This window comes from Pristis pectinata, chromosome 3 (assembly GCF_009764475.1).
Source record: "Pristis pectinata isolate sPriPec2 chromosome 3, sPriPec2.1.pri, whole genome shotgun sequence".
Lineage (NCBI taxonomy): Eukaryota > Metazoa > Chordata > Chondrichthyes > Rhinopristiformes > Pristidae > Pristis > Pristis pectinata.
Window position 1 is genome coordinate 124192042 of NC_067407.1, and position 72089 is coordinate 124264130.

The window sequence follows — 72089 nt, forward strand, 5'->3', positions numbered from 1 at the left end:
CGGTAAAAGTTGGTGAGAGTCAAAGGGGACAAACCAAATTTCTTTAGCCTCCTGAGGAAGTAGAGGTGCTGGTGAGCTTTCTTGGCTGTGGCATCTACGTGATTTGACCAGGACAGGCTGTTGGTGATGTTCACTCCCAGGAACTTGAAGCTCTCAACCCTCTTGACCCCAGCACCATTGATGTAGACAGGTGCATGTACACTGCCCCCTTTCTTGAAGTCAATGACCAGCTCTTTAGTTTTATTGACATTGAGGGAAAGGTTGTTGTCATGACACCACGCCACTAAACTCTCTATCTCCTTCCTGTAATCTGACTCATCGCTGTTTAAGATATAGCCTACAATGGTGGTATCATCTGAAAACTTGTAGATGGAGTTAGAGCAGAATCTGGCCACACAGTTATGAGTGTATAGGGAGCAGAGTAGAGGGCTGAGGACGCAGCCTTGTGGGGCACCAGTGTTAAGAATAATCATGCCGGAGGGATTGCTGCCTATCCTCACTGATTGCGTTCTGTTTGTTAGAAAGTCAAGTATCCAGTTACAGAGGGAAATGTTGAGTCCTAGGTCTCAGAGTCTGGTGACAAGCTTGCTTGGAATTATTGTATTGAAGGCAGAGCTGTAGTCAATAAACAATAGTCTAAAGTATGTGTCTTTACTGTCACAGTGAAAAGCAATGAAGAACTTCTGCAAAATGTTGAAAAAAATGTTCTGACTGTAACCTATAATTTGTAGTTTTGGTGAATTCAGTCTCCAACATTCAAAAACTGAGACAAATGACTTAATAAGCAGATTATCTGTAAACTTTGACACAACTTACAACATGTAGCCAAATTTTCCATGTGTTTTTATTCTTACGAAACAGAAGGCAACTAACTAAGTGTGGAGTATAGATGCCCGAAAGCTATTATTGTAAGCATATGAAACAAGCTTGACTTCTTAAAGGAAATATCATTTTGTTGTTTTGCTGAGAGTATTTTGTACTTTCTAGACTGGTATTGTTTAACAGGTGAAGAATGATATGTGCAGAATTATAACTATCACAGGAATTTTTTAAATGGAATGATATAATTTGCTCTCAAGATGTGAGGCAAATGTCTTTACCCTGAGAGCTGTAAGTTGAATAGGCCCAATGAACTGATCTACACACAGAATAGGCCCAGTGAACTGATCAACACACAGAATAGGCCCAGTGAACTGATCAACACACAGAATAGGCCCAGTGAACTGATCAACACACAGAATAGGCGCAGTGAACTGATCTACACGCAGAATAGGCCCAGTGAACTGACCTACACACAGAATAGGCACAGTGAACTGATCTACACACAGCCCCAACACACACCTCTAGGTAAAAATTTAGTAAATCACCAGTGAAGACCGTTCTGTTACAGCATCTCATTTTCCGTCTTGGAACCTTGCAGCCTGACAGCATGAACATTGAATTCTCCCACTTTAAGTAATCCCCACACCCCACCCCCCCAACCATGCCTCTATCTCCCTTTCTTTCTCCTTACCCTTGACCCATCCCCCAGTGGATCTGCTCTCCCCTCCTCTCTTGCACTTGCCTATCACTATCTCTTACCTGCATCTACCTATCACCATCCTGTACCCACCCCACCCCCCCACCCCCACCTTTTGTCCACCTATCACTACTCTGCTTTTCCCTCCTTCATATTGGGCTTGCCCTTTTCCTATCTTTAGTCCTGAAGGAGGGTCCTGACCCGAAACATTGACCACCTGCTTTCACTCATCAAGTTGTTTAAGTGACCCAGGGGGAAAAAAAACTAAATCCAGTTGATTCATTAAGCCACAATATACGAGTGCAGCTGCCAATCTGCAATCATTATTAAAGCTTGGACTCAGTGCTTTTTACCATGTTAATTATTGCAGTGAAATAGAGTATATGATCTTGGTGGGATCCTTGACCAAACTGCCCATTACATGGGGTGGTAGCATCCACGTGTATGTGAGTTTGTGTGGTCTAACGTTTTTGAAGGAATAAAGTCAAAAGGAAGTACAATGGTATGGGTAGCCAGTAGTCAGAGAGTATGGGAAGACGATTAATTGCATGCAGGGATTTTATCACAAAACACTGGAGGAACTCAGCAGGTCAGGCAACATCTATGGAGAGAAATAAATAGTCGATGTTTCAGGTCGAGACCCTTCATCAGGACTGGAAAGGAAGAGAGCAGGAGCCGGAATAAGAAGGTATATACATGTACCTGCATGTACTCCTCCCCCTCCCCAACCTTCTAATTCCAGCTTCTGCCCCCTTCCTTTCCAGTCCTGATGAAGGGTCGTGACCCGAAATGTCAACTGTTTCCCTCCATAGATGCTGCCTGACCTGCTGAGTTCCTCCAGCATTTTGTGTGTGTTGCTCCAGGTTCCAGCATCTGCAGAACCTCTTGTCTCTCTGTGCAGGGATTTTATAATAGCTTTGAATTTCTTTGATCTGATATTTGAAGGAATACTATGAGCAGCTGAGGAAATCAGTAAAATTTGGAATTATTTCAGAAAATTTAGATGTAATATGAGGTACACCTTCTTCGCTTATGCAGCAAACATTACATTGCTTGAGCATTTGCACAGCAATACATGATTTCATCCCACTGAGATCTACTTTTGCTCCATCATTATAATTTCATAACAAAAAATGGTTTGTGAACCACTGAATCTCTATTTTACATTTCAAATCTTTGTTTACAGTTCCTCTCATGGTCTCACCCTTCTCTAAGTCTGTAATCTCCTGCAGATGTATAACCCTCTGAGATATCTCTACTTGACCAACTCTGCTTCCCAAATTTTAATTATTTCACCTGCAGCAATGCCTTCAGCTGATAAACTCTGAAATTCCCCACCTAAATCTCTCCACCTGTCTCTTCTCCTTTAAGACGCCCCTAATATCTGAACCTTTTGGTACCTTATTATATCTATATGTGGTTTGGCCACACATTTTGTTTGGTTTCATTCTTGAGAAGCACCTTGAGATGTTTGTAGACTGTACAAAAGTGTTATTACATCCTCAGGATCTGGATATCTCTGACCTAGTCACTGCACGGGGAGAAGTGATGGCATGAAACAAATGATTTGAAATTGTATCCAATTGCATATAATTATTATGCACAATTTGCACACATAAGCCACTTCACATACATTAGATTGTGCTCATGATTCATATCCAATCCATTCAGTGATGTCGGAAAATTGGCTGCATATTTCCAGACAAGAATCACCTGAGCGTGTTGAGTCTCAAATACACTTCTAATAACATCATCTAGAGTTTAGCAACAAAAATTGGCCTACAGCCTGGATTTACAATTTACAGGAAGGACCAACCCTGCAAAAGATCAGCAAGGACACGGTTCCATTGATGTATTGTTCTATGCAGCTGTCAGGCTCAATTTGTATTCATCTTTATTTATGCGATTTCCTATAACTTATAGCAGCCCTTCCACATAATTCACTGTACAGATCCCTGCCAGCTGATGAGTCCATGCCTCGCTGTAGTGGGGGGGTGGGGGGTGGGGGTCTCTCACTGAATGATACTGAATCAGTATAGACTGTGGTGAGGCAGTGGGGTAAGTAGACCCACTGAAGATGTGTGGCACCTCTCCCTTGAATATCCCTCACCTCCATGTAAGTCTTTTGTGCAGCTGCTCCATGCATGCCATGAAGGTAGTTATTCCAAGGTTTCGCCAGCCTTCCCATGGATCACAGAGGCAATGACATGGCATCCGCATCCTCTTAGGTAGCTGTTGTTGGGAATTGCATGGATGACGTTTTCACACAGAAGTCAGGGAGAGAACCACCAAACGGTTTTTTAAACTGGGCTTTTTGCCAATTTCCCCACATCTTTGCAGGCTGCTAGACTGGATGCCAATGCTGCATGCAGTGGGCCAAGAAAGGGACGCATCATACTGGGTGTGGCTGCTAATGGAAGAAATCAGAAGCTGTGAGCTTTGTCTAGACATAAAGTTGATTAGCTGCGTTCAAATGGAGCTGCAAAGAAACCATCAACTGGGGAATGTTGGGAGGGACAGAATTTCAATAGGTTGATCCAATGGGCACAGGGTTTCAGGGAATGTGAGAGGTTTCCAACCACCATTCAGGCTGTAGTTCCAGTTATAATATGTGGGATTTTCAAAGAGGGTGGTGTTCCTATGCAGTTGCTGCCCTAGTTCTTCTTAGTGGTAGAGATTGCAGGAGGTGACATCAAAGTAATGTGGTCAGTGCCTGTGGTGGAGAGAGTGAACACTTAGAGGACCGCAGTGAGCTTAGTCTCTGTGATAATATAAAATGAATGGTCGTAAATCTTGTTCAAAATTTCTCCTAGTTTTTATTTCTGTAAACAAAAGTGGGGGTGAGGGGCTGAAAGGGGATGGGGGGGGTTGAGGGATATGCAAAAGAGACTCTTTCCTTCCTTGCTGCACTACAGCTTTGATGTACTTTGCATGGAACATCAATTGTGGTCCTTAGCTGGTGGAAAAGTAAATGTTTAATGAGTACTGACTCTGGAAAAAAATAAGTTGCTGGCAGAGAAGTAGAAAGCAAAAATGCTTTGAAAGGAATGCTTGAACACGATGTAAACCTGCTTTCATTGTTTATGCAATTAATTCACATTAAAACATTTGTATATTAATATAGCATTTTGTAACTTCCCTTTATTTGGAATGGGAATTTCTTCTGTCACACATCCAGATCATTCCAGTTTGAACATGCTGAAAGTCTTACATAGGAATATAGAAAAGAAGTGCAGGAGAGGGATGATTGACACCCCCATCCTGCTCTGTCATTCAATATGATCATGGCTGATCCTCTGTCTCAATACCACGTTCCTACTCTTCCCAAACCCCTCAATGTTTTTTTTAAACTCTCTAGATTTATCTGAATATATTCAGGAATTTGACCTCATTAACTGTCTGTGGCAGCGAGTTCCATAGGTTCACCACCCTCCTGAGGGAAAAATCTCCTAAATCTGTTGACCTACAATCTGAGACCGTAACACTTCGTTCTAAACGCCCCAGTCAGATAAGACATCCAATCTGACCGATCAGGTCAGAATTTTGTTAGTTTCAATTAGATCCCCTCTCGTTCTTCTCAACTCTGGTGATTACGAATCAAGTTGACTTGATCTCTCCTCATGCACCAGTCCCACCATCCCAGGAATCAGTGTGGTGTTTTCTCCCTCTAAGGTAAGGACAAAGTAGACCATATTGTAGCAGGTTGAAAGGATGCTGTTCCAGGAGACCAATATTACCAAATTGCTGCACTCCCTCTAAGGTTAGGATGAAGGACACCAAAACCACACATACAGTATTACTCCAGGAGCTGTCTCATCAAGGCCCTTATAATTGTAGTGAGACAGCATACCATTTGCCTTCTTAACTGCATCTTGTATCTGCATGTTAGCTTTCAGTGAGTGGTGATATAATTGATATGATTACCAGAACTTTAATAGTAAACTATTACTAATGCACTTAAAACATTCTGGGCCTTTAAGCTTACTTGCAGGAAAGTGCCTACAGATAAAAGTAAATGCTTGTAGATTTCATTTGTATTCAGAAGTCTGAGAAACTGCCCACCCATTCTCGAAACAATAGTAAGTTATTTCACAGGAATGATGGAAGGTGTCCTCAGGGCCAGCATTCTGTGTGGGTGGGTAGTGTTTTCACATGCCTAAGAATAGATAACTTGCTTGTTCCTTTGCCCAGGGAATACTGCTTGGTTGCATCAGACAAGGAAAGGAAAGGGAAAAAGGAACAAAAAGCAAGTATCTTTGTGAAAATAAATCTTAAAATAATAACAAACATTGTTAGTCAAATAAACAGCACATTTCCAATGAGAGTGTAATAAATATTCCGCGTTTGAAGAGCTCAGAGATGAGCTAATAAATCTGTACTTAGACTCCACTTACAGGGGAACTCATGGATCCACTTAGTGTTTTCTTCTGCTTTTGAAATGGAAGAATTTGTTTAAAATTAAAAAAAAACATTTCTACTGCATTAATGGCACAATGTAATTGCGGTTATTGCTATCGTTGCTCTTCATTGGATGGCGTTAAATCTTCTACTCTTTTCCATAAACACGGGTGAATGTATGCCACTGACAGTAACATAATCCCTTTCCTGCTGGTAAATGTCGACGGTTCCAAATCCCAAATCTTTCAGTTTGTTCTGCTGCTGGACTCCACAAGGAGCTAGACTCGATACATAATCCATAACTTCACTGCTTTTAATGTGGAATATGGAGCAGTGGTTAGGAAAAAGGGAACGATATTTTTAATGTTTTTGAATATTTCTGGCTATTTTATTTTCATTAGTTTTTTAAAACAATGCTATTAACTTAAATTTATTTTTAATTCTTAACTTTATTTTCAGATGTCCCTGATATCAGAGAGATTTGCAACTACTCACAGATCCTGCCCGACCAACCTATTGGAGTTTTTTTGAGGAAAGCTCAAGTAGGATGGATAAGGGAGAGGCTGGGGATGTCGTGCATTTGGATTTTCAAAAGGCCTTTGACAAGGTGCCGCACAAGAGGCTGCTAAATAAGATGAGAGCCCATGGAACTACAGGAAGGATATTAGAATGGGTGGAGCATTGGCTGACAGGCAGAAGGCAAAGGGTGGGAATAAAGGGATCCTGTTCTGGTTGGCTGCCAGTTACCAGTGGTGTTCCGCAAGGGTCGGTGTTGGGGCAGCTTCTTTTTACACTGTATATCGATGATTTAGATTATAGAGTAAATGGTTTTGTGGCTAAATTTGCAGATGACACCAAGACAGGTGGAGGAGTAGGAAGTATTGAAGAAACAGGAAGGTTGCAGAGAGACTTAGACAGTTTAGGAGCACAGGCAAAGAAATGGCAGATGAGATTCAATGTTGAGAAATGTGCAGTTGTACACTTTGGGAGAAGAAATAAATGGGCAGATTATTATCTAGATAGGGAGAAAATTCAAAATACAGAAGTGCAAAGGGACTTGGGGATCCTCGAGCAGGATACCCTAAAGGTTAACCACCAGGATGGATCGGTGGTAAGAAAAGCAAATGCTATGTTAGCATTCATCTCGAGAGGTACAAAGTATAAAAGTAAGGATGTGTTGATGAGGCTCTATGGGGCACTGGTGAGACCTCATTTGGAATACTGTGCACAGTTTTGGGCCCCTTATCTTAGGAAGGATGTACTGATGTTGGAGAGGGTTCAGAGAAGATTTACGAGGATGATTCCCGGAATGAAAGGGCTTACCTACGAGGAGCAATTGTCAGCTCTTGGACTGTATTCATTGGAGTACAGAAGAACGAGAGGAGACCTCATAGAAACATTTCGAATGTTGAAAGGACTGGACAGAGTAGATGTGGCTGAGTCCAGGACAAGAGGGCACAGTCTTAGAATTAGAGGGTACCCATTTAGAACAGAAATGAGGAGAAATTTCTTTAGCCAGAGGGTTGTGGATTTATGGAATTCGTTGCCACATACAGCTGTGGAGGCCCGATCACTGGGGGTGTTTAAGGAGGAGATTGATAGGTATCTGATTAGTCAAGGTATGAAGGGATATGGGGATAAGGCCGGGAATTGGGGCTAGATGGGAGAATAGTTTAGCTCATGGTGAGGTAGCAGAGCAGACTTGATGGGCCGAATGGCCTACTTCTGCTCCTTTGTCTTGTGATCTTATAGACAGTCGGCAAAACTGGGGTCACGCTTTGCCAACTACAAAAGATTTCAGGGAGGTTTCAGGGTGGGTGGGTGGTGGGCTGCTTCCTGCAAGAGCTGTGAACTACTGGAGACTGTGCCACTGCTTGAACCATGCTGCTGGTGACCAGGGCAATAAGGTGACTTTCCACAATGGTGTGGCTTGACTGCAGATAGTTTCTGTGGCCCCTGCCCAAATATTCTTTAGAAAGAAACTACAGAAAAGGTATCATTGCATTCCTTGCAAGGACAGTAATGGTGTACAATTCTTCAGGGATTTCTCCCTGACCTCTACATACAAAAGGAAAGACGACATTGATGACTATGCTCTTCTATTAATTAGAAGCAACACAGGCTAGACTAGGGCTGGCACAAATATTGCAAGCCAGGTGTGTCAACAAAATATCCAGCACAGGGGTAAACTGTGCACAATGTGACTCTTAGAGCCCATGGTTGCTCTATACTGAACAATTTGCTTTGAAGTTCTGCTGGAGCTACCCAGCTCCACTGTGATCAGCTGCTAACATATCTGGAGAAAGGAACACTGACAAGAGAGGGTCAAAGTGATTGTGCTGCCTCAGTTAAATTGTTGCTGCAGTGCAGAATACTAGTGCTCCCACAAGCTGGTGTGATTACGGCTGACTGTCAATGATGAGATAAGCAGTATGATATAATGCTAACGTTGAACCGGGGAAGGATTCTTTAAAGCTTCAGAAACATTGCTTCAGCTTTCTATATCATCGGAGGGTGTTCTCCGTTATAAAAATCTCCGTTAAAGGCCAGCACCAAAAGTTCCTTTCAGTCACTGTTTAAAATCACTATGCCACATGGCTAATGTACATTGGCGACATACAAATAATTCAAAAGGCCCATTCATTTTAGGAACATGAATTGTATGATACAAGACTGAGCACTTTGGCTTTGCTATGTACATAAAAGGATGGCTGTACTATGTAATTGAGCAGCTTCTGTGGCAGCTTTATTGTAAACACTTTGCAGTTCATGCCCTTCTTAGCTGCAGGGATGCCCGCGAGCTCCTCTGTTGGGGGGAACTGTCTCTGGTATGCTGCCTGCACTTGTCAGTTCTCCTTTCAGGAAGCATGCCATCCCTTGAAAAGCACCTCATCCTCCTGAGGACTGAATGCTAACTAGGGGGAGAAAAAGAGTGAATGCTGGAAGCCCTCAGCAGGTCAGGAAACAGCAGTGTGGAGAGAAACAGGGGCAACATTTCTGGTCAGGGGCATCAGAACCGGAAACGTGAGATGACAAAGCAGGTTTTAAACTGCAGAGAAGTGGGGGTTTAGACAACAGACAGAATGTGAGATGGGTATAGATGGAGAGATGGATATGTGACTTGGTAGCATCAGAGAGGAGTTGAACATTTTTCACCAAAGAGTAGTAGGGGTGTAGACAAGGGAGGTGGAAGTAAACACAATTTAAATAGCTCTTGTACAAATGTTTGAAGAGCTGTAACACAGAAGGCTATGAACTGAGTGTGGGATAGTGGGAGTAATCTAAATAGCTCTGTTTTTGACCAGCATGGACATGTTAGTTCAAATGGTCACCTGCCGTGCCATAAGACTATACAAAATGAGGGAAGGAAGACAGAAAATATCGAACTATAGTCAACAGGTTGTTGGGTTCAGTGAACTGGGAACTCCCTAAAGGTGAGACAGAAAATACTAGAGAAGATGAAAAGCATTAAGTGATCAAAAGAGATTCAAATTGCTAAAGGAGGAAAAAAGTAATTGAAGAAGAAAATAGGATGTGGTATTTTTGTGGTTAGGTTACCAGACTGGTAGACGGAGTTCTGGAGCATTGATCCAGAGAAAGGCTATTTGAATCCCACCATGGTAGCCAGGAATTTATAAATTAAATTCAACATTGAGTATAAAAAAAAGTTAGTCTCAGTAATGGTAACAATGATTGTTGTGAAATTTTCCCTATTACATTACTGTCCTGCAGAGAAAGGGAATTTGTCATATTTATTTATTCTGGTTGCTATGTAACTCCAGATTTCTAAATGTGATTGACTCTTTACTACCTCCTTAGTTCAGGGGCAATTAAGGATGGGCAATAAATGCTGCCATCCACATCTGTGTACAAATAAATACCATGGAAAAATTCTCATGCATACAGGGGTCCTAAGAATTGACAAAATTTAAAATTAGGCTAAAAACAATGGGATCAAACTCAAATGGGTCTCCCATTCTCAACAATGAAAAACAAACCAACCCAAGAGCAGGAGCACAGATTTTGTGGCTGCAGATTGGACCACAATCCAGATGTTAGCCCATCATTTAGCAACAATTATATGGAGTTATGTAGGTAGAATTCCATTTCATCTTCTATTTAGGCTTCCTCATACTGTGTCTGATTGTGTCCAAACACTCAGATTTCTTTTTTCTGCATCTGACTTTCTCTGAAATGTTGGTTACCTGGAAGTATTCTCTGTAATCATGAGTTTCACAGTCTCACTGTTCTCTGGGGAAAGAAGATTCTTCTGGATTCCTGAGCTGATCTGATATCTTGGTGAGCATCTTACGTTGATAAATAGATGGTTTCTGGTTGTGGTTCAGTCAATAAATGGAAACTCTCTCTCTCTCTCTCTCGCTGTCATTTCCAGCAAATTCATGCATATTGTTGAAGAACTCAATGAAGTCACAACTCAGCCTTTTCTTTTCAATAGAAAAGAGATTCAGCTGGTAATAGGAAATACTAGAAAAAAACTGGGCAAGTCTGGCAGCATCTGTGGAAAGAGAAACAGTCAACGTTTGGGGTCTGTGACCCTTTGCCAGAACAGGGGCAGAAACATTGACTGTTTCTCTTTCCACACATGCTGCCTGACTTGTTGAGTTTTTTTTCAGTCTTTGAACTGTGTGGAGGATGGTGACAGGATTCAGGTTTAGATTCAGATTAGTTTATTGTCATATACACCAGGGTGCTATGAAATTCTTTGCCCACATGAAATTCACATGGTAATAATAAATACAATAAATATAGCAACGAGCACAAAATAACAGAATTGTGGAAATTAGGACAGAATGGTGCAAAGATAGTAGTGCAATCTGAAGTAGTGCAAAAAGAAATGCTAAAGCTTCAATAACGCATTTACCGAGAGAGGTAAAATTAAGAGACCGAGAACATGGCAGCATTACTAAGAAGGGGATGTGAAAGAGGTGAATGGTTGAGAAGTCTGATAGCAGTGGGGAAGAAGTCTGGTCCTCCAGGTCTTCAAGCTGCTGTATCTTCTCCCAGAGGAAAGGATTATAGGCGGGCTGGTGGACTGGGCAGATGAAATGTAATACTGAGAAATATGAATAATAAGGTGAATGAAAAGAGGCAAAATAAACTGGGAGACACGACTCCAAATGGGAAATTTGAGGGTATATGTACATCATTCTTTGAATGTGGCTGGGAAGGTGGTGAAAGTGGTTAAAAAAAAACATATGGGATTCTGTGTTTTATAAATTGATGCAATGAAGTCATGATGAACTTTCATAAAACAGTGGCATGGTCACAACTGGAGAATGACTTCCAGCTTTGGATACCACACCTTGGGAAAAGTGTGAAGCCTTTGGAGAGGGTGCAGAAGAGACATACCAAAATTATTCCATAGATAAGTTACATAGATAGACTGGACAAGCTGGTGCATCTTATCTTACCTTACCTTATCTCATCTTATCTGTTTTTATTTAGGCAGTGAGTAGTTAAGGTCTGGAATGCACTATCAGAGGGTGTAGTCATAGAGAAAGAGACAGTCCCAATCTAGCATTAAAGAGGGAGCTGAATAAGCAGGGATGCTGGCAATCCATGGGCAGGCATGGTAGTGTAGCGGTAAACATAACACTATTACAGCGCCAACAACCCAGGTTCAATTCCAGCCACTGTCTGTAAGAAGCATGTATGTTCTCCCCGTGTCTGTGTGGGTTTCCTCTGGGCGCTCCGGTTTTCTCCCACATTCCAAAGACATACGGGTTAGGAGTTGTGGGCATGCTATGTTGGTGCTGGAAGCGTGGCGACACTTGTGGGCTGCCCCCAGAACACTCTACGCAAAAAGATACATTTCACTGTGTGTTTTGATGTACATGTGACTAATAAAGATATCTTATCTAAAAAGAGAAAAAATATTGTTGGGCTATGGGGTTCAGAGGGAATATGAGGGGGATCTTCTTCATGCAGAGAGTGGTAAATACCTAGAATGCACTGCTGGAGACAGTGATTGAAACTAGGTCACTGACAGCATTTAAGTAGTATCTAGATGAGCACTTGAATAACAATTCCAAATTCTTCAGTCACATTGGTGTAAAAAATAGTTGCTATGTATTAATGAGACTAAGAATGACCAACAAATGCTAGGTTAGTCAATTAAAGCCAGATCCTGGGAGGGAGTTCCTTAATAACGAAACAAGAAATCTCTCAGCGCTCCCCTTAGTCAGCTCAGCTGAACTGTAAATGCAATCACAAGATCACACAAGACAAGGGAGCAGAAGTAGGCCATTTGGCCCATCGAGTCTGCTCCAAAGAAAAGGGAAAAAAAAAGAATGAGAAATGGGGGGGGGGGGGGGGGGGGGGGGCAATGAAAAAAAAACTATTCTAACCCCAATTTCCGGCCTTATCCCCATATCCCTTGACACCTTGACTAATTAGATATCTATCTATCTCCTCCTTAAACGCCTCCAGTGATCTAGCCTCTACTGCTGTACGTGGCAAGGAATTCCATAAATTCACTACCCTCTGGCTAAAGAAATTTCTCCTCATCTCTGTTTTAAACCGGTACCCTCTAATTCTAAGATTGTGCCCTCTGGTCTTGGACTCACCCACCAAGTGAAACAACTTGGCCACATCTACTCTGTCCAGTCCTTTCAGCATTTTAAATGTTTCTATGAGGTCTCCTCTCATTCTTCTGTACTCCAATGAATACAGTCCAAGAGCTGACAATTGCTCCTTGTAGGTAAGCCCTTTCATTCCGGGAATCATCCTCGTAAATCTCCTCCGAACCCTCTCCAACATCAGCACATCCTTCCTAAGATAATATGGGGCCCAAAACTGTACACAGTATTCCAAATGAGGCCTCACTAGTGCCCCGTAGAGCCTCATCAACACTTCCTTACTTTTATACATTATACCTCTTGAAATGAATGCCAACGTAGCATTCGCTTTCTTTACCACCGACCCGACCTGGTGGTTAACCTTTAGGGTATCCTGCACGAGTACACCCAAGTCCCTTTGTACTTCTGTACTTTGAATTTTCTCCCCTTCTAGATAATAATCTGCCCATTTATTTCTGTTTCCAAAGTGTACAACTGCACATTTCTCAACATTGAATCTCATCTGCCACTTCCTTGCCCATTCTCCTAAACTATCTAGGTCTCTCTGCAACCTACCTGGCTCCTCAATACTTCCTACTCCTCTACCTATCTTGGTGTCATCTGCAAACTTAGCCACAAAACCATTTACTCCATCATCCAAATCGTTAATGTACAGGGTAAAAAGAAGCGGCCCCAACACCGACCCCTGCGGAACACCACGAGTAACCGGTAGCCAACCACAACAGGATCCTTTTATTCCTTTCATTTACATTTCCTTTTCACCTTGAAATCTATTAATTCCATAAGCGATAGGTCTAAATGTTGCTGATATATAGCTATTGGATGTTACCAGAAATGCTGCAATCCAGATATTCTAATTAAAGGAACACAAGGGTGGAATTGAAGCAGGTGAGAATAGGACTAAAACTGAGAGAAAATCAGGTCGGAACAATAAACCTTGAGCTATGGTAATTATGGTCAAAGGAATGCTCTGGGACCATGGGCAGGAATGCATTGCCATTTAATCAGCGATTTTGTAGAGAACCAGGTCACAGCAGTGTGTGTGTGGCAGTGTGTTCCAGACACTTCACCTGCGCACCACCTGTGTAAGTTGTGAATGCACGAGAGGTCAGATGCTGCGTCCAGAGGCTTTCTGCAGATTGCTGAGCCCAATGGCCAGATAAACTTTACATTCGGCCCCTCACTTTATGCTAGCTGTAGGTGGTGCAACTGATAACAGCCCATTCTTTGACTGATGTTGCCAATCTTTATAAAAATGCACATTTGTAGTAATACCGGTTAGCATAACGCTACTACCGTGCCAGCGACCCGGGTTCAGTTCCGGCCGCTATCTGTAAGGAGTTTGTACGGTCTCCCTGTGTCTGCGTGGGTTTCCTCCGAGTGCTCTGGTTTCCTCCCACATTCCAAAGACGTACAGGTTAGGAAGTTGTGGGCATGCTACGTTGGCGCCGGAAGAGTGGCGACACTTGCGGGTTGCCCCCAGAACACTCTACGCAAAAGATGCATTTCACTGTGTGTTTCGATGTACACGTGACTAATAAAGAAATCTTATCTTATTTCATCAGTAGGGAGGGCCATCCCCCTGCCCTGCTCCACTTTCCACTCCCCATAACCAGCAACACTATTTTACCCTTAACGTTATACATATGTTTATCTTTTAAATTGTCAAACGGCACTGTAACATGCTTTTAAAATAAATTAATTATTTTAAAGTTTGTTTTGCTTAATACATTTTAATTTTAGAATTATTTAATTTTGTTTCAACTGCTTCCAAATGTGACCTCATATTTGGCTGAAGTGGGCATTCTCTTACTTTTAAATGGTGATCATATGTTCTAGATTCTCTGGACAAGGGGGAGCATCCTCTTCATATCCACCCTGTCGGACTCCTCAGGATCTTATCTATTTCAAACAAGGCACCTCTCACTCCCAAGTCCGACAGATACAAGTCTAGCCTGTCCAATCTTTCCTCATAAGGCAATCCATCCATTCCAGGTGTCAGTCAAGTAAATCTTCTCTGAATTTCTTCCAATGTTTGTCCTTAAATAAGGACACTAAATCTGTACACAGTACTTCAGATGTGGTCTCACCAATGCAATATATAAGTATAACCTTCCTACCCTTGCACTCAATTCCCATCACAATAAACAGTACAGCATAGGAACAGGCCCTTTAGCCCACCACGTTGTGCCAAACTAATTAAATTAGCCATTAAATGCCTAACTAAACTAATCCCTTTTGCCTACATGATGTCCATATCCCTCCATTCTCTGCACATTCATGTGCTTATCTAAGAGCCTCTTAAACGCCTCTATCATATTTGCTTCCACTACCACCCTTGGCAGCACATTCCAGACACCCACCATTCTCTGTGTAAAAAACTTGCCCCACATCTTCTTTGAACTTACTAATATTAGACATTTCGACCCTGGGAAAAAGATACCAGCTGTCTACTCTATCTATGCATCTCATAATCTTATGTACTTCTTTCATGTCTCCCCTCAGCCTCCGCCGCTTCAGAGAAAACCTATATTCTGTTGGCTTTTCTAATGACTTGCTGTACCTGCAGGGTAGTCTTTGGCGAATCATGTATTAGGACACCTAGATCTCTCTGAGAGTTCTGCAATCTCTCACCATTCTTTGTTGGTTTGGAAACTTCGAGAAGGCCACTGACAGCATTAGTTGTTCAAGGTGAAGCCTTACTTTCTGTCATCTGCAAGCAAGCTGGCATTCACAATCCGCTGTGGTCAAGAAATGACCTAGGCAACCACAACAGTAAGAGCTTTGTGTGGCTAATATGGAGTGACCAGGAAATGTGGGCTGAATCAACACAGTCCAGCATAATGTCCCAAAGTTAAAAATTTACTGTGGAAAATATCCTGACTAGTTACATCATGGCCTGGTACGGCAATTCGAATGCACAAGAATGTGAGAAGCTACAGGGAGTAGTGGACTCTGCCCAATACAACATGGGCACGTCCCTCCTCTCCATCGGTAGTGTCTACATAAGGCACTGCCTCAAGAAGGCAACATCCATCATCAAAGATCCTCACCATATGGGCCATGCCATCTTCTCACAGCAGGAGTTACAGAAGCCTGAAATCCCACACCATCAGGTTCAAGAACAACTACTTCCCTTTGACCATTCAGTCCTTGAGCCAACCAGCACAACCCTAATCACTACAGTTTAGCAACACTATGATCACTTTGAACATTTTGCACAATCACATATGACAATAAGCTCAACTTTGAGACTTTGTGAACATTAACAATTTTTGTCTTTTAAGTTCTCTTGACTGCACTCTTTGTTCATCTCATGTTGTCATCCCCTGACTGTTACTGTCTCAGAGGTGTGATTTTTGATTGTTATTTAATAATTACTTCCTTTACATTTAAGTTTATCTGCATTTCCCCAGTTGTAGTTCCGAAACAAATCAAGTGCAGATTTTGTGGCAAACTGATCAAAATGGCCTTTGTTCTGCAAAGCACAAGCACAGATTCATAGAACCAGTGCACCAAAGAGGAAAAGTTTCAGGGATCTGCTGACCCTCCAAATGCTGTATTTTTATAATACTGAGCTAATTGGTGTTCTTTCCCTGTTGCATAGTATAATTTTTCTTCTTCAAGTGTGCATCAAATTCCTTTCTGAAAGCTCTGAATGAATCTGTGTCACCTGCCCATTCAGGCTGTGCTTTCCAGATCATACAGCTTGGTACGGCAACTGCTCTGCTCAGGACCGCAAGAAGCTGCAGAGAGTTGTGGACACAGCCCAGTGCATCACGGACATCACCCTCCCCTCCTTGGACTCTGTCTTTACCTCTCGTTGCCTTGGTGTAGCAGCCATCATAATCAAAGACCCCACCCACCCGGGACATCCTCTCTTCTCTCCTCTTCCATCGAGTAGAAGATACAGGAGCCTGAGGGCACGTACCACCAGACTTAAGGACAGCTTCTACCCCACTGTGATAAGACTATTGAACGGATCCCTTATACAATGAGATGGACTATGACCTCACGATCTATCTTGTTGTGACCTTGCACCTTATTGCTCTGCACTTTCTCTGTAGCTGTGACACTTTACTCTGTATTTTTATTGTTTTTTACCCGTACTACTTCAATGCACTCTGTACTACCTCAATGTAACTGCACTGTGTAATGAATTGACCTGTATGTTCGGTTTGTAAGACAAGCTTTTCACTATACCTTGGTACAAGTGACAATAATAATTCAATACCAATATACTGCATGAAAATGTTTCCCTTCCTCAATCCTCCAATTCTTCAGCAAATTCCCTTCAATCTGAATGTCCTGCTTCCTAATGGGAATAGCTTCCCTTTACTTCTCTGTCTAGACTCTTCATGAACTTGAATTGCCTTAACAATGGAACAAGAGGGGATGGAAGAAGAATGTTGTCATGGTGGAAGTTCATCCCAGGCTGACAGCACTGAAGATGCTCTATTGTAGAAATAGATAATGAAAATGCTGAGCAGGCCAGCCAGCATCCATGGAGAAACAAAGTTAATCTTTCAGGTCAATGACCTGTCATCAGAATAAGAGGAAAGTTTCACTCACAGGTTGCAACTATTTTTTCTCAAAGCCAATTAGGGATGACCAACAAATTCTGGGTTAGCCTGTAATGGAAATATTGTTTCTCTCTCCACAGTTGCAGCCTGAACAGCAAGTATTTCCAGTTTATATCGACTTTTGCCTTGGAATAAATGCATTGTATTTAACGTCACTGACTTCATTGCCATACCAGTAAGAAAATGGCCGAGGGAATAATGTCATAGAGGGATAGGCAGGCACGGTAGTGTAGTGGTTAGCGTAATGCTATTACAGCGCCAGTGACTTGGGTTCATTTCCCACCGCTGCCTGTAAGGAGTTTGTACGTTCTCCCCGTGTCTGTGTGGGTTTCCTCTGGGTGCTCCAATTTCCTCCCACATTCCAAAGATGTACAGGTTAGTAAGTTGTGGGCATGCTACGTTGGCGCCGGAAGCGTGGCGACACTTACGGGCTGCTCCTAGAAAACTCTACGCAAAAGATGCATTTCACTGTGTGTTTCGATGTACATGTGACTAATAAAGAAATCTTATCTTAGATATATGGAAACAAGCCTTTTGACCCATTGGATCTGCACTATCAAGCCCCCATCTACACTAATCCTACATTAATCTGTTTTTGTTATTCTCCTCACATTCTTATCAACTTCATCTAGATTCTACCACTGAATAACACACTAGGGAGCAATTTACAGTGGCCAATTAACCTACTCCCTATACACTCATGACTGTGTGGCCAGATTCTGCTCTAACTCCATCTACAAGTTTGCAGATGATACCACCGATGTAGGCCGTATCTCAAACAGTGATGAGTCGGAGTACAGGAAGGAGATAGAGAGCTTAGTGGAATGGTGTCATGACAACAATCTTTCCCTCAATGTCAAAACTAAAGAGCCAGTCATTGACTTCAGGAAAGGGGCGGTGTGTAACATGCACCTGTCTACAACAATGGTGCTGAGGTCGAGAGGGTTGACAGCTTTCAAGTTCCTGGGAAGTGAACATCACCAACAACCTGTCCTGGACAAAGCACGTGGATGCCATGGCTAGAAAGCTCACCAGCACCTCTACTTCCTCAGGAGGCTAAAGAAATTGGTTTGTCCCCTTTGACTCTCACCAACTTTTAGCATCCTAGCAGGACGTATCACGGCTTGGTACGGCAACTGCTCTGCCCAAGACCGCAAGAAGCTGCAGAGAGTTGTGGACACAGCCCAGCGCAACACGGACACCAGACTCCCCTCCTTGGACTCTGTCTTTACCTCTCGTTGTCTTGGTGTAGCAGCCGGCATAATCAAAGACCCCACCCACCCGGGACATTCTCTCTTCTCTCCTCTTCCATCGGGTAGGAGCCTGAGGGCACGTACCACCAGGCTTAAGGACAGCTTCTACCCCACAGTCATAAGACTATTGAACAGTTCCCTTATACAATGAGATGGACTATGACCTATGACCTCATGACCTCACAATCTACCTTGTTGTGACCTTGCACCTTATTGCACTGCACTTTCTCTGTAGCTGTGACACTTTACTCTACTGTTATTTGTTTTTACCTGTACTACATCAATGCACTCTGTACTGACCCAACGTAACTGCACTGTGTAATGAATTGACCTGTACGACTGGTTTGTAAGACAAGCTTTTCACTGTACCTCGGTACAAGTGACAATAGTAAACCAATACCAATACCAATTCACACAGGAGATAAGAGTACCTGGAGAAAACCCATGTGGTCACAAGAAGAATATGAAAAATCCACATAGACAGCATCCAAGGTCAGAATTGAACCTGGGTCTCTGACACTGTAAAGCAGCCCCTCTACTAGTTGAGCCACTGTGTCGACTTTATGTTTGCAGTCCAAACATACTGGTAATAAACTTAAGTTACTTCCACCCCTGCTTCAAGGGAATGAATACTAGAGGTAGAATCCATTTTGTTAACACTACTATGTAGTGTATATAGAGCTGATGACCAGGACGTAAATTTCTGGGCAACGCAAGTCTTTAAGGCTTCATGTGTCACTTCCACTTGAGATCCAAACATTATCTAATATTGTACTTGCTCATTTTTCAAATCCCATCTTCTTTGAGGTCTTACTGTATTCTTCAGAACTCAGTGTTGCATCTTTCCCCGATATTAATTGATGCAAAATAGTGTGTTGGCAAAACAGATTATTCCTCAGTCCTGGCGGGACAAGAACTTGTTAGTAATATTAAAAAAAATCAATTTCCCCAATAGCTGAATATCAGTACTTGGCACTTGTTCATCATTTACCTTGGTGCATCTTAATTTAGAGGTGGAAATGAAAATTTGGAGAATTGGTAAAGAAATGAAAATAGACTATGCATGCCACATTTCTGGGGTCAGGGTAATTAACATTCTGTCAGGCTACGTGAGGAAGACACCTTGAAGGAGATTCATAGTTTAGGTAGGGATTTAAAATTCTATGGTAATTCCACCAGTCCTCAAAATGCACTTAAGGCTTCAGAGTCATAGAGTCATAGAGCACAGAAACAGTTCAATTGGCCCATCATGTTCATACTGAGCAGTGGGCCAATATGGGATTAAGACTACTATGTGGTGCATATAGAGCTGATGACCAGGGCATAAATTTCTGGGCAACGTAAGTCTTTAAGGCTTCATGTGTCACTTCCACTTGAGATCCAAACATTATCTAATATTGTGCTTTTTCATTTTTCAAATCCCATCTTCTTTGAGGTTTTACTGTATTCTTCAGAACTCAGTGTTGCATCTTTCCCAAATATTAATTGATGCAACACAGTGTGTTGGCAGAACAGATTATTTCTCAGTTCTGTATTAATCCCATCTTCCAGCACTTGCTCACAGCTTAGGTGATTCATGTGATGGTCTTGATACTTCTCAAATGTTGTCAGCTACTCTGCTTCACATGCTCTCTCAAGCAGTGTATTCCAGGTACCCATTATTCCTCTTTGACTCCAGATCAGACACAATTGCTGGGAAGAGTAGTGGCATTGTTTACCTGGGTTCCCAGACATTTCTGATTTGCTTGTTGTAAGCAGAAATCGGGGATAGGGATCTCCTGCAGCCACAACTGGAAGGGGACACCAGTGCTGGCTGTCACAGCTTGTAAGATGAGGCATTAATTGCCAAAATGTAGACATGAGGCCCCAGTCTTGCAATGTGGCCTTGACAGCTGGAGAATTAAGAACATAAGAATTGGGAGCAGATGTTGGCCGTTGAATCCCTCAAGCCTGCTCTGCCATTCATCAAGATCAAGGCTGATTTTCTACCACAATGCCATTATCCCCATATCCCTTAATATTCAGAAATTTATTGAGCTCCGTTCTGAATGAATCAGTGACTGAGCCTTCATTGAGCTTGTTGTAGAGAATTCCAAAGATTCACCACCCGCTGAGCGAAGAAATTTCTTGTCATCTCAGTACTAAATGGCCTCCCCCTTATTCTGTCACTGTTATCGCTGGTTCTAGACTCCTCAGCCAGCGAAACATCCTTCCTGCATCCAACCTGTTGAGACCTCATTGTTTTCAATGAGACCTCCTCTCATTCTTCTACACCCTTGGGGATACAAGTCTAGTTTCCTCACATGGCAATCCTGCTCTCCCAGGAACCAGTCTAGTGAATCTTCACTGACCTCTCTCTGTGGCAAATACATGCTTTCTTACTACACAAAGGCCTGTAAAATAGCAGTAAAATTTGCTTCCCTTCCGAATTACTTACCGCACGTGCATGCTGGCTTTTTGTGAGTATTGTACAAGCTTTATCTCAGTCCCTTTGAACATCAATTCTACTCAATCTCTCACCATTTGAAAAAGCACATAACTTTTCTGTTTCATGCATCAAGTGGATGACCTCACATTTTCCACATTATATTCTTTCTGCCATGATTTACCTGCTTACTCAGCTTGTCTATATCCCATTGAAGTTTCTTTGCATCCTCCTTGCTGTGCACAATCCCACCTAGTTTTGCAGCATCTGCAAACCGGGAAGTATGATATTTGGTTCCCTTAGCCAAATCATTCATATCAATGGAGAAAATTCTTGTAATGACACCATAGGTTAGAAGATATCAGATCGTTATCTGGGCCCAAAGATACCAGTAAACCTAGTAAACCAGCAGCCATAAGTCAGAAATCTGCTTGATGTGGCTTTGGCAACCAGCTGTCGAAGAGATTGAGGAACTCTCCCACTGACCCCAGAGTGCTCAAGGGGCTTGTATGTGTTTCTGATATAACTGCTGGAATCATAACCCAAGTAGTTCCTTCTCACTGGAATGGTCATGCTAAGTTGTCCAAGTCACCCACTGGTCAAACCAACAGAAATAATACTTTGTCACCAAATTGGAATTAACTTCAACTATGCCCAACATAGTTTGTCCATTGCCAGAAACAATCTTGTACAATTCCAGTCAGGCCACTACTGGGATTGACTGGAAATAGAATTTCTTTGGCATCCATGAAGTAAATCTCAGAGTTCCACTATCTCACTCTGGAGAGGTGTAAGGGCTTGTGGAAGGGCCTGAGGACCCAATTTAGCTTGGGCAACATGATGGCACAGTGGTTAGTGCTACTGCCTCACATCTCCAAGGCCCTGAGTTCAATTCTGACCTTGGGTACTGCCTGTATGTGGTGTTTGCTCATTCTCCCTGTGATGACATGGGCTTCCACTGGGAGATCTGGTTTCCCTCTACATCCCAAACATAGAATAAAATGCAAATGCAAAGTACCACTCAGCATAGTTGAACAGAGGCCTTCTGTGCCATGACAGTAAGTAAGTAAGTAATTAATGGGCAGCTTCAAATTTCCAGCTTGAGGAGTCACTTTCCTTGGTTGGATCCCCAGTTGAGTTGATCTACATAAAGCAAACATTACTGAGCCACGTGGGAGATGATTCAGTTGATGGAATTCTGCCCAGAGAAGGACAATAGAATGCTTTGGAAGCATTATGTCGAACTCCAGATGGTCTCACTTGTTTTGTTTGTTTGTGAAGCTACTGAAAAATGACTTTGGCATTAAATAAACAGATAACCTTGGAGCACATCAATCTCTGAGATTGATGTAATGGAAATGCAAAACCTGGCAAATACTCTGATGGACAAAAATGAATGCGGGCAACCTATGACTGGTCACGAAAGGTGGCCTCTTATGATTTTCCTGCCATTACTAATCTTCCAATGGATCGATGACATCATTTGTGGAATGAGGTGAAGAAAATGTAAGGTTCTGCACAGAATTCCTTTGAAACAAAAGAGAAAAATGGAAACAAAATACAACAAGAATCCATCTGTACTATTCTTTAATTGTGCTTAATTATGGAATTCTCCTCTCCATTCTTACAGACAGCTAGCATCTCATGTGCACTTATATCCAAGTGGCAATAAAAAATATTTCAACAATCTCTTTTTAAAAACCCATTGCTACTGACCTTGCTAGTGCACACAGGTGCAACATTACTCACTCATCATTATTCAATCTGTTTTTGAAGTGTGCTCACATATTGACAAGCTCATTTTTTATCAGTTGTATAGATTGAGACTCAGGCAAGCAGTTCTCAGCTTTGTTGCTCATTTTCTTGCTCACTTTGCAGTTGTGGAGTAAGGATCAGTGCAAGGTAGGCTGATAGTAATATTTATCTAGTTGCACTCATCTGAAGCCAATAAGAAAGCATATAGCAAGTGGGAAATTTTGGTTACAACCCAAAATTGATAAAGCAAACTGTCACTCCATTTTCCAGAAAAATTAGGGAGGATGCAAAATGGGCTGCTGATTAATTAGCATGTGATCACCCAGCCTAATTTCACATCTTACTCATTAAACAGTAATGATGCTTCGGCTGATTGGTCACATAGACACCCAAGTGACAAGATACCCCCAAAAGCTGAAGGAAATAGTTTTCCAATATTGTCAACTTTGAGTGATATTGAGTTAACGAAAAATGTTAACTAGTTTAATGATAATAGTTTATCATACAGATTCAGAGACACCCAGTTCGGGTTTTTCAGGCATTTTTATCTATATGGCCATCCTGGGCAATGCCAGCATTTATTGCCCATCCTTATATACCCTTGGAAAGGAGGTTGTGAGCCACTTCCTTGAACTGTTGCAGTCCATGTGGTAAAGGTATTTCTACAGTATTTTGATAAAGCAGACACAGCAGGAGAATTAGGGTGGAGTTGATGGGTACATGAGAGAAAATAGATCACAGGGAAATGTGGGGGAGTGCTAGCATAGATTCGATAGGCTGAATTACCTCCTTCTGTGCCATAAGAGAAAATGAGAATATGAATAGAGTTTATTATTCTTGATTTATTTTGTTAACTGAATTCAAACCTCCCAGATGCTGTGGCGAACTCATGTCTCCAGCCCATTAATCACTGGTGCAGTAACATAAATGAGGTGTTCTGTTTGGAGGATTGTCCAGGAGTCACTACCAGAACATTTTTTTGTTTATGAAGTTTAATACCCGCTAATACCTAATACCTAAAGCTTATTTTGCAGACTCAGTCGAGAATTATACTTGCTGTTCCTACTGGAGCTTTCTAAATGAATCAGTTTATTTCAAATAAACAATGATATAAATTTTGATGGTTTGCGTAAACACTACATGCTGTGAGGAATATTGCAATAGCTTGGGACTCTTCTTTACATGTTCAGAGAGAATTTATATTACACTTCTGTGATTCCTCTTATAAAAGGTTAGCTTCTCAGATTATATTTTTAAACTTAAATCTCAGAGCCCATCATCTTAACTACAGAAAAATGTAAAGTTACCAAGTGCACTGCATATCACGTTGTACCCTGGTGATAGAAGAGTTCCAAGGGTGTGATGGATTATCCCAGACTAATTATGTTTGTATGTGACATTAGTTTTAAGAAAACTGATCCATTAAGTCTAACCTTTGTTTTTTTCCCCCCCATTATGAAATAACACAGCACAGAGTTGCAGTATGCATAAATTAGACATGCATGTTGTAAAGGAGACCAATATAGGAATGGAAATTTCTTCAACGTAATGCCATTGATTGCATTTCAGCAACTAATCTCAGTGCTCTGAAATAAGTGATCAAATTAGAAGACACTCTGGGAGTAAAAGTGAACAATGGAGTATGTGAATCTAATATACTAATTTATGACAGGATTTTTACAAATAGACTGTGACATATTTAAATGCAAAAACTAGGGTATTGAACTTAAATAATGTAAGTTACATAAGTATAAGGGATCTGTTGACTGAGGTAAAGTGGCAAATTAAATTAAAATGTATGATGGTTGATAACCAATGGCAGACATTTAAAGAAGCATCATAATTTTCAAGAGTACAGTATATATTTAATTAAGGAATATAACTCCTCAGAAAAATAATCCTTGACAAAGATGGTAAGGTTAATATTAGATTAAAAGAAGAGGTTGATACCTTTGCAAAAACAAAGGTGTAACTCTCTCAGTTTAGAACTTGTAGTTGATTCCTACTCGTGTCTGCCTAATTGCCCTTAACCATTTGTATCTTTTCTATGTCTGTTCCCAGATTCTACATTCGTTACTTTAGTCAAAAGTTCACCAAAGAATAACAAGATCCTTCCAAAATTCAGGTATCTTTTTCTACCCCAAATTGTTAACTAGGGGCCTCATTACATGTTTGAATAACATGGTTTCAGCCTGTACCTTCTGCAATACGCATTGCAGTCACTTACTCCCAGATCCACATCCTCAAACACCAAGAGGGACAAGAACAACAGACATATAGGGACATGACCACGTGATAAGATCTCTTTATTAGTCACATATACATGGAAACACGCAGTGAAATGCATCTTTTGCGTAGAGTGTTCTGGGGGCAGCCCGCAAGTGTCACCACGTTTCCGGCAAGCACACACCATCCTGACTTGGATATTTATCACCATTCATCCATCATTGCAAGGTCTAATTCCAAGGAGTCCCTACCCAACAGTTTTGTGGGAGCACATTTGATCAAAATAGGTAATCCTGAGGATTAGGAGAGCATTGGAATGCCGCCAAGGAATGATTTAACAGATTATGTGGTTCCACAATTATTTACAAATGAAGGGGGCGAGCAAAAAGTTAATGCATGTTCCAAGAGATAGAAGTCAGAGAAATTATAATGACAAATAAGGAAAAGGCTGAAATATTATAGAAATGCTTCATATTTGCTTTCATAGTAAAGACACCAAGACATAAGGTTTTTGGGCTCTAAATGAATCAAGGGATACAGGGGTTGGATGGGAAAGTGATGCATCTCGGATCAATCTTGTTATTACTGAGAGGAAGAGCATGCTTCATGGTCCACAAGTCCTGATCCTGCTTTGAGCTCTTATATTTACTTTCTCCCATCACCCACCACACCCTCCTGGATGATAACTTCCCTTTGTCCTTCTCCCTTTTCAGATATCCAAGCACAGGGGTAAGGTCTCCTTGTGGTAGGACAATGAGGTGCCTGCAACCAGGGCAGTGGGCAAGATAGAGCAGGTATCAGAGAGTAAGACTGCACACAAGTTCTCCTGTGGATGGTTCAGATGAAATCAGTTCTGCTTAATATTCAATTACAGCCATAAGAAAAATGACCCTAATATTTCTTCAAGTCTTTCTAGGTTTCTGTTTTTAATATCCATCTGCCTTTTCCTTAGATTTAGTTGAACTGCTACAGAGTCATAGAGTTATACAGCATGGAAACAGGCCCTTCGGCCCAGCCGGTCCATGCTGACCAAGGTGCCCCATCCAAGCTAATCCCATTTGCCTGCGTTTGGTCCATAACCTTCTAAACTTTCCCAATCCACGTACCTGTCCCACTGTCTTTTAAAAGTTGTTATTGTACCTGCCTCAGCCACTTCCTCTGGCAGCTCATTCCACATAGATACCACCCTTTGTGTAAAAAAGTTGCCCCTCAAGTTCCTATTAAATCTTTCCCCCTCACTTTAAATCTGTGCCCTCTAGTTCTTGATTCCCCAACCCTGGGAAAATGAGTGCATTCACCCTATCTATGGCCCTCGTGATTTTATACACCTCTATAAGATCACCTCTCAGTCTCCTATGGTCTAAGGAATAAAGTCCCAGCCAGTCCAACCTCTCCCTATAACTCCATCCCTCAAGTCCTGGCAACATCATTGTAAATCTTTTCTGCACTCTTTTCAGTTTAATAACACAGGGCAACCAAAACTGAACACAATACTCCAAGTATGGCCTCACCAGCGTCATGTACAACCGCACCATGACCTCCCAACTTTTATACTTAATGCCCCGACTTATGAAGGAGAGCATATCAAAAGCCTTCTTCAACACCCTGTCTACCTGTGACTCCACTTTCAGGGAACCATGTACTTTTACTCCAAGGTCCATCTGTTCTACAACACTCCGCAGGGCCCCGCAGTTCTCCGTGAAAGTCCTGCCTGGATTTGACTTTCCAAAATGCAACACCTCGCACATAACCAAATTAAAATCCATTTGCCATTCCTTGGCACACTAACTCAGCTGATCAAGATCCCCCTGTAATTTTTGATCACCTTCTTTACTGTCCACTGTACCACCTACTTTAGTGTCATCTGCAAACTTACCATCCATGCCTTGTACATTCTTATCCAAATCATTGATATAGATGACAAACAACAATGGGCCCAGCACCAACCCCTGAGACACACCACTAGTCACAGGCCTCCAGTCCGAGAAACAGCCCTCCACCATCACCCTCTGCTTTCTACCACCAAGCAATTGTGTATCCAATTAGCCAGCTCTCCCTGGATTCCATGCAATCTAACCTTCCATAGCAGCCTACCATGTGGAACCTTATCAAAGGCCTTACTGAAGTCCATATAAACCACGTCTACTGACCTGCCCTCATCAACATTCTTGATCACATCATCAAAAAACTCAATCAAATTCGTAAGACGTGACCTCCCATGCACAAAGCCATGCTGACTACCCCTAATCAACCCTTCTCTTTCCAGATATACATATACCTTATCCTTCAGAATCCTCTCCAGTAACTTACCTACCACAGATGTTAGATTTACTGGTCTATAGTTACCAGATTTTCCTTTGCCACCCTTCTTAAATAAAGTCACAACGTTCGCTACCCTGCAGTCCACCGTCACCTCACCCATGGCTAACAATGATGTAAATATCTCAACCAGGGTTCCTGCAATCTCTTCTCTAGCCTCCCACAGTGCTCTTGGATATACCTAGTCAGGCCCTGGAGATTTATCTACCTTCATATCTTTTTAGACATCCAGCACCTCCTCGACTATAATGCCGACTATCCCCAAGATCTCCCCAATTTAGTTTTCCTAGTCCAGACTCAAGACCCCATAGCTTGAGTCTTTGTTATTTACTTTGTAACAGACTACCACAGTACAAGTCACAGTAACAAAATGGATCATTAGTTTGGTTTTGGAATATATCCAAGGGCTAAGAAATTTAACTCTCCTGAGGGATTCTTGTGTTAATGAGAGATTCCATTAAAGCATTAGGAGGCACAAGTGTAATTTTACAGTGAAATCACAGAATAAACAAACAGGAGGAAAACTACATTTTGATATGGATTTCAGAGAACAAAGAAAATATGAGAAATCTACAGATAGTGCAGGGCAAAATGAAAGAACAGAAGGATAACAGGATTGGATGATCTCGAAACAGAGCAGAATAAAGACAATGCACGTGCTAGATTTTGACTTGAAAGATTGCAGGTTCATTCCTGCATCACCTCGGGGACTTGAGCACAAAAATCTAGGCTGGCCTTGTAGTGCATTGCCATGGGAATTCTGCAGTGTAAGTGCAGGCTGATGGATACAATGTTTACCAGGCTTTGTCTGTTCTCTCAGGTAAGCTTAAAAGATCTCATGGTGCTATTTTGATGAAGAGTTGTTCCCGGCATCCTAATTTATGTTTGACCCTCAACTAACATCACTAAAAGCAGACCACTTCCACATTGCAATTTGTGAGCTTGACAAATTTCCATCATTGCAAATAATGATTACACTTCAAAAATTACTTCATTGTCTGTAAAGGTTCATGGTTCATATTTCCTTACAACACAGGAGGTCATTCAGCCCATTGTTCCTATGCCAGCTCTCAATACAATCTCATCAGCCCCGTTTCCCCATTTATTTCCTTGTAACCCATTTTCTCTTGTACAATGCCATCATTCCTCACCCACCTACACCAGAGGTAATTTACAATAGCTAATTAAAAAAGTAAATCAGTATTTTGGAAAACAATATATAAGTCATTATATAAAATCGAGTCTTCTGTCACACTTTTTAGAAGGTTCCTTGATTGCTTCCTTTATCAGTGTGCTTGCAGTCCAACAAGGTACATGGGCTTGGCCTGATTTAGTTCCAGAAAATGACAGAAGGGGAATGAGCAGCCAATCAATAAAAGGAAAGTCTGAAGTGGATTCAGTGTAAGATTAAGAGTAGTGGCACTTGGAAAAGAAATTAAACTGAAACATAATTAAAATAATACATTCATTCAAGAGGCAGTGAAGGATAAACCATCTAAAGCTAGACCGGATGATCAAATGTCAGACTTTTTTTTCAGGAGGGGGTTCTCTGATTTGTTCTTCCTGCAGTCCTGCTGTCATCTATCAGACTAACAGTGGAAGACTGGTAGAACTGATGAGCATGTCTCTATGAAAATGGGGTGAAGTGTTCGCTGAAGATTGAATAATATTCAATTCCCTTTGCAAAACCTCAGAAAATGAAGCAGCTTGTGCCTACATATAGCAAGAGCTGTACAACATTCAGGCATAGGATGATAAGTGGCAAATAATATTCATGTCACAAAAGTACCATTTCCAACAGAGAGTCTAACCACCTTCCTTTAACATTCAATGGTATTACCATTGCCAAGTCTCATACCATAAACAATCTGAGTGTCACCACTGGCCAAAAACTCATTTGCACCAGCACATAAATATCACGGTTACACAAGCAGGTCAGAGCCTAGGTACCCTGAAGCAAGTGACTCACTTCCTGACACCCCAAGGTTTTTTGCATAGTCTACAAGGCACTAATCAGGAGTGTGATGAAATATTCTCCACATGGATGAGCCCAGCACTAACAACACTCAATAAGCTGTACACTATCCAGGACAAAGCATTGGTACCCCATCAATCTCCCTAAATATTCATTGCCTCCTCTACCAGCGCATAGTGACTGTACTATGTACCATGTACAAAATGCATTGCATTTCCTCACCTCGATTACTCTGACAGCATGTCCCAAATCCACAGTCTCCTCCGTCAAGAACAATTAGGGCAGCAGGAACATAGGAATATTGCCACATGCAGCTTCCCCATCCAAGTCAAAACCATCTGATTTGGAAATATATTCCTTCATCATCACTGGGTCTAAATCCTGGAACTTCCTACTTCATGAGGATGACTCGAGCTGTTCAAGAAGCCAACTCACACTCAGTACCCCAATCACAAGGGTGATTATCGATGGGCAATAAGTTCTGGCCTTCTCCTTGACACCCAAATCCTGAAAATGAATAAAACAAAAGTAGACAGGTTGCAGTATATAAATATTAATTTGAACGTACTAAGTGTGATTAGTTTTTAAGTGAAATCACTCTTCCTTTGGTCAATGTACATTTGGAGTGACATTGCAGTGATGATATAATACCAATAGAAATGCTAGATATATAGACAGATAGATAGATGGATAGGTAGATAGATTTCTTTATTAATCACATGTTCATCGAAACACACAGTGAAATACATCTTTTTCCATAGTGTTCTGGGGGCAGCCCACAAGTGTCGCCACGCTTCCAGTGCCAACATAGAAAGCCCACAACTTCCTAACCTGTACGTCTTTGGAACGTGGGAGGAAACTGGAGCATAGCCTAAAGACTAAACTTCATGGATTTTTGTTGCATTAATTGGATGCTGTTTGCGCCCTGAAACCAAAATAGGTGTCACCAAGAAGAATCAGGAAACTGGGATATCCTTATTCCATTGTGTCTGCCTCTAGGGAACATGTGAACTCTCCATGGCTGCCACATTGGAGTCAGGGACTTGGGGGGAAATTGGATGTGGGGGGGTGGTGGTGATGGTGGTGAGGAGAATAAGCATACTGGATTCCCAATGGTCGCCCCCCCACACTCTACGTTGAATTCAGATGACTGTCCCTGTGAGCAATGGGATCACTGGGTCCACAGGTTGCAGTGTCTGGCACTGGAAGGTACAGATGTTGCCACCTTCATCAGTGATGAGAAGGGTAAAACATGGAAACAATCCCGGACAACTCAATGAACAAAAAAATTGGTGTCCCAGTGAGAATGTGAAACGACACCCACATCAGGCTGAATCAGTGACTGGAAGCATCAGGTCCAATTTTCCTGTGGTTAGAACATCCTCTGGGCTTGGCACAACATCAGCAAAATGCTTTTTATGAATAATTTGCATAAAAACAGGTACAAATGGCATTTTTCCAATCCAATTTCTAAGCAAATGTATTTACAATGGAGACAGACATTCCAAAAGCAGAAATATACATAAAAGGGAAGTTAGATCAGTAGATAAGATTATCACCATGGAACCTGACATTTACTGGTAAACTGAACTGTTCTTTGAGATCAGCTTTAAGCATCTTAAACAAATGTAGCCTTGTGTGAAAATACACAATGCCATGGAGCTGCACAGTGGGTCCATGATAGATCAGGCACTGTTGTGGAGTAGTTTTAACATGAGCATGTTGTGTAAGGCTTATGGTCAATTCATGGTGCTTTTGCTAGGTTGTGCCTGTGAACCATGCAGAACTTCCAGATTCACTCATAAACCATGAACTAACACACACAGAAAGTGCGAACAAACATAACTGATTGTATGTTTATGGTTATGCAGATAGACTAGAGCAGCTGAGGTTGTTGTCTCTGGAATAGAGGAGGTAGTGAGGGTATCTGATAGAGGTATTTAACATTGTGGTATAAACCACACTTGAAGTGTTGTGTTCAGTTCTGGTTGCCTCATTATAGGAAAGATGTGGAAGCATTAGAGAGGGTGTAGAGGAGATTTATCAGAATACTGCCTGGATTGGAGAGCATGCCTTAGAATAGGTTGAGTGAGCTGGGGCTTTTCTCTTTGGAGAGAAGGAGGATGAGAGGTGACTTCATAGAGGTGTACAAGATGATAAGAGACATAGATCGCGTGGACAGTCAGAGACTTTTTCCCAAGGCGAAAATGGCTAACACATGGGGGCATAACTTTAAGGTGATTGGATGAAAATATAAGGGGGATGTCAGAGTTAAGTTTTTTCACACAGAGAATGGTGGCTGTGTGGAACGCACTGCTGCGGAGGTTGTGGGGGCAAATACATTTAAGAGATTCCTAGATAGTAACATGAACGATAGAAAAATGGAGGGCTATGTGGGAGGGAAGGGTTAGATAGATCTTAGAGCAGGATAAAACGTCGGCACAACACTGTGGGCCGAAGGGCCTGTACTGTGCTGTAATGTTCTATGTTCTGTATGTAAACTTGAGTAGATAGGGAGAAACTATTCCCATTGGCAGTTGGGTCAAGAATGAGGGGGCATGGAATGAACACAGTGGGCAAAAGATCCAAACGAGACATTAGAAAAACACTTTTTACCCACTGAGTGGTTTGTGTTAGGATTGTACTACCAGGGGTAATAAAGGAGATAGGTTTAATAACAGGGTTTCAAAAGGGAGCTCAATGAATATTTGAAAAGAAAAAAAATTCCAGGGCTATTTTGGGAGGCCACAGGAATTGGATCAGTTGGATTACTCTTATTTGGAGCCACTTTCGGACTTGATGGGCTACATGCTCACCTTCCATGTTGCAACATTCTGTGTTTACCACAGTCTAAATGCTCTCCAATAACAGGCAGCTGAGAAACCACAGAATATCCTGTCTCAGTTGTGTTGTAACAGCTGAAAGCCCTACCGGGTATCAAGCATTTAGGAAGCACAAAATTTATTATCAAGGTTTGTTATCCTCAATGTCAGCAAAACAAAAGAGCTGGTCATTGTCTTCAGAAAGTGCGATGGTGCGCACGCTCCTGTTTACATCAATGGTGCTGAGGTGGAGACAGTTGAAAGCTTCAAGTTCCTAGGTGTAAACATCACCAAAAGATTGTCGCCATCCAACCAAGTAAACTCCATGGCCAAGAAAGTGCACCAGTGCCTCTACATTCCTCAGGAGGCTAAAGAAATTCAGCATGTCCTTGTTGACCCTCACCAATTTTTAGAGATGCATCATAGAAAGCATCCTATCTGGATGCAACACGGCTTGGTATGGCAACTGCTCTGCCCAAGACCACAAGAAACTGCAGAGAGTTGTGGACACAGTGACACAGTTCAGCACATCACGTAAACCAGCCTCCCCTCCATGGACTCTATCTACACTTCTCACTGCTTTGGTAAAGTAGCCAGCATAATCAAAGACCACTCCCACCCTGGACATTCTCTGTTCTCCCCCCTTCCCATAGGACAGAAGATACAAAAGCCCAAAATCACGTATCACCAGGCTCAAGAATAGCTTCTATCCCGCTGTTTTATTGATTGGACCTCTTGTACAATCAGATGGACTCTTGACCTCACATCTACCTCATCATGGCCTTACTCCTTATTGTCTGCCTGCACTGCACTCTGTTACTGTAACACTATATTCTGCATTCTGTAATTGCTTTTCCCTTGTACTACCTCAATGTACTGCTGTGGTGAAGTGATCTGTTTGGATGGCATGCAAAACAAAGTTTTTCACTGTACCTCGGTACACTTGACAATAATAAACCAATTATACCTTTGTATGATTATCAAATCAAGCACTTCAGGTTCCTGCCTCACGGGCAGCTTGGCCCAATTTCAGCCGCAGGTCTTGATAGGGGTGAGTTTCCTACTTTGCCTTTGATTCAGTCTTTTATCTTTCTGCAACCAAGACTGGCAATGACGTAGCACCTTTCACACCTTTTAGGATATCCCAAGCACTTCACAGCCAAAGAAGTAATTGTGAATGGCAATCGTTACTATGTTGAAAAAGCAATGACAAAATTGTGCAAGACAATTGTCCATAAACTGTGATGATATAATGAAAAGGTAATTTGTTTCAGGAATCCTGACTGAGGAGTTAATATTGGCCAAGCCACCAGGCATAACCCCTTTACCCTTCTTTGAAAAACCCCCTTACCTTTCTTCGTGCTTTGGGATCTTGCACCTCCACCTGTGAGAGTAGATGTTTCAATATCGCTTCAGCACTTCCGGCGTTGCTGTAACCCCCTCCTTACTCCACTGGAGTCTTAGCTTAGATTAAATTTATTAGAAAATTGACACGCAGAAACAAATTTGTAGATATTTTAGCACGACGAAGTTAATTTTTGTCACAGTCACTTTAAGAAATGTACACAAATCAAACCTCCAACAAAGTGAAAAGATTTGAACGAGAATAAGCCATGTTCTGTCACTACATTTCTGGGTGCTAAGGAATGGGAGGGCTTTCATTCATGCTCAGCAATTCCCCATGTTAAGTTTAGAGTTTCTATTGTGGCATCAAGAGCAGCTGGTGAAGAGTGGCCATGTATGTTGCTCTAGGTAAGAAGAAACTGCATAGAGGGCTGTTTTGAACAATTCCAAGCAGCTGTTAGGTGAACACCAACAACAATAGGTCAACCTAGTAGTCTACCTGGTAGAAAATTTGAGAGTTAAGATTTTCCAATGTCCCTGTAAACCAAGTATCTCATGAAGTATTTAAACGATTTGAACCAGATCATGACTTGTCATATTTTCCAGTAATATTTTTCATACGTGCAGCAATGGCCCTTCCAGATTTTGTATACTCTCCTGTCCCTGATTTATAACTGTGCCCACTGCAATTTCCACATTCACATTTAAACCTACAAACAGAGCTTAACGCAGAAAATTAATGCAGGCAGATTCCTCTCGGACCATATACAAGGCGCATCAACTGATGATCTATGGAGAACACAATGCAGAACCTCAGACAGAATCAGCAATTCTCCTACTTTCACAGTTGCTCCAAGAAATATTTCCTCCTGAATGTGTTATTTAACTCTGCTCATTAACTCTTTTATGTTACACTTTTATTCCTTTGATCCTTTACTATGTTTTATTCTTTTCAATATTCGGTAGTTCCATTTTACAATGGTTTGTTTTGCTGTCTGTATGCTCTTTATCTCCTTATTTTCTTGCATTTCTTTACACGCACATCTTCACTCCACTCTCTTCTGACTTGTGACATTCTTTTTAAAAAGCTGTTCTTGAACTTGTCTGGTCTCACAAAATGGCTGACGGGGGGAGGGAATGGGATTTTCCAAGCATTGGCACTTATCTCAGTAAAATGTTGCTCAGGGTCAAACTAACAGAAAGAGTGGATGCTACCCTCTTATGATGGGGAAATGCGGTTGGGATGCCAGAGTGATTTGTCACAGTTCTGCAACAGAATTTATTGTGTGTGGGGCACATGCTGTGGAGGTATTGCGTGAAGGTCAAGGTGTGCAGGTTCATGACCAGATTAAAGTGTATAATTGGAGGGAGACTGTTTCCATTAGTGGGGGTTCCCATGGGCACGGTTTTAAAATTCTGGGCAAAAGCTACAAGGGCAATCTGACAGATTTTCTTTTGCAGAGAGTAACTGTGATATGAAATTTACTACCTGTGGAAGCAGAATCAATCAAGAGGGAGTTGGCAAGGCTCAAGGATATATAATTTGCAATGCCAAGGCTCAAGAGGTGGGGAAATAGTACTGTGAGTACTGCCCTACTAAAAGCGAGTGTGAAAGGGCTCCAGTTGTTTTGTAGGAGTTCTGTGAATTTACGAATGTTTGCACGTACATGCTAGTATCAGAAATATGTAATTGGCCCATGTGCCTCTGCATAATATTAGGTGCATGTCACCTCTATAGGGACATCATGTTGCTTTGGACTCCTTGTAAAGCTGATTCCACCTGGCTGTACATTAAGAGCTAGTTTATAAAACATAGCGACGGTTTCTTTAAGCATTCTTAGTCTTACATGTGACCTGAGTGCACTGAGCCTAATCTTGTGAAAACCAATTTATGACGTGAGTTTCAAAACAAGTATTTATTACTGAATTCCATGGATATCTTCAGTCTTCTTATCAATATGGCATCATAGCTGTTAACACATTACTTGGGCATGGATCAAGGGACTTCACCCCTGTTGATGGAGTGGAATAAAGGTGGAACAGGTCAAATTTCATCCCCTGCCCCACCCTGACAAAGTCTCCCAATGGTGAGGGAAACTGGGGAGAGAGTATTTCCCACAAAATTCAGATGCAGGTCCAACTGCCTGACTGAAAGTAGTTTTAAGACTGGTAAAAGGAATAATCTGTTCATTTGACTTGGCCACTGTGGTCCAACAGAATCGGGTACAATGAAATGAAGTTAATACCTTTAGAAACAATCATGGAAACGCCAGATTATGTATGAGATAGTCAAAGGAGACAGAGTGTACATTGATACTGCAAGACCACAGAAGGCAGATGTCCAAAAAATGCTGTGGGTAAATAGATTAAAAGAGATCATTAAAGATATAATAACGTAATGGCAAGTAGTTACACCCATTTGTTGCAATATAGCTCAATGAATCTTATGTAAACCTTAAATCTCATAAGGAAACTTCTATTAAGAAAGCATCATTTTGGCTAAAGATGCAAGATAGTTTGGGAACTCATGTTCTCAGAAGTTATGCAGTATCCATAAATTGTTAACATATTTGCATCAAATTTCTCCATCTGCTGTTTTTACAATAAAATACATGGATTAATGTCTTTGGAAATGTATCAGATGAAAGAATTTCATGCACATACTCAATTGCCAACTAAAATCCATCTTAATGTCCTAAATTCACTGGGGAAAATTAATACATGGCCTAATGTTCTTCGGCATTCAAAGACAAAGCAATGAAGCCTATGGTTAACTCTTTAAAAATACAGGCATGGCAATCTTACACTCAATGAACAAGAGACTTTGAGAGCAGACAGTGACTCCAGAAGATAAAATACATTTACAGATGGAAGAGACAGCAGAACATCTCATCTGTAAGTTCAATGAAATGAAACAGGCTGTAAGAGAAAGAGATGACGGAAAGATTAAACTGTGCTCTGATTTCCAATTCCTCCATGTATAAATAAATTGCACAATCCTCCCACCCAGAAGAGGGCATTACTTCAAGTGGAAACAACACTAGAATATAATCATTGTCTAGTGCATAGGGAAAGATCAAAATCGGTTATGACAGACTAACCATGGGAAAGGCAAATAACCTTTTCTTTCCTCCGTATCTGCAATGTCTAGGGAATTTGTAACTTAAAAGGCAGAAATTGCTTTTACAGATACATTGCCTAACGGTGACCTCCAACATAAGGCAGATGGATGAAAAGGGTTGGTGTAACCTTTACCGTACAGTTGAATGTGACATAGTCAGCCTAGAAATCAGATTGATTGGTGGCAATCAAGAAATGGGACTGGACATGTCCTTGTTACAATGCACTCTAAAGAAGAGTTCGTTTTTGTGTTGAATTTTGTGCACACGATTGCACAGAGGTTGTACCACAAGATCTTGACCCATGATACAACAAAATGAGGAAGACATCACTCTGAAAGTAGGGAACTATATGTGAATTAAAGCAACTTCCCCGGCATTGTTTTTAAATGTGAAAAAGCAGCCACTTGTAATAAAATATTCAGTGCCAGCATTCCTCTGCAAAGATGGTGGTGCCTTTGAACAGATAACTACAGCTTACAAACCTTCAGTCTGTGACCTGCTGCTGCCACTCATGGCAGGAGCTGGAGGCACCGATGGCCATGGTGTTAAATATCCCCAGCACCAGCATCTGGGGAGATCTTTCCTGAGAGACTCATCTGCCATTAACATCCTCTGACCCCTATTTTGTCTCTCCCTCCACCCAAGGAGAGATCTCCTGCTACACAATTGTTGTGTCATTGACCAACTGCCAGCACATCAATGCCACAGAGATCGACTGTGTAGCAAGCAGCTGGCATCTGTGAAACCACACATCAGGATTTAACACTATTAAATGATAACAATTTCTTAAGCAAGAATGTCCCAGTTGTGTGATTTTTGTTTTTGTGATTTCAGGTTTGGCATCAATGCATTAGAAGTGTCCAAAGAACAGTTTCTAGGCTTTAATCGGGAACATTTGTAGGGGCTTGAAGAAAGCCCTTCACAGCCTGGAAATAGAATAACATGCGCCCCCATCTAAGTGTAAAGGAATTTTCGGGAACAGGGGAATATCATTTGGCTCCTGAAGCTTATTTATTTCAGAGACCATTACCTGGAAATTTGAAGTGTCGCAGACAAGATCCCAATGGAAGCAAAATGACCACTGAATGATCAAGTTTACTCCTATCTAGGACCCAATAATAATGAATATCAAGATCCAGTGTTTTAAAAAGGACTAATTTTGAAAAGATGAGGCACCAATTGGGCTCCAGGAGCAGTCAAAGGCAACTAGAATACTTCCAAAGGATAAGGATAGACTTACCATATGGGTGCAAACATACAGGCTGTGGGGATTCAGACAAAATCTGAGAATGGACGTGGAACTGGCTGAAGGGAAGGAAACAACCAATATTGATTGTAAAAGTTCAGAAACACAAGACACGGTAATCATTCAAGGGAAGTGGGTGTCAGTGGCTAGGCCAGCATCTTTTGCCCATTTCTCAATGCTCCTCAACTTAATGGGATTTCAGGAGCCAGGTAAGCGTCAACTACAACGGTCAGTCTCGAGTCATGTATCAGCCAACCCAGGCAAAGATACCAAATTTCCTTCTCGAAGGATGTCGACAGACCAGGTGAGTTTATTATATGGTAACCCATCACTGATACTAGCTTTTTATTCCAGATTAATTTAAGTATTCAATTGAACTTGTCCTGCTACTGTGGTGGGGTTAAAATCCATGCCTCTGGTTGTTTGTCCCATAATTTAAATATCATACCACTGCACACTAGTGAGTTAGGGTACAAGGATGAGTATAAGCGAAGCCACAGAGCAATGAAACAATCAATCCAGAGGAGAAAAAAAGATTGGAGAGAGTTTCAATGGCAAATGAACTGGATAAGAAGCACAGTTGGCTGAAGTTGTGGAGACAAAGCAGGTACCTCAGGTGGTGGAGTGGCTATACAGACCAAAGCTTATGTCAGTATGTTCCCCATAACAATTATGTGAACATGACCAGATCTTGCCTTAAGGTCTTACCTTAACCACGATGCACCCATTCCCACAAATGCAGTTGTTACTAAACCAGGAGGGTAGGGGAGAGTAGAACTGAAGGAGGCATCTCAGAACAAAATGCACACGAGGTCTAACCCACTCTAAGTAAATGTTAATATTGTGCAGATGTTGAGTCACGCAGGAGTAATGGGAAACAGACAAACTACAAGAATGGTAAAGACATGTAAATGATGATGTTGAAAGAGATCACAAAGCCTTTTGTAATCTGAATACATAACATGCTCTGGAAAGCATAACCAATTTAGTAGAATAAAGTCAGTGGCAGATATGATTGAGCTGCACAGTGAGTCCACACCTTGAGAATTGTGCGCAGTTCTGGTCATCAAAAACACAGGAGCCATAAAAGCACTAAGAATGCATAAAAATGTTGCTTTCTAAAGCTTGAAAATTCATAATGAGGAAGAACATTTTAATTTTCATTGATAGTCGACAGCCCTGTGCCTGTTTGGGTGTCGTGGATTCCTGTAGATACTTAGTCCTTAATTCTAACTTCAATATAATTTTGCCTCTTCACCATATCAAAAGCTCGTCTGAATCATTATCCTCATTCTCTCAAACACTTCAGTTAACTGTTATAGTTTCATCTCAGTAAAAAAGATTAAATTTTAAACCTCTTCTCCTAATTTGAATTTTGGAAATCCAGAACCATCCTCTCCAGTGCTGGATGACAACTGGTCATGACTCCATACAGATCCGACTAAACAGCAGCAAAAGACAGCTGAACCTTGTCGGGATGTCGTGACTCTCCTCCCAGAGCTCTTGCGGGACAATATAAAACTACTGCAGAACCTCAACCCCAAGCAGTAGCCCAGGAAGGTCCTGTGCCAAAGAAACTCCTCCAGCATTTAAAAAGCATCGAGACAAGCACTTCAATTGGCAAGGCAAAAAAGGCAACAGACCAAGTGTTGGTAGATGGGATTGGTACAGATGGGTTGGCATGGACAGGATGGGCTGAAAGGGCTTGTTTTGGCACTGGATGACACTAAATTCAAGGCTACTGTGATGTCTACTTCAATGGGGCTGCCCATTAGCTGCAGCGGGAGTTCACATTATGTCTCACTGAGCAGCCCCTGAGTGAAATGCAGCCTCCTGTGTTACTGTTCATGTTAACAGGATTTATGGGAGGTGTTCTCAGAATGCCTTCTGCGCGTATGCATTGCTGTTTCGAGCCCATTTTCTCCTCATCTTCTTCTCTCCTTAAGCAGGGCTGCCTGCTCTTTTCTCCTGATGTGGGGTTTCAACTTGAAATGTTGACCATCCCTTTGCCTCCATAAATGCTGCTTGACCTGTGGAGTTCTTCCAGCAGTTTGCTTATTGCTGCTTATTCTCCCCATTCTGAGCAACTCCAAGCAGCATGGCCACCAAACCCAGGCCAGTGTGTAAAGACTTAGTCCCTCTCACTGTCTAAGATTTCAAGTTCTCCATCACGTCCATAAGACCATAAAACATAGGAGCAGAATTAGGCCATTTGGACCATCAAGTCTGTTCTGCCATTCGATCATGGCCAATTTATTTTTCCCCTCTCAACCCCATTCTCCTTCCTTCTCCCCGTAACCTTTGACACCCTTACCAATCAAGAACCTATCAACCTCCGCTTTAAGTATACCCAATGATTTGGCCTCCACAGCTGTCTGTGGCAATGAATTCCACAGATTCACCACCCTGTGGCTAAAGAAATTCCTCCTCACCTCAGTTCTAAAGGGACATCCTTTTATTCTGAGGCTGTGCCCTCTGGTCCTAGACTCTCCCACTGCTTGAAACATCCTCTCCACCCAGGCCTTTCCATTTAATCCCCAGCAAGGGTAAACATCAATGATGAATCCATCACCTTCACACTCGTCTCTTTCTATCTGCAGCACGTTCACAGGTACCCCCATTATGGCTGGCTGGCATCAATTTAATATCATGCCAGCATTTATCTCAATCATTCACTTTACACACACCTACAACCCTGTCCAAATTTCTGGTCAGCTCTCTGAATTTCCAGATTTCTGAAACAGTCAACATTTCAGGTCTCTTTTTATATTGGCCATCTCCCCTCTATCTTTCAGTCCAGATGAAGGGTCTCGACCTGAAACATCAACCATCCATTTCCCTCCATAGATGCTTCCTGACCCGCTGAGTTCCTCCAATGTTTTGTGTGTTGCTCTGATACACTTGCTTTACATTACCAGTGAGGTTGAATTTTCCCTAATAACAATGGTTTATCAAAACCAATGGATCCATTCAGGAATATCAGTTTTACATAATCAAGTATTTTTTTTAAATGTGGTGTTTGGAAATAATAGTAATACTTTGAAATCTGAACTTTCAGTAAAGAAGTTGCAATCCAGTACAATACTACATTCATGCTGTATTTTTTTCAGTTCAGTTCATAGATCATAAAGAATAAGAACTAAAGCATGTACATATCTATTATGAATTAGAAATGCAAATTGAGCTACATTCTCCATCAACAGCTAAACATTTACTGAAGTTAAATTTGCATAAAAACCGTAGTGGTTTCAACAGAAATTTAGGTTCATCCAGCATTACCTTTGGATTCAATCCTATCCTAGAAAATGCCTATTGAGTATCACCCTTTGAAAAGAATGAAAACTGGGTTATGTGAGACCAGGCAATATAACAGTAAATTTAAATTACACAAACAATTACTATTTATTAATAATTTCTGTGCAGTCCAATGGCTGTAATTTAAATTTACTGTCACATTGCCTGGTCTCATATAACTGAGTTTTCATTCTGTTCTACAGACTTCTGGAGCAGCAGACATCTTGGTAGAAAAGGAAGTAGAGCGGAAAGTGTAAAGACCAGAACGTCTTATGCTGGAATTACTACGATCACAGGTTTCTGAATATTTTGGTGGAGTCTGGACTGGTCAGCAAAAGCAATCTTGCTGATTAATGTTAGCAATGTTTCTCTGTGAATCAGTACAGAGACATCAAAATGTTGGTGTGGAATTACCTCAACTTTACCAATGCAGGGTTGCCCTCATTGCCCTCTTTAATATATTAGAGCAGTTGAACCATGTCGTATGACATTGCTGAACTCCAACAGGGAAAATCATCAGCTCAGAGGACTATCCCCTTCAGAAATTTGTACCAATGTACCATTTCTTTGACAGCACAATCTAACAATGCTGCTACATGTGGAATATTTTCTATTCTATATCTGCAGTGTACCCTATGTAGAATTGTCTTGGGGCCTTTTCCAGTTGGAATGGAAGTTTGTAAATATGGTTTATGACTTTTGACTTTTCTCACACTTTAATCTTTGTTAGGCTGTCTCTTCCTTTGTGCAGCAACATCACTCACCCCACACCATCCAAAACCCCATAGTTGTTTGGTGGCACAGTGGCAAAGCTAGAGGAGCTGCTGCCTCAAGCTCCAGTGACCTGGGTTCAATCGTGGGCAGCACAGTAGTGTAGCAGTTAGCGTAATGCTACTACAGCGCCAGCGATCCGGGTTCAATTCTGGCCACTGTCCGTAAGGAGTTTGTACATTCTCCCAGTGTCCGCGTGGGTTTCCTCCGGGTGCTCCAGTTTCCTCCCACGTTCCAAAGACGTACGGGTTAGGAAGTTGTGGGCATGCTATGTTGGCGCCGGAAGTGTGGCAACACTTGCGGGCTGCCCCCAGAACATTCTACACAAAAAAGATGCATTTCACTGTGTGTTTCAAATGTACATGTGACTAATAAATAAATATCAATATCAATCCTGACCTCGGGTACTGTCTATGTGGAACTTGCAGGTTTTCTCTGTAACTGCACAGAATCTTCTGGGTGCTCCGTTTTTCTCCCACATCCCAGAGCTGTGCAGGTCGGTAGTTTAATTGGTCACTGTCAATTGCCCCCAGTGTGTTGGACTGGTAGAATCTGAGGGGAGTTATTGGGGATGTGGGTAGAATAAAAATGGGATTAACGTAGGATTAGTGCAAATGGGTGCTTGATGGTCCGCATGGACTCAGTGGGTTGAAAGGCCTGTTTCCATGCTGTATGACACTATGACATGCATCACCCTCAGAGTTTCCAGCAGTTCAGCTCTGTTACAGGGGCATGATAAAGGTTAAACAACAGGATTATACACCAAGGCTCAGAGCACTGATCCAGAAACATGAGTTCCTATCCCACTTCTCCAGCGGGCAGAATTAAATTCAGGCACCTAAATAAATATCGAACTTGAAGCTGGTATCAGTAATGGCGACTGCAAAACTTTGTAATATTTTCACTACAAATGCATTTGGTTCACTTGCTTCCTTCAGCAAAGGAAATCTGCCATCCCCAGCTGTTCTAACAAATTGCTCAGTCAGGGTGCCCAGGGATTGGCATTAAATGCCAGCAGGATCCATGTCCTGTGTTTGAACACATTTAAAGTAAAAGGTCTCCTTCCCTTTCATGACTAGATAAAATTCTTGGCCTCTAGTGATGCCAGCTGGGCTTCGACAGATTTTCTTCCCCGAGGAACTCACATTTTATTCTCTTTTCCTGTAGTTCAAAACACTTTAAGGCAATACCTGGTGGCACGGCATCATACTAATGCCTCCAAGCACTGGTTTTAAAGGCAATCAGGTTGGGTCCTTGCAGTTAATTTACATAGAAAGTAGATTCATGGGCAGCTGCTGCCTGTGCTTGTGGAACAGAAGTTGGCTTGGCCTTTTCCCCAGAAGCAAGGACAAAACTGCAGTGTGATTGACAGGCCACATCTGGAAATCAATTGTTACATGTCAATCAAACCGTGAGCCGAATACACAGCATGCTCTGTTTCCATTTAGAAAAATCTTGAGTAGAAAGTGCAGTTTATGATGAGCTGGAGTTGATGTCTGAGGGGGCATTCAATACTCTGGTTCTGACAGCAAGAGCTTAGGATCAAATATAGAAAAAAAATTGTTGACTTATACATCACGAGAAGAAGCTGTTTGGTCAGTGGTTTTAATGAGCTCTCCAACAAGTTCCACCACCTGCTCTTCCCCTTAGCAAGTAATTTCTATTTCTTTATCCAATTCCATTATGAATATTCATTTCTTCCATCTTCACAGGCAGTGAATTTCGGATCATAACAACCTACTATTTTCTATTCCTTGTGGCATTTTGCAATTATCTTAAATATGTGTACTGGTTACTGATTTTTTCATCCACTGGAAATAATTTCTCCTTATCAACCTCTATGTAATTGCTTTATGATTTTGGACACTTCAGTCAATTCTCAATCTAATCTTTTTTGCTTGAAGCAGAACAATCCCAGTCCCCCAATATAACTGAAGCCTCTCCTATCTGGTATCTTTCTGGTTCATCTTCTCTGCTCTGTACTCTCTCTAAGTCTCTCAGTTCTTCCATAAAGTGTGATGCCCAGAAATAGCCAGAACATACCAGCTGAACCCTCACCTGTTTTATATGCATGGTTTAGCATAACTTACTTGCTTTTCTATTATTTGCTTCCATTTATAAAATCAAGGATTTGTAAGCTTAAATTAGCAACCTTCTTGACTTGTCCTGCCATTTTTGGAATAAAATATTTGGATTTATAGATCATCTTTCACTACCTTCTGGGTTTTCCAAGGCAAATTACAGCCAAGTAAGTACTTCTGAAGTGCAGTCACAGTTGAAATATAGGAGGCACAACAGCCAATCCATGCAGGAAGTTCCAACATAAACCAACCTCATAATGGATTACACTCATTTTTGCTGCACTAAATGTAACTTGATTGCCTTTAAGATCAGTGTTTGGAGGCATTAGTATAATGCTGTACATTTTGCTCTAATGCTAAATCAGTTATTACCAAAGCAAATTAATAAATGAGTACATCATTGCTTTAAGGAATTACCATTATGTGTTTCTCTCATGTAGAAGCCCATTTGTGCACTCACTGCCACTTTCTTTGTACACTGCCTACTGTCAGTGCTGTTAAAAACCCTTCTCTGTGGCAGCCATGAGAATGAGGGAAAACAGGAGGGTGGGAGTGGTGAAGAGGAAGGGGTGAGAAGGAAGAGAGGGAGGGGATGGATTAGGAGAGGGGAAAGGGATGAAGTGGCACGCTAATGGGTAATGGGGCCCCTTCATTCCACAGTAGCCTAGTCAAGTCCCATTCTGTGGTCAGTGCTGCCACAGAAATCAGCAGGATATAACTCCAGTACCTCACGCACAGATGCTGTATCTTCATCAGTGCTACCTATCCACAAAAGGACAGCACACAATGATCAATGTTGGGGAGTTAGTGAAGATAAGATGGGCAGGGACCCTTTAGTTTGCGTACGGTCTCTGACCTTCTGCATGATATACTACTTGTTTTACTGAATGAAGGTTATTGATTGCAACCTGTTGATCCAATTTCTTCCACCTTCACACCAATTGATGCATCATTTTCAATTAATATGGTGCCTTCCACCATTTTGACAATTGTCTGGCTGCCACTGCCTCATCCTCACTGTGGACATCCATTCTTTATGTACCTCCATCCCCCATCAGGATGAAACACTGACAATTCCTTTCCTCCCACAGATGCTGCTCAACCCCGAGTTGCTCCAGATTCCACCAACTGCAGTCTCCAGATCTCCTGTGGATCCAGTTTTTGTGGTCAGGTCAGAAACACCATCCCTATCGATGACATCGTGAAGTGAGGGAATGACATCAACCTCGGGGCGACCTGTCCAGCTTCATGGATTTCCCAAAGGAAATGGGTGCAAACACTTCCAAACGTGAACAAAATGCTTTTTATGCACTAATTACATCTAAAACAAAACATGCACATGTGATTCTTAACTAATCTAATTTTTAGGCTGACTTTTTTTTTGGTAGAGGGAATATTATTGCCCAGACTATGGGGGTTCCCTTCAAAACAAAGACCCTGTTAATATGTGAGAATGGATAAATCCTCAGTTTTAAGGTCTTATCCATAACCATACAACACAGCACTCCCTCAGCACTGCATCAGATGTTTGCGCTTATCTCTAAAATGGGATCAGACCAAGAGTGCTGCTGAGCCCCAGCTAACACAAAGACTTGGATGTGTGTAGGCTCAGTTCTCTCTGTTTCTGCATCCATTTTATATTGTAGCATTTAGTTTATATTGCATCACCACAGTTTTCCTGCCAATGCTGATGCATAAATTGGTATGAAGGTTCCAGTCCAATGCTATAGTTAACTAGGCTTTCAGCCGCTAATCAGAGAGCCAGCTGGGCTGGATACCAAGTCTTCGTGCCCTTAACCTTTGCAATGAAATTGCAAGGAACTCCTTCAAATTCCTCCCTGAAAGAGCATGGAACAGCTTCATCACAGAACTGTGAGACACTTCACACCACCAAGTGGAATACAATTACATCCCTCTGTTAGCAGGTAGCAGTGTCTGTCACTACTTTCCAAAGGACCTTAAAAAATACGCACTTTTAGATTCCTATGAAGCATCATGGAATTACAGAGAGATTACAGCATGGAAAGGAGGACATTCAGCCCATTGAGTCTGTGCCAGCATTATCCAAGCACAATCCAGCTGGTCCCACTTCCCTGCCCTCTCCTCAAATTCTTCAAATCTTTCCTTCTAAATACTAATCATTTCCTTTTGGAAAGGCATCAAGGGATATGGACAGAGAATGGGAGTATGGTATTGAGATAAGTCAATCATGATCATATTGAATGCCATGATTGAACCTGCATCAGACCAATTTGTACTGAGATGATCTTAAAGACTAACCTGCAATGCTGCAAAGGGATTGCATACCAATCCAAGTCCTATCTTCCTTCCTCCTCACCCATGCAGTTCAAAACCTTGGCCACAATTAACAGACGGGCGTTACAAAGGATCGTGCCCACTGGAGGGAATGAAGTCGCCTCCTGCAGTCACAAAAATTCTGACTAAGATTGCTGATTCTCGAGGATTATTGAGAAATTTGCTGGAATTAAATCCAGGACATTCTGCATGCAACCCAGGAGAAAAATCAGAAGGGTAATTAAAAGAAATAGTTAAAAAATAGAACACAAATGATTATGGAGTAAATGAAAACTGCCATAATTCGGCATGGATAAATTGGGCCGAAGGGCCTGTTTCCTTGCTGTATAACTCTATGAATATAATAATCCTGCTCTTCCCATGAAGCAGGTACAATTAGCCTAATTGTGGATCTCATCCTCTTTTACTTTCCTCCATTATTTCCCCCTTAACCCTGCAATGTTCTGATGATGGGATCTGTGCTCCCCGCACCAATGCACACTCTGTCTCATCATTAAGGAAGACTGGTTGGTTTGCAAATATAAATTTGGGAGAAAAAAGGTTGCAGAGTTACATGGAGAAACAAGACGGGATCAATTTCCTCACACAGTACAGAAGGCTAAAGGTAGATATTATGAAGCTATTAAAAGACATTGAAGGGTTTTGACAGCATAAGTAAGCCAGGTTAACTTTCTGTCAGGAGGACTGGCAACCACAGACAACTGGGAAATTGTAAAATGAAGTGGAGATTAAATGCAGTGGATTTAATTAAGCAGTGAGTTATTATGACCTGGTATGCACTATGTGAAAAGGTGGTGGGAAGTAGACAAGTCACACTTTCAAAAGGGTGCCAGGAGCTTAATATACAAAGGGTAGAAACTGCAGGGATGAGAGGGGAGAGCAGGAGTGTGAAACCAATTGGATGACTCTTTCAAAGAGTTGGCAAATGACTGAATTACCTTCTACTGTGATCCTTAATTATTATGCAATAAGAAAAGAAATCACAGGGCCCATCTAGCTCAGCAAATCAGAATCTGATCTATCCATTTTCACAACCTACCCCTACTCCTTTCTGTCCTTTATTGAATTCAGAAATGTGCAACTCCATTGTGAAAGGCAAACTGTGAAGAAATGATTCTTTACTACACAATGTGTTGTTGTCCACTTCTTCACTTCTCAGTGCTGCCTCTATTGACTCTTTTCAGCCATTTAAGAAATTGAAAGATTTGCTCTGAAGCAACTCCAGGATTGAGACTGTTCATGTCCGCTCAATGTCCAAACTCTTTGGCAAATGAAGAGATTGAAGATATGTGACCTTCACTGGAAACCAACAATTTCCAATGACAAATACAATGTCATAGACAGAAATCATTTGCCTGGTCCCTGAAGTATCCATGGGGTAGCACGACATCAGGAAAGAAGACGACACAATAGACAAAGACAACTTCCCACAGCGCAGCCATAACCAACACTCAAATCACAAAGTGCTCCTCATTTTCTCTCCTAACTCTATTTGTTTTAGCTTCATTCACTAGTGGAAAGTTTGTCTGAAACCAACATGTCAAGATTTTTATCTATTTAAAAAAGGAGGGAGAGAGAAAAGGTGGAACTGTGTACCTGCTGTCTAATATTAGTAGCAAGGATAATGCTGGAAACTACTACTGAAGAAGTAATAAAATAGTACCTGGAAAGGAATAGTTGGATTTGCAGAGGCAACACGGATTTATAAAAGGGGAAATCACGTCTGATAAATCTCCAAGAACTTTTTTTGAGGTTGTAACTTGAAGAATATTTCAGAGCAAACCAGAGGATATGTGGTATTTGGACTTTTCAGTCAGCCTTCAATAAAGTGCCGCAAGAGTTTATTAAACAAGATTAGTATGCATGACATTGGGGGTCAAAAAGAAACTGGAGTGGATTACAGGAAACATGGTGTAGGAATCAATGGAACATTTTCAGGATGGGAGGCTGCGATCAGTGGGGTGCTGCTGGGACTGGTGCTAAGGCCCAACTGTTCACAATTTCTATCAATGATTTGGATGAGGGTAGCAAGTGTATTATATCCAAGTTTGATGATGAAAATGGGTAGCAGTGTGGGTTGTAAGGAGGATGCAGAAAGCTTCAGGGGAATATAGACAGATTAGCTGACTAACCAAAGACATGATAGATGGAATATCATGTAGTTGGCACTTTGGTAGAAGAAATGGAAACACAAACTATTTTGTAAATGGTGAGATACTGAAAGTTGTTGGTATTCAGAGGGACCTGGGTATCCTTGTATATGAATCGGTGAAAGTTAATGCAGTACAAAAAAAAGAAAAGCAAATGGTATAAAAACAGAGAGCAGCAGGTCAGGCAGCATCCATGGCAGGAGAAACAGACACTTTGTCAGACCATTTGCCTCATTCTCCTATTTTCCTTGTACTTGCTCTGATCATGAGACTTTTCACACAGATGATTCTGAGATGTCTTCCTGCTTCCTGAACCATGGCTTCCCTTCTGCCATCATTGACAGAGCCTTTTATTGTATCTCATCTATTTTCTTTGGTTTCACCCCTTCACCATCTGGACATAGCAATGATAGAAGTCACAACCTTTCTCTCAATGTCAGCAAAACAAAAGAGCTGGTCATTGACTTCAGGAAAGGGGGTGGTGTACATGCACCTGTCTACATCAACGGTGCTGAGGTCGAGAGGGTTGAGAACCTCAAGTTCCGAGGACTGAACATCACCTAGCCTGTTCTGGTCCAACCACGTAGACGCCACAGCCAAGAAAGCACAGAAGAAGGTAAAAAAGTATTAAGGGGTGTCGGACAGAATTTTACTTCCTCAGGAGGCTGAAGAAATTTGGCATGTCCCCTTTGACACTCACCAACTTTTATCGATGCACCATAGAAAGCATCCTATCCGGATGCATCACGGTTTGGTACGGCAACTGCTCTGCCCAGGACCATAAGAAACTGCAGAGAGTTGTGGACACAGCTCAGCACATCACGGAAACCAGCCTCCTCTCCATGGACTCTCTCTATACTTCTCGCTGCCTCGGTAAAGCAGCCAGTATAATCAAAGACCCCTCCCATCTGGGGCATTCTCTTTTCTCCCCTCCCCCATCAGGCAGAAGATACAAAAGCCTGAAAGCACCTACCACCAGGCTCAAGAACAGCTTCTATCCCATTGTTATAAGACTATTGAACGGTTCCTTAGTATGATAAGATGGATTCTTGACCTTATAATCTACCTCATTATTACCTTGCACCTTATCGTCTACCTGCACTGCACTCTCTCTGTAGTTATGACACTCTACTCTGCATTCTGTATTGTTTTACCTTGTACTACCTCAATGCACTGTGCAATGAATTGATCTGCATGAACAGTATGCAAGACAAGTTTTTTTATTGTACCTCGGTACAAGTGACAATAATAAACCAATTCCAATTCCAAGTTCCTGGTCCTCACCTTCCATCTCAACAGCCTTTCCTTGCAACAAATCATCATCTGCAATTTTCTCCAGTGTGAACAAGATTCATGGGGATGACACAGAGCTCCCTGTTGCCTGCCACTTTAATTCTTCATCCCACTTCCAACCACACTGTTATAAAGATACCCAATGTACAGCACCTCATCTATCCTCTGAGCACATTGCAGCCTTCTAGGCTCAACATTGAATTCAACACCTTCAAGTAACTCTGAATGTACCAGAACTGGCTATTTCTGCTGTAAGCTGTGTTCAGTTTTCCTCTCTCTAGGTCAGCATAACCTGACCTGCTGGGCATGAACTAGATCACAAGATAAAGGAGCAGAAGTAGGCCATTCGGCCCATCGAGTCTGCTCCAGCCTTGTAATTCACAATCCTTTGTCTGCATTCCCAATCTCTAATTGCTCACATCTCAAAGCGTTTGTTCACAACTCTCTAATCGCCTCCATTATCAACCCGATGCCTCTAAAACTTACCCCACGGTAACCCTGGCCTCAACCAAAGATATTCCCCTTGACCACTCCATTGAGCCTGCTCCCCAACTTTCTCCTCAATTTATACTGAACATGTTTCCTCTCTTTTCTAGTTCTGATAAAGGGTTTTGACCTGAATTGTTAACTGTTTTCTTTCCATAGATGTTGCCTGACCTGCTGAGTGTCTCCAGCATTTCAGATTTCCAGCATCTGCAGCTTTTGATTTTTAAACTGATAATTGGGTTACTCTTTACAAAATGCCAATGCTGCAAAATGCCATCTTTTTCCACACAATCAAAAAAATCATTGCATTCCAACAAGAGGTGGTGCATCAACAAGTCATAAGCCACTATATAAGCTTGTTATTTTGTTTGGCAAAACGTGTTTTTTTTAAACATGCTTCGGTGGTAATATCATGATAGAACAACCCAATAAAATGAAAACACAAGGATCGTTTTTCAGGACGATGTTTTTTTTTGATGATATCATCCTGCAACTGGTTGAATCCTCACTAGAAGATATAGTCAGCTGAATTAGATATTAATCTTGTTTGATATTCTGCATAGGACCCGTGGCCATTAGTTTGTTCAGATCAAAGAAATTATATCCATTTTTTAAGATCTTATGTCACAGAATGACAGAATTGTGATGGAAAAGGAAGCCATTTGACCCATCATTTCTATGCTGGCTCAGTCCCATTTCCCTGATCTTTCATCATGGCCCTTCAAGTTATTCCATTTCCCTTTCATAGTCATAGAGTCATTGAATCATACAGCACAGAAATTGACCCTTCAGCCTATATCAATTATCAGGCACCCATTTACTCTAATCTTACATTACTTCCATTTAATTCTCCCCAGATCCTGCCACTCACCTCCACACTGGGGACAATCTACAGTATGCAATTAACCTATTAACATGCACATTTTTGGGATGTGGGAGGGAGCACTGGCTGAAAACCTATATGGTCACAGGAAGAACGTACAAGCCCCGCACAGACAGCACTGAAGGTCAACACTGAACCTGGGTCTCTGGAGCTGTGAGGCAGTGGCTTCACTAGCTCCCTCTCAGAAAACTTTACAATGCTGTGGACAGTGAGCAGTAGGTATAAGAGGGAAGTGGCTGTCATATCAAACAGAAATTCTATCAAATAAAACCCTGTACATCTCCGCAGTTGCAGAGTTACTGGGTGGCACTGAGGTGTAGCTGGGCACCACATTGACACAGTTAGTCCACTAGTCAGGCAAGATGGTATTTATCTTCAGCTCACCAGGCGATATGTCCACTATCCTCCACTCACTCTTCGTCTTGTCTCTGACTTCTGTACATGCACGTTGAAATGTAAAAGCCAGAGGGGAGTTGTAAGCACAATCCCAGCACATCTGACCTCCTGCTCCACTGCTGGACCCACTACGGAGCCCCATGGCAGAGCACTAAGGTACTGAGGCAAGGGGTCAGCTTTGTGCCAGACGTGAATCGGGTCATTGTCTCTGAGTAAAAGGGTAAATGCCAGTAAGAGGTTCACAAATGTTACTTCATCTTAATGCTTTTAATTAATTTCCAGCTCTCTAAGGTTTTCTGCTTCAACCTTTTCTAGGTCACCCTATTTGTTTTCTGTGTGTTACCAAGACTATTTCCTTTATGTTTCTTTGATCTTTCCTTTATAAGTGCTGTTCAGCAGCCATCTCCTCCACAGCAGATGAAGCACCAACATTCAAAACAGAAACTCATATCTTTTGTCCACAGCACCCTTGTTTTTAAGAACTATCACAGGTAGCTCTGAGCATATTACCTTACATCTAAGTGTAACCACATGCTGCCAGCCAGCCAAACCATTGGTTGTAAGGTGAGATTTACCAGGAAGTTTATTGCAGGGATTCAAATAGGTTAATATTCCCTCTCATACATCAGGCTACTGTTTATCGATTATAGCTCAGCATTCGACACCATTATTCGCTCAGTACTAATAACCAAGATTCAAAACCTGGGCCTCTGTACCTCCCTCTGCAACTGGATCCTCGTCCTCTTTACAGGCAGACCGCAGTCAGTGAGGGTCGGCAATAACATCTCCTCCTCACTGACTATCAACACAGGTGCACCTCAAGGATGCGTGTGTACCCACTGCTCTATTCTCTCTACATTCATGACCGTGTGGCTAAGCACAGCTCAAACATCATCTATAAATTTGCCGATGACACCACTGTTGTAGGTAGAATCTCAGATGGTGATGAGGAGGCGTACAGGAGTGAGATGTATCAGCTGGTTGAACGGTGTTACAGCAACAATCTCACAGTGCAGTACTTCAGGAACATAGCAAGAAGTATCAGTCCAGAAATTTGCCTGCTCTTCAAAAGGAACATTAAGTCCAAACCAGGCAGGAGAACCCACACTAATTTTAGCCCCACAGCAGAAATATTCCACATGGCTTAAGATGTGCACTTAAAGCATAGGCCCTGCACATGCAAAAAAGCACTAAGAACCTTTATCTGCTAGTTCTGCCACTATAGGCTGAGATTTGAAGTTTGGATCAGGACATTGGGAGTCAAGGTCAAGCATCCAGGGTCAGGTTGGGACTTTGCTAACGACACAAGGTCCAGAAACAGGATAAAGGTGAGAGCCCAGCAACTCAGCAGTGAGGGGGTCGAAGCAAAAGTCTTAAAGCAGATGTTGTCAGAAAGAAACGAAATAGAAAATGCCAGAAACAGGTCAAGAGGGCATATTTTATGCTTTTGTTGCAGGTTTCCAGTACCTGATTTTTTTTTTGCTTCAACTACCAGAGAGAAAACTTGAACTCAGTGGCCACAAATCAGATAAGGATGGTGTTCTCCATGTTGGTAAAGACTGCTTCAGTGTCAATGGCCCAATTTGCTCACAGGCCTTGGATCCATAAATGGATATTGTGCAACTGACATCAAAATGTGCATTGTGCGCTGATTAATGTTATCATGAGTAGCTTCAGTGGGTATCCATGGTGACCAGCAGCATAGTTCAGAGACTGTGTGAAACACACACAAATGATCTGGGCATGATTAACAAATGGGTTTTAGATTAAACTCTTGCACGTAAAAGTGTTCTAGTATGCAAATCATTTCTACCCTGCCTTAATGAAAAACATACCAAGACCCAGGCTTTCCTTATTTGGATGTGAAAGATTACCTGCCAATGTTGTCACCTTTGGCACCAACTTCCAGCCTGCCCTCAAATTCATCTGGGCTATTTCTGATACTTCTCTTCCTTTTCTGTATCGCTCTGTCTCCATTTCAGGAGGCAAACTATCCACTGATATGCACTATAAACCTACAGACTCCCACAGCTACCACAACTACAACTCCACCCAGCTTGTCATATGGTGAGGTCAAACTAGAAGAGCACCACTTTCTGCTTGGGTAGCCTACAGCCCAATGGTATGAACACAGGGTATTCAATTTCAGGTAACCCATACCTCCTGTGTTCCTTTTACACTCCCACCAGTCTACCCAGGTTCTCTGTCCCTCTGTTTACCTCTTCCATCCCTCCCTCCCCTCATTGCCAAGACTTGTTACCCTGCCCCACCCGGTTCTATCTACCCATCACCCACATATCTATCTACCTGTGTTTCTTCTCTCTTGGTTCACCTTTCCTATCCCCTCCCCCTACTGGTTTCACCTGCCCATCAACCCTCCTTTATCGGTCTCCACCTATCACCTACCAGCCACTCCTTTTCCCATAACTAGCTCCATTTGCCAATCATTACACCACCCCCTGCCCCCCCCCACCACCACCACCACTATCTGGTTCTACCTTCTGCCTACCAGCCTCTGTCTCACCACTCCCTCTCACTTCTACATATTGACTATCTTCTCTCTACACTCTCAGCCTTGACGCAGGGTCTTGAACCAAAATGTCGACCATCCCTTTGCCTCCATAGATGCTGCTTGACCCGATGAGCTCTTCCAGCAGTTTATTCTTTGCTTGCTGATAAAAGATTACCCAATGCTTTTCTGAAGCAGAGCAGGGAATTCACTCATTCTTCTGGCCCAGGTTTATCTCCTCGCTGGCAATACGAACTGATTCTTTGCTGGTTATTGCATTGGCGTTTGTAAGACATTGCTGTCAACACAATGACTGCTGTGCTTTCTACCCTACATGGCCACAAGAGCTCACAAGTACTCCATGGGATACAAAGTGCTCTTGGGCAACCCGAGGCTATAAAGTCCAATATCCTTCCATCTTTACCGACTATGCAAAGGTGAATCATTGAAAAGCAACAGCACAGGTAGCCAGTAAAAAGAGAGCTCTCCAGCTTAATCACATTTTGAAGCATACAATCCACATAACTGCAGGTCACAGCTCTTCAAGTACACAGTTAAATGGGATGAGAGTTACTGCCTCTACCATCATTTCAGGCTGTAAGTTCCAAGCCTCTACCACCCCCTGGGTGATAAAGACTCTTCCTCATCTCACTTCTCATCCTGCCAAGTAATTTATATCAATCATTACAACTTAACAAATTAATGAGTTCAATTAAAGCCATGAGAGTAGTTTTCACTGCAAAACGATACATGATGAAATTGCAATATTATGTGACATTGGCCCCCATTTAAAATTACACAACCGATAGACTTGAAGCAATAAAAGATGATTTACAGTGGATAATCTGACACATCATTGAGAATGAAACAGACAGACTTGGGGAGCGGTGGGGTTAGCTGCATTAATAGTATGGTGAGGAATGTTCAGTCAGTTCCAATTGCATTCTCTGAAAGGTGTGGAAGGAGTGAGCAGTCCAAGGGAAACTCTTCAGTTAAGTTTATATGCTGCATATCCAACATGTACCCACACCACAAATATAAACAGAGCTAAGTAAACATTGAACCAAGTCCTTGCCAATGGCTTGGTCTAAATAAAAAGAAATTATCCAAGGAGTGCAAAAGATAGTTTCACTGCCAAGCCACACAGTAACTCAATGCAGTTAATTAAAACCAAAGATGCTTGAAAAATAACGGCTATAACAAAGTACTGGGTTTCTACTTTGCTCCTTCTTGATAAAAGCAGTAAGCACCCTGATCTATTAGAAACAATGAGACTGCTGTCATACTTTATATGTCACCCTTGAACATTACATGCAAATCACAAATTAATTCCACCGAAAGGTGTCATCAGTTTTACTCTCTGCTAAGTACAGAATTCAGACACAGTCCCTGACTGAAGGAGATGTGTTCCAAAGTGAAACAATAACTGGAGCTGTCTTGAGGCCTCCTGGGCTCCAGTGTTTAGTGAGACCTGCTCTGGATTGGAATACAATTCAGCCAGCAAGTGGGGCAAATTATTTCTGATTCATCATGATGAAACTATTTCTCCGAGTACAACATCCAGCTTCAATCCAGTTCCTGAACGGAATGTTGTTGCAACTTAGTTGGAAGATATATTTTTGTATTTTCATATTCAGATAGAAAGGGCAGTTAAGTGACTTCGATTTAAATACTTCTATCAATGGATCAGCAGTTAGCATATTTGTCTCTGAAATCAATGGCTTCAAAAATCTATTGCAGAAATTTGAATGCAGTCTAGGCTGTGCTGCTGGTGAAGCTGCCCTTCAGTGAAACATTAAACTGAAGCTCCATCTACCCTTAATGTTGACCCAGAAAGATCCCACAACACTATTTTGAAACTGAGGGACTTTGCAACAATAGTCAATAATAATTATCCTTCAGCCAACATTACTAAAAGGGGTTATCTGATCATCACTGCAATGCTGCCTGTGGGATCTTGCTGTGCATAGATTTGCTCTGCATAGATTTCCACATTAAAATAGTCAGTAGATTTCAAAAGTACTTCATTGGTTTAGAGTGCTTTGGGGTGCACTGAATGGAATGTGAAAAGCACATTTTTTTTAAATGCAAGGCTTTCTGCATACAATAATCACTCAGTTTGGAAGTCTTTGGTTTTGGTGTTAACGGCCGCGTGGAGGATGAACAGCAGACGCATGCTCTCCCAGGTCATTAAGCACACTTGTGTGTCTATTTTTGCTATGCATCTGCTTAAAGTGACACTCGAAATGTAACGTGATTTAAATCTCTGGGCATCCCCCTGTCATTCCATCCATTCTCTGTGAATGCCCACCCTGACTAGCAGGCCCAGACTGTAACACTGAATCCTTACTACGTGCTGAACGTATGGGCCAATTCCTCTTCGGACATATACAATATTCCTGGGAATCTGGATTGAGTCTGCCATTATGACTGTGATTAGCCTCTTTGACACGGGACTCTCATTTATTCCTCTGAATCTGCTCCAAGTCCATCTCATTTCCCTGAGAAAAGGGCTCACTAGAGACACAGAACCAGCTGCCAGTGCAGCTCCCTCTGCCGAGAGAGTCCAACAGAAAGGGGGATATATCAATAGTGTTGTACTGCTATGGCATCAGTAGAGACCTTAAAATAAATTGAAGCAGATGAAAAACAATCTGGCAGTCCAAGCAAAATATGAAACTCAGACCAGGATAAACCTTATTGGCTGAGATTTGTTCTCTGGCCATTTTTGTTGTGATAATAACCAGCTGCTTGTATTTTTGAACCCTCTGGAATCTTCCTGACAAAGGACAATAAAGCAAAAGAGAAACCTTTGAGTGTAGAGACGCAAGAGGCTGCAGATGCTGAAAATCTGGAGCAACACACAAAAAGCACTGGAGGAACTCAGCAGGTCAGGCAGCATCTATGGAGGGAAATGGACAGTCGACGTTTCGGGTCGAGATCCTTCATCAGTCCAGATTAAGGGTCTAAACCTTTGAGTGTGGCTGGCTTGTTGTGATCCCTCTCAGCTTAATTCCCAGTCAGTTTCAGTTTGAATTTCTTGATCTCTCTGCAGTTCTTGACACGATTTACCATATCTTCCTCTTCCAGCCAGTTTTCTCTGTGCTTCAGATCAACTCCACTCCACACATCTCCTTAATTTTCTCCTTCAAAGTCACTTTGTCGAAAACTTTTAGTCACTTCTCCTGATTTTGCCTTCCTTGGTGTAGTTTCCTTCCATTCCATGGACCTATGAAATGCCCAGGATAACATATGTGGAAGTATATTGGCTGCAAAAGCATATTGGATGAGTTGGGCTGAAGGGCCCGATTCTGTGCTGTATTGCTCTATTACTATAAGGCACAGGAAATGGTCAGTACAGTATTTGAGTGAATGGAAAAGCTTTTCTATAGGGAACATAACAGCACTGTACAGGCCCTTCGGTCCATGATGTTGTGCCGACATTTTATCCTGCTCTAAGATCTGTCTAGCCCTTCCCTCCCGCATAGCCCTCCATTTCTCTATCATTCATGTGGCTATATAAAAGTCTCTTAAATGTCCCTAAATTACCTACTCCCACAACCTCTGCCGGCAGTGTGTTCCACGCACCCATCACTCTCTGTGTAAAACAACATACCTCTGACATCCCCCTTATATCTTCCTCCTTATATCTTATGTCCCATTGTGTCAGCCATTTTCACCCTGGGAAAAAGTCTCTGGATGTCCACTCGATCTATGCCTCTTATCATCTTGTACACCTCTATCAAGTCACCTCTCATCCTCCTTCTCTCCAAAGAGAAAAGCCCTAGCTCACTCAACGTATCCTCATAAGACATGTTCTCCAATCCAGGCAGCATCCTGGTAAATCTCCTCTGCACCCTCTCTGAAGCGTCCACATCCTTCCTATAATGAGGCGACCAGAACTGAACACAATACTCCACGTGTGGTCTAACCAGAGTTCCATAGAGCTGTAACATTACCTTGCGGCTCTTGAACTCAATACCCCAACTAATGAAGGCCAACACATGGTACGCCTTCTTAACAACCCTATTGACCTCCGCAGCAACCTTGAGGGATCTATAGACGTGGATAGATTCTGTACGTGGATACTCTTCTGTATTAACAATACTGCAGAAAGGAGCAGGACAAAATGATAATGACAGAATAAACCATTTGTGAGCAGAAAGAAGTTATTCTTCTAGCTGAAATAAACTTGGATACTTATACAGTGCTGGTGAATTTGTTAGTTTCTCATAGGTCAGTTAATGCTTTAGTCAGTGAGGAGTTACTTTAAGCCGACACACTCAGCAATGTTATCAAAAGCTATAAATTTGGTATCCACAGTCAAAAGTCTGACGAAGTGATCAGGACAATATCATTGAGTGGAACGTTTTGTTCTGATACTGGGATGTTTCTAGGCAAGGCCTGGAGAGGTGGATTTGTCTGTGAGGTTACAAGTGAGTACATTCAGGATAAACTTTTATAGACAGAGGAGCTTGCATGCAATAATACCTGCAGGATCGCTATCGCTATGGAAATAGTGTTAAAGAATAGGAAGGGGTTCTGTTCAGTGTAGGATGTAGATTAGGGGCAGCACAGTGGTGCAGGTAGTGGAGCTGCTGCATCACAGCTCCAGCGACCTGGATTCAATTCTGACCTCAGGTCCTGTCTGTGTGGGGTTTGCATGTTCTCCTTATGGGGAACTGTGTGGGTTTCCTCCAGGTGCTCCGCAAGCCCAAAGACATGCAAGTCGGTAGGTTAATTGGCTACTTCAAATTGCCTTTCCTGTGCAGGTTAAATGCAAAACATGGGGACATTTGATGAGAATGTGGGGAGTATAAAATGGGATTAGTGTAAATAGATGCTTGAGGGTCAGTTTGGCTCAGTAGGCAGAAATACCTCGTTCCTTACTACAGGCCATTTACAAATGCCTGATTTATGGACTTGCGGACACCCTACATGCGGATGAGCTCCCATAATATTTTAAAGTCACAGGTCAGACATATGTACGTACATTCGTTCCTATGAACAGCAAAACTAATTTCCTCTCTCTCTACAGTTTTAGTAATTGTTCTTTCTTTTCAGCCTTATGTGCTTTTGATGCTATTCATTACAATACCAAGGAGGTATGGTTACCATAGGGAGTGATTTTTTTGTACTTTCTGATGTGGACAAAATTGACTTACGGACGTCTGTAAAACCAGAACCCGTTGGTTACCCAAGGATGACCTGTGTATGACTCCATGACTCCTTGTGCACTTGCCTACTCTGTGAAGGCCCTAGAGTGGAATGATGGTGGTGTCATCCTCACAGGCCCCAGTCATGTGAATGCAAAGAGCAGAAAATCCTGTTATCACTGAGAAGTCAACCATCCAGTTGAACCATGTCCATTTAGGACAGCGTGCTGCTTCAGTTGTAACCAAATAGGACACACAGTCTGAGTTTCCAAAGATAGACAAAACACAAATGAGTGTAGATAACCGCAGCCCACCAGTATCCCAATGGCAAAGAGACAAACTTGTAAAGCAAAAACAGAGAGAGCTGCTCTGCGCAATATTGAAATGAGTGAAAATCAAGAGGAATGTAATTTAAATAGTGTTTATGCCACGGGCAGGGAGAAAAAGGAAATAAAGATTGCAACATTACTATCAGAGAAAACAGCCAATATCTGGAATGAATGTAGACACAGCTGTAGTTTGCTTGGGCATGAGGGGAGACAATGATGTCAGAGGTTCAGTAAAATCTCAATAACCAAGAGCAGCACCGGGCTGCACACATATTCAGATTATGTGCAATGTTCTCCCTTCGGGTCAGGCAATCAAATTGCCAATAATCTAAGCAGAATATATCGACAGATCAACAACGCTGGACAGAGATTGTCTGAAGAAACTTGAGCTTGACTGGGCACAGAGCAATGGCCGCTTGAGCACTGGCAGATTAAACTGGGCAACCTCTTCATATTAATAGTCCGCCTCTCCAGGTGATTGGATTTATAACCGGTGGGACCCTGCCAATACTTAGACCAAATACAGGTTTCTTGGTCATAAGAGTCAAGGAGTAACATACACACAGGTCCTTCGGCCCAACTCATCTATGCCGACTATGGTGCCTACCTGAGCTAGTCCCATTTGCCCACAGTTGGCCCATATCCCTCTAAATCCCTCCTGTCCATGTACTCATCCAAATGTCTTTTAAATGTTATTATTGTACCTGCCTTAACCTGGCAGCTCATTCCATAAACTCGCCACCCTCTGCGTGAAGAAGTTGACCCTCAGGTCCCTTTTAAGTCTTTCACCTCTTGCCTTAAACCTATGCCCTCTCGATTTTAGTTGCCCTTCCCTGGGATAAAGACTGTGTATGTTCACCCGATCTATATCCCTCATGATTTTATACAACTCTATAAGGTCACCCCTCAATCTCCTATGTTTCAAGGAATAAAGTCCTAGCCTGCCCGACCTCTTCCTATAACTCAGGCACTTGAGTCCTGGCAGCATCCTCATAAATCTCCTCTGTACTCTTTCCAGTTTAATGATGCCTTTCCTGTAACAGGGCAACCAAAACTGTACACAATACTCCACTGTATTCTCACCAATGGCTTGTACAAGGGGCAAGATATATAGTCAGAGGTTTAGCAAGATCTCATTATCCAGCTGCAATAAGATCATCAGAAGAATAAGAGTTTGACAGCAGGTCCCAGTTCCATTCTGGCCTGTGTGAGAAAGTTATGCACAGCAATGGCAGAAGACATAATCTCACATCTCCATGTCACCCCACCACTAATGGAGAAGTGAAATGGTCTGTTCAGAAAACAGAATTACGAACCTTCTCTTGAGGTATAGGATTGCACTCCATTCCAGTATGAGTAACCGTGACTGAGATCCAGATGACCAGTGGCTTATAGCAAGGTTAAGCCTGCTGCAGCCAACTTTGAACAGTGGAAAGTGGAGGATAGGAAGTGAGGTCACAGAAAACATTTCCAGTTAAGTCAAAGAGAAGGACTATTTACAGCAGATGACAAGAAGTGAAAACTTAGACCTCCTGGCCAGGCACGCAAATGCGGATGGGATTTATGAGAAGCCATCCAGGGATATGGTGCAAGCATTACATGGTGAAAACCAACTGTAAGTTCAGGAAAGTTTCATGTCTATCATTTGCTGTTTGAATATGATTTCCAAGATGCAAGAAGTAATGAAAAACTAAGTAAAAGGAATCTCATGGACTAGAGAAGGATGTCACAGAAGAACCCAAGGAAGCTGCAGATTAAGGAGGGATGAAAGCCCAAGAGAGATCCTCCAGGATCCTCCAGAGTGGATGCTAAAGAACCTGTTTTCTCTCTGGTTTTGACAAAGGGCATTTGACCTGCAACATTAACTCTCTTTCCACAGATGCTGCCTGATCTGATGAATCTTTCCAGTATGTTTTTATTTTATTTCCGATTTCCAGCATCCAATGGGTGCTAGTTGTTGAGAAAGTTGCCGAACAGCCAGCAGTCCTGTGGTGAAATAACCAGTAAATTTGTAAACGTATTTATGTAAATATGTGTAACTGTTCTTTTATGTATGTTAATAAGACATACTGCAGTATCTGTGGTACTGTTTGTAACAGGGTAATTATTGTTTTAAGTCTGTGAGCTCATTAAACACAGTGCCAAGTGACTATTCTCTGTGTCGCTTCTGGAATCAGCAGTGGAGAAGGCCAAATCGTCGACAATTCCTTTCCCTCCACAGACGCTGCTTGACCCGCTGAGTTCCTCCAGCAGTTTGTTTTCGGCTCCAGATTCATGCATCTGCAGTCTCTTGTGTCTCCGGGAAATTAATGGAAGCATTCAAATAAATAACACTGAACTCAGGGTGGGGGGAAAACCTTTAGATAATGCTTTCCAGTAATTCAAATGTTTGATAATTTTTTCCTTTCCTCAACAATTTCTCCCTCCCTTTTGCTCCATTCTGTCCTAAGTAGACTATTTTTTCCCACAGCTCCTCCAGATATCACGATTTCCATTAAGCAACTAACTAGCTAGTGAAATACATTTGTTTTGCATTTTAACTAAATGTAAATGTAAGTGTAGTTATAATTGATTAAACTGAGGTTTCTTTCAATATTATTGAAGACTTTTCCCCAGAGCAAAAATGGCTAACACGAGGGGGCATAATTTTAAGGTGAATGGAGGAAGGTTTAAGGGGGATGTCAGAGGTAAGTTTTTTTTTTACACAGAGAGTGGTGGGTGTGTGGAACGCACTGCCGGCAGAGGTTGTGGGGGCAGATATATTAGGGATATTTAAGAGACTCTTAGATAGCCCCATGAATGATACAAAAATGGAGGGCTATGCGGGAGGGAAAGGTTAGATAGATCTTAGAGCAGGATAAAATGTTGGCACAACGTCGTGGGCCGAAGGGCCTGTACTGTGCAGTAATGTTTTATGTTCTATTATGATAAATACCATACCAGTAAGATTTTTGGCAGTGTGTTGCAAGCATCTTTCCTCTATTAGTTTACAATATATTGTGCTAGGACCCTAACATACAATTCACAAATCCACAGTTTATTTGATCCACTGCAGAAACCTTAAAGACGTTTATTGCCTCATAAACCACCTGAACAGTGTTTAAGCAGGAACTTCTACAGCAATGGGAAATAAAATGGAACCAAGCCATTATGTTGTCAGACTATCACTGGTCCGGTGGTTATAGTGCTAACAACAAGGTCTGTAAATTCAAACCTGGCCATTACAAACTTGCAGATTTGTACTGGACAAAATGCCTTTGCAAACTGTTGATTAAAACTTAACTAGCTCATTAACGTCCATCAGAGATGGGAGCCCATTTGGTTTTCCCCACCTTTACTACCCCCTCCTCGTCCTACATAGTGGACACATAAAGTACTCACTGCTTCACCAGACTGATTTCTGGGATGGTGGGGGTTTCCTCTGAGGAGTGGTTAAGTAGTCTAGGCCTGACTGGGTGGTGAATCATTGGAATTCTCTGCCGAAGCTGTGGAAACTCAGCCACTGAGTGTAATCCAGTTGAAGACTCATAGATGTATCTTTATATGAAAGGAATCGAGGAACATGGGGTTAGTGCAGGAAAGTGGCACTGAGGTAAAAGATCAGGCATGATCTCACTGAACGGTGGGGAAGCCATGAGGGGCACAATGCCTTACTCCTGCTTCCATTTCATATATCCTTATTTGTCTTATATGGAGACAATAAAAGTGTGTTGCCAGAATTGTCCTCAAGCCAAGAATAAATGCTAACATAAGGACTTGGTTTCGATTGTTGTTTGTAGAAAGGAGAATAGCCATTTAAAAAGTCCTCAGGATATCCTCACAGCCAATGGATTACTTTTAGGAGTGACTACCCAGTCAATTTATGCACAGGAGACAGCAAATCAGTGAACTTTGGTCCTGGTGAGTTGCAGAGGAATGTTCTGGAATTTCCTCTTGACTCAGTCACACAGTAGGAAGATAGGGACACAGATTTACATCTCACCCACACAAGATAGCACCTCCATCAATATGCCATGCCATGTCCAAGTTTGTAATTACTCGTAGTTCCAAAGACGTTCATAGGTGGGGTTGGCAGCTGCAGTGTGGTTGAGATGGGTTAAAATCTCTGTAACCGTAATACTATATTCTGCATTTTGTTATCCTTTTTACTACCTCAATGTACTTATGTACAGAATGATCTATCTGGATGGCACACAAAACAAAAACTTTTCACTGTATCTCGGTACGTGACAATAATAAACCAATTCCAATTCCATAAAATGTGTGTGATTTTGGCAGGCAGGTGTGGGGGAATAGCGGGGTGGAGTACAGTGTGGCTGAGGTGGTTAAAATCTGATTAGTTATCATTGTGTAGCTTTGGAAGGCAGCTGGGTCAGTGGGGAGCGCAGTGTGGATGAAGGTATCTGTGTTTTCTTTTCATCTGCGTCCTGCTAATGACTTTCATATCTTTATGATTTAGAACTGGGTATTAAAACCCATAAAGCAATAAAAATCATTGCCAGAACTCCAGTGAGAAGCCTCAAGCCGAGATATCCTTCGATTCTTCGCTGAAGTTCAGGGACAGCAGCACGGGAGGGAAGTACCAAAGGGTGACAATACTGACTCAGTGGGAGGGGAAGGGCGAGTCCGTCAGGGGGAGGAGGAGGCGAGGGGTCAGTCTGACAGGAGGAGGGAAGGGGGTGAATCTGACTGAGGGAGGGGAGGGGTCATCTGGAAGGAGGAGTCAAGTCAAGTCGAGTTTATTGCCATATGCATAAGTACGTGTATGCACAGGAGCAATGAAGAACTTACTTGCAGCAGCATCAGAGGCTCATAGCGTTAGAGGCACAACATTCAGAAGAAAAACATAAATTATACAAGAACTGTACAAGAAAGAACACAATTAGAACCAAAAAAATAAACAAAGTTCATTGTAAAGTGGTCATAGTGTTACGATACTGAGGTAATGATTAGGGTTGTGCAGGTTGGTGAGGAGGGGAGGAGTCAGTGTGACAGGAGGAGGGAAGGGGAGGTCCGAACATTAGTGGGAGGAACCTGATCATAGTGGGCTGGAGGCTCACAGAATCGAGTGATACACCACAGAAACAGCCCTTCAGCCCAATGGCTCCATTCTGACCATCAAGCACCCTTCTATAACTAATCCCATTTCCCAGCATTTAATCTGTAGCTTTCCATGTCTTGGGGATTCAAGTGTTATTCCAAATACTTCTTAAATGTTGTGGGAGTACCTGCCTCCACTGCCTTCTCAGGCAGTGCATGCAAGATTGCAAACATCCTCTGGGTAAAACAATTCTTCCTCAGATCCCCTCTGAAACTCTACTCTTACCCTTACCCTATTCCTACATTCTCTAGCTTTAGATACTTCTGCTATAGAGAAAGGTTTCCTGCCACAGTACGGAAAACATAGAACAGTCCCTTTGGCCCATGATATCTGTGCTGACCATGATGCCATCTACCTGCACATGATTCATTTCCTTCCATTCCCCGCCTGTTCACGTGTCTCTTAAATGTCACTATCATATCTACTCTCACCATTCCCACTCAACATCAGCACCCACCACCGCCACCCCCCCCCCACACCCCAATCAGTGTGTTCAAGACACCCAGCATGCTCTGTGTAAAAAAACTTGCCTTGCACATCTCCTTTAAATGTTCCCCTTCTCTTTATAAAGATATGCCCCCAGTATTTGACTTTTCTACCCTGGGAAAAAGACTCTATCTACAGTATATCTCTCATAATTTTACATACTTCTATCAGGTTCCCCTCAGAGAAAACAATCCAAGTTTGTCCAACCTCTCCTTATAGCTAATGCTCTTTAATCCAAGCAGCATCCTGGTGAATCTCTTCTGCACTCTCTCCAAAGTCTCCACATCCTTCTGTAATGCGGTGACCAGAACTGCACAAAATACTCCAAATGTGGCCTAGCCAAAGTTTTATACAGCTGCAACATGACTTCACTACTGTTTAACACAACACCCTTCCCAATGAAGGCAAGTATGCCATACTCCTTCTGTACTACCCTGTTGCCACTTTCAGGGAGCACCCCAAAATCTTTTCATACATCAATGCTCCTGAGGGTTCTACCCTTTACTGTATACTATTCTCTTACATTTGATTTCCCGAAGAGCAACATCTCACACTTGTGTGGATTAAACTCTATCTGCCACTTACAATCTCCTCTCTTGCCTCTCTCATTAGACCCTGGGGACTTATCCACCTTAATGTTCTTCAAAAGATCCAACTCCTCTTCCTTCTTGCTATCAACTGTTTACCCTGTCTATGCCTCTCATATTGTTGTACACCTCTGTTGCATTTCCCCTCAGTCTCCTCTGCTCCAAGGAAAACAAATCCCACCTTATCCAGACTCTCCTCATGCCTGAAACACTCCACCTCAGGCAACATCCTGGTGAATCTCCTCTGCACATTTCTCCAGCACATTCGCAACACTCTGGCCAAATCAATGTTTTATAAAGTTGTACCATAACCTCACTGCTCTTATATTCTATGTCCCAGCTAATGAAAGTAAGTATCCCGTATGCCTTCTTCACCACCTTATCTGCCAGTGCTGCCATCTTCAAGGTTCTTTGAACTTGAGCATCAAGGTCACTTTGTGCCTTAATGCCCCCCAAGGCTCTAACATTTGTCATCTAGGCAAAGGTTATTCACTCTATTGTACCTTTATCAGAAATAAACAGCGATTAACTTAAGCAACAATGTGCTGGAGGAACTCAGCGGGTCGAGCAGCATCTGTGGGAGGAGAGAAATTGCTTGACGTTTCGGGTCGAAACCCTGCATCAGGACTGAGAGAGGAGAGGCGAGATGGCCAGCTTAGAGAGGAGAAGGGAAAGGGCAAGAAAGGAGTCCAAGGTGATTGGTGGACTGAGGAGGGGAGTAAGATGACAGGTAGGTGGTGCCAGGTAGGGGAGGTGAGTGGGGGTGGGATTGGAAGACTGTGGCAGATGAATGATAGATGGAGGCAGACAGAGAGGAAAGAGAAATAAAACACAACAGATGGAGCAAGGTGGGGGGAGGGGAGTGTGAAGATGGTTAACTATTAACTTAATTCTGCTTTGCAGCTCTTGGTTTGTGGCCCTGTGCCCTACAACAACAGGTGTAAATCTGGAAATGCTTTAATTAAACAGAGTTTCTGCCTCTACCACCCATTGAGGTACTACACCCCCATGATCCCTGGGGAGAATAAATTCTCAACACTCATTATTTTAAACCTGGCTATTAGCCTCTGAAAGATATCAGACTTTATGACCTGCTCTCTTAAGTTCCTTCATATTTTACACAAATCTTCCCTCAACATCCAACCATTTCAAGGAAAACCTAATAACTCGCAGCTAAATTAGTCCAATCTGGGCAACATCCTCAAACAACAGTCTAACTGTTGCTCCATACAGTTCTGGCATGGTCTCCCTGCTCTTGTATTCTATGTCTTGGTTAATGAAGTACTCCAGGGCGGGCCTCTCCACATCTTTCCATTTATTATGCATATCCCAGCCTTAATTGCCTTTCCCAAATCTATAAGTTCACAATTTTTGACTTGCCACTTTTCTACTCAGCTTTTTTCTTCAATATTAACCATCAGGGGATTTTTTGAATTCACTGCCAACTGCTTAATCTGTTCAACTACATCTAAGTCTGTCTGCCAGCCAATTCACGTAAGCACAGTCTTCATTTAAGTATAGTCCAGGGATCATTCTTAACACAAATTGCAGGGTCCAGTTATCCACACACAGGGAAGCTCGACACCCTCCCCCTCTTTTTCCCCTACATTACGCGATTAGACATCATGTGAGTAGTGCAAATGATCAACTGCCCTAGTCCTTGATTCTATTTTGAGGGCACTCAAAGGATACTGTAACTTTGAAATATTGTCAGATTGCACTTGAGCTGATAAATAATGGCTAAACATGGTCAAATATTGTGTTTGAAACCAGAAATGTGGGATTTGCCTCTTCACTAAGACTGTCCCTCTCATCGCTGTTGTTATTTCCAGCCATTTGGTCATTAATAAATAGCAGGTGAATTTGTCAGCCTCCTGCAGGGAGTTGGAACAGCCTGGGCTTGGAGACATCCTGGAGCAGCCACTGGGGCCTGATATGAGTGGAAAGAGACACCACATGCAAAATAACAGTACCTTTTGTTTGTAAAGGCTTGTGCTAGGTCACCCTCTGACAGAGGTCACCTTCTTCTAGCAACAAGGCTCCCTCCAAATTTTAGATGCCAGCTCCTGCTTTTCACGTTCCTGTATGGCAAAGCCAGGAAGCACAAGGGAGGCAGATTTCCTGTTTATCATTGCCAGCAGTGGGATTCGTCCACCAGCCCCCGCCGCCCCAGTACCACCAACCCATCACTAATGTAAGCAGAGCAAATGGAATAAGTTGCTTCTATATCAGCCTGTAACCAAATCTATTGGAAAATTGGTTGATGAACAGAAATGTTCAGTTTTGGAGCCACTTTCACTAATCAACTAATATTAACAAATTAACTAATGACTGTCCACATTTTCTTTGTAAGTTATTTCTGGTCTCAGCAGGGTTGTTGATGGGAGCTCCAATACATCTCCATAGTCGGGAATAGAAAATTTGTATTTATATCTGTATAAGGTTTCTTTACACCTGCCACTGGATGGTGACAGCATGAGTCACAAGTCAACCCCTTCAGTTGTGATTATGTGTCTGAGATAACGAAGAGGTATCAGTTCCTGATATACACTCCTGCTGAATCAATAGAGACTTCACAAGTTTAGTTATCTATAGCCAATAATGAATTACCCACACTAATTAAATGCTCTGCCCTGTCATTGACAAAGATCCTGTCATTAATAAATCAGGATATATGTCGGTAAGCAAACTTATTGTAGAAATCCTTTTCAGTCCGTGTAATATATGATGGGACATCTTATCAGAAGCACCAGGGACTTTGTGCAGATTGATGTGTTGTTTTAACTGTATGACCAAAGCATGTGTGTATATTCCATGCCAAAGCTGCAAAGACTAGTTGCTGCTCCTTTCTCATTAATGGTGATCCCCACCATTGAGGGCATCTTCAAGAGGTGGTGCCTCAAGAAGGTGGCATCCATGACTAAGGCCCCTCGCAATCCGGGACATGCCCTCTTCTCGTTAGTACCACTGGAGAGGAGGTGCAGGAGCCTGAAGACCCACACTCAATGATTAAGGAACAGCTTCTTCCCCTCTGCCATCAGATTTCTGAATGGTCCATGAACACTACTTCATTATTCCTTTTTGTTGCACTATTTATTTATTTTGTAATTTATAGTAATTTTATGTCTTTGCATTGTACTGCTGCCACAAAACATCAAATTTCATGACCTATAAGTCAGTGATGATAAACTTGATTCTGATTCCCACCACCAGGTTTTCTATCTGTCCCATTTACCTCAGCCCTCCCCATTTTCTCAACATTTCTTTAACCTCAAAATACTTCTATTGATTGAACATTGCATCATTACACCAACAACTCCTTGTTAATATCTGTTTGATTTATTAATATCCCTGTCTGGCATGCGGGAACAAGGGAAGAGGTGTAGAATAATTAGGTACTCACACCTGTCTGCCATTCGATAAGATTACAGCTGGCTTATGGCTCAACTTTATTGCCCCAATTTGTTCGGTTCCTTTGTTTAACAAAGATCCACCTCAGATATTCAAGTAACAGCCGACCCAGCATCAGTAGCCATTTGAAAAGATTTCCAAATTTCTACCACCCTCCTAATTTATTACTCATTTATTATTGCATCTAAAGTGTTGACTGTTTGTCTGCCTTCTCCTTGGAGGCTGACTCACCTGTTGAATGTCTCCTGTACTCCAGACTGGCAACTGGGAAACATCGTTCATTTGAACAGCAGTTTGCTGCCTGCGAAGAACAAGTACAGATACATGGTCCCCTGAAACTGGTGGAGTCACAGGTGGATAGGATGGCGAAGAAGGCTTTTGGCATGCTGGCCTTCAACAGTCAGGGCACTGAGTATTGACATTGGGATGCTACGTTGCAGTTGTACAAGAAGTTGCTGAGGCCACATTTGGAATAGAGTGTTCAGTCTTAGTCAAACCCAACCTGCTCGAGGAAAGATGCCGTTGAGCTGGAAAGAGTGCAGAGGGGATTTATGAGGAATGAGGAAAGAGTGCAGAGGGGATTTATGAGGAATTTGTCAGGACTCAAGGGACTGAGTTATGGAGAGAGGTTGAGCAGGCTGGGACACTATTCATTGGAGAGTAGGAGAATGAGGGATATTATTCAAGTGTACAAAATCATGAGGGGCATAGATAGGGTGAATGTACACAGTCTTTTTCCCAGGGTTGGAGAATCAAGAACTGGAGGACATAGGTTGAAAGTGAAAGGGCAGAGATTTAATAGGAACCTGAGAGGCAACAAAGGGTGTTGTGGATGAATATGGAAACAGCTGCCAGAGGAAGTAGTTGAGGCAGGTACAATAACAGCGTTGAAAAGATATTTGGACAGGTACATGGATAGGAAAGGTTTAGAGGGATATGGGCCAAATGGGACTAGCTCAGAGGGCAATCTTGGTTGGCACGGACTAGTTGGACCGAAGGGCCTGTTTCCATGGCTGTATGACTCTGATGACTCTAGAGCATGATGAATGGAATAATCTACTCCCTTGTAAATTTCTATGATTCTGCAAGGTTTTCCACTATCCTCTTGCAACAATAGCTCACACAGCAGTGAGAAGGCTTGCCACTAGAGGTCACATGCCAGTGAGAAACCTCCTTCTGTGTGCGCTCCTCTCCTGCAGCACAAAGTGACTCAGGGAAAAAAAAACTTACATGAGTTAGTTTTGTATATTCCAGGACCAGAGCTCAATTATTGCACATACTCGAACCTATTGAACATTCCGGTTCTGTTTTACAACCCTTCAGAGCAAAACACTGGTGTGGAGAGAATGCTTTGTTGCAATGTTTTGTTAACAACGATAAGAACTTATCATTTATCTTGGGTCTTCAATGTTAAAATTTTCTTTTTAAAAAAAATTGTTAAAATGAATGCCCCGAGGTTAAGGAAGGGGAAATGGATGCCTGGCCAAAGGGTGTCCAAGAATATTGGCCAAACTGGAGGCTTTAAGGAAGATATTAAAAGATCAGAGAGAGGTGGAGAGTTTCAATGTTGTGTGATGACAGGATAGGACCTGAAGGTACAGCTCATAATGGTGGGACAAATGAGGGAGGGGACGAGCTGGAGACTAGAGTTGGAGGAAGGGAGATTTCAAGGAGGTGAGGGAGGAAGTATCAGAAATGTTGTAAAGATGAGCAGCCAAAATCAAAAGAACACAAACCCACAGAGCAGAATTTTAAACTTTAGCAGGCAGTCTTTGCGACACGAATGGATTTGGCTTGAAAACCCAGGCCAGTGTCAAACAGGACACTGATGTTAAACTGGTTGGCATGGAGGGGGTGAAGGACATGTGGAGGGTACAGAGTTCATGATGGGAATGGAAAACCTTGACCTTCACACTGTTTAGTTGAGGAAGTTGTGGTGTCAGAGAAGCAAAATAACAACACAGAAGTGAAAGGGATTAAGAAAGGTGATGGAGAGATAAATCTGAGTGAAACAGAGTCCTTGTGTGCCGATGCTGCAGTCAGAGAACCGTACATGGATAAATGAATGGAACAAGCACTGATAGAACAAACAATGACTCTAAATTAAAACACACACACACAGATACACATAAACATCTATTTATAGAACAAAGAAATAGATGTCTGCAGAGATACAAACACATATGCAAAGATCATTTTGTAAACTGAACTCCATAGTGTTCCACATTATTCATCCTTGGTATTTAAGGGCTTCTCCATAATCTGCTTAAACAGATTACAAGATTACAGGGGGAGAAAAAACTTTATTCAGGGTAAAGGTCCTGTATCAGCAGCTTATGATTTAACAAGGTCATGGCAGCACAAGAACACAAAGGTGTAACGCAATCACAATGCGTATCTCAACATTTTATTCGATAAACTGTTGTGCAACACTAGTATTTTGGATTAGACTCTCTTCTTTGCAAGAGCTAGGACTCCCATCTGTAACTGCGTCCTCATCTTGACCTATTTCCCTGCTGGGTAGTCATCAGCAAAAGGATGCCTGCTACTGCTGAAGAGCACAATGCAAGGGACAAAACTTGTTGCTCTACTATAAGAGGCAAGCAACCATTTAAAATTGCCTTTTAAGTCTCAACTGAAACCAGGATCTGGAAAGGTTAATGGTGAAGAGACTGCTTCATTCACTTTTAGGTTCTAAAGGACTTTGTAGGTTTACTCATGTTGCTCTGAGACCTATTGATACCTTTGTCCATGTGTTCTCTGGGGACAGTAGAGAGATCAAGGCAGAAAGCAGGAATCAGGCCAAGAGACTGGGCCTCGCAAGTACTTACATGTGGTAGGCAGGGTGAGGGCAGCTGGTGGAAGTACCCGCAGGTTAGAATCAGGAAATAAAACTTGGAGAACAAATGTGGCAAGAAAGATTAATGGACAAAATTTTCCACCTTTTCCAACACTTCATTGTGCAATTAGCCAGGTTACTGTAGCATTTGCAGGTATTTTTAGTATAGGAAAATATTCCTTGTTCTGTTCAGGCTGGTGTTAATTCAAGAAATAACTGAACCTGTAATTTATTGATGCACACAAATTCCTAGAATAAAGTATGGATCAGGGGGAACGAACAAAGAAAGTAGGAGAGGAAACAGTGAGCTGCAGTGACCAATGGGTTTGAAGGGGTTAAGAGTTCCTTTTATTCACCTCTGAAGGCTGCATTAGAATGACCTCACATATGGTTAACCTATAGGCCCACTGGCTGT